The sequence below is a fragment of the Procambarus clarkii genome, chromosome 23 (genome assembly GCF_040958095.1).
Source record: "Procambarus clarkii isolate CNS0578487 chromosome 23, FALCON_Pclarkii_2.0, whole genome shotgun sequence".
In the NCBI taxonomy this organism is placed as follows: Eukaryota; Metazoa; Arthropoda; class Malacostraca; order Decapoda; family Cambaridae; genus Procambarus; species Procambarus clarkii.
In genome coordinates this window covers 23,360,097-23,432,185 of record NC_091172.1, presented here as the reverse complement: position 1 = coordinate 23,432,185, position 72,089 = coordinate 23,360,097, and the positions used below count along the sequence as shown (strand labels likewise).

Here is a 72,089-nt window from a genome sequence, read left to right as displayed (position 1 = left end):
GGACGAGGGGACGGGGAGGGGGGAATGGTGAGGAGGACGAGGGGACGGGGGAGAGGGGAATGGTGGGGAGGATGAGGGGACGGGGAGAGGGGAATGGTGGGGAGGACGAGGGGACGGGGGAGAGGGGAATGGTGGGGAGGACGGGGGGACGGGGGAGTGGGGAATGGTGGGGAGGACGGGGGACGGGGGAGAGGGGAATGGTGGGGAGGACGAGGGGACGGGGAGGGGGAATGGTGGGAGGACGAGGGACGGGGAGGGGGGAATGGTGGGGAGGACGAGGGGACGGGGAAGGGGGAATGGTGGGTAGGACGAGGGGACAGGGGAAGGTTGCTGTGGCTCAGCAACGTGTGGCCGGGTACAGCTAGTAATAATAATAATAATAATAATAATAATAATAATAATATAATTAACTGTCAGGGGACAGGAAGCCAGAGTGTATTCATACACGTTAGGCTTTCATCGAGGTCTTCCCCCCCACCCCGGGGTTTTATCGAGCCCCCCCCCCAGGGTAGAATTACTGACCCCACCTAGGATACAACCCCACAACAAACTGACTAACTCCTGAGTACCTACTTGCTTCTAGGTGAACAGTTGCATTAGGTGAAAGGAAATGTGCCCAACCATTTCTGTCCCGCCCGGGAATCGAATCCGGATTCTCGACTGTGTGTCGAGAAGGAACCCGACTACTACCGGGACCCCTTATGAGAACCATCTGTTATGAGAACCAAATATTATGAGAACATCTATCATGAGAATCACTTATTATAGAACCAGCTGGAAGTGAACCAGCTATAATGAGATCCAGATGTTAGAGAGCCAGGTGGACGTGAACCAGGTGGACGTGAACCAGGTGGACGTGAAGCAGCTGGACGTGAACCAGGTGGACGTGAACCAGGTGGACGTGAACCAGCTGGACGTGAACCAGCTGGACGTGAACCAGCTGGACGTGAACCAGCTGGACGTGAACCAGGTGGACGTGAACCAGCTGGACGTGAACCAGGTGGACGTGAACCAGCTGGACGTGAACCAGCTGGACGTGAACCAGCTGGACGTGAAGCAACAACTGCTGTACATCAAATAGTGCGATTTAGTCTGGAGGCAAAAAGTCTCTTAAATATTGAGTCAATACTGTGGGGGAACTTGCCAGTTTTTGTCCTAATTGATCTGAGATGAGTATTCACCTGGCTGTACTCACCTAGTTGTGCTTGCTTGCAGGGTCGAGCATCTGCTCTTAAACTCCGGCATTCGACCGTCAGTAATTCAATGCAGTAACTCTTTTTTCACTCGATTTTTCTTATAATATTTAAATGTAAAACTGTGCACTACTTCCACATGTAGTCCGTTCCACTTATTTACGGGAGGGAGGAGGCTTGTGTGTTATGGATATATATACGGTAGAACAGAAATTTATAAGGTGGAGAGAAGATATTTATGAGTATAGGAAAAGGGATGTGTGGAATGGTAGATGGGTGTAGGAGGTCGTTTGGTTTGCTGGATGTATTGTCTGGAGTAATTACTCAGCGTCAACACTGGTTGCAACTGTATGCCTTCTTGGATGTTTTTGTTGCAACGAATCAGACTCCTGCCCGCTTCTCAAGCTGTGTCCTGAGGACTCGTTGCCCCTCAAGGTTGCTGGGAAGTTGTGTGGGTTCCATCCCTCACTCACCTCCTCTGTTTCCCTGTTTTATTTCATCTTTATTCGTGTCATATTCAAGATATACCTGTCTGTAGCCTTCTCTGTTTGAAAGGTTACCTTTACATCTCATCAGGATTCCTATCAAATACCAACTTTAGTGGCCTAATCTTAGCCGGTTGCGTATCAACTTAGTCTGTGGAGTTCCCAGTCTGCCTCAGCCTCGTGTAAGCATAGTGGTGCAAGGATGTGTGTGTGGCTCTGACTTTGTACTTTTTGCAAGTGTTCAGCCTTAGTTTGTAACACACCGTAGGGAGAGTGTTGTCTTCTTATTGATGCTCCTTGCATCAGAGCCGGCACTGAGCACCTCGCTCAGTCCGCCACCACCTGCACCCACTGTTGCCTACACTCAGTGTCAGCCGTGTGGCTCTTTGCTGCTCAACATAACGCCACCCGCTGAACCCAGCGATTCTTCTGTGTGTGTACTCACCTATTTGTACTCATCTATTTGTGTCTGCAGGATCGAGCATTGACTCTTGTATCCCGCCTTTCGAGCCATGGGTTGTATACAGCAATGACTACGGTCCTATTTCCCTATCATATCTAGTTTTAAAATTATGAATAGTATTTGCTCCCACAACCTGTTCCGTAAGTGCATTCCATTTTCCACTACTCTCACGCTAAAAGAAAATTTCCTAACATCTCTGTGACTCATTTGAGTTTCCAGCTTTCACCCATGTCCGCTCACTCTGTTATTATTACGTGTGAACAATTCGTCTATTTCCACTCTGTCAATCCCCTTAAGTATTTTATACGTTCCTATCATATCCGCCCTCTCCCTTTATTTTTTCTAGTGTCATAAGGTTCAGTTCCTTCAGGCGCTCTTCATACCCCATCCCTCGTAACTCTGGGACGAGTCTTGTTGGAAACTTCTGAACCTTTTCCAGTTTTCTTATGTGTTTCTTCAGATTTTTCTTCAGATCATGGAGTCCCCATCATGGAGATGGCGACTCCATGATGGGTCGGCATACTCTAAGACTGGCCTCACGTAGGCAGTGTAAAGCGCCCTAAATGCCTCCTTACTTAGGTTTCTGAATGATGTTCTAACTTTTGCCAGTGTAGAGTACGCTGCTGTCGATATAATATTTACATGTGCCTCAGGAGTTAGATTAGGCGTTACCTCCACGCCCAGATCATTTTCTCGAGTCGTCACAGGTAGACAGTTCCCCTTCATTGCATACTGTCCCTTTAGTCTCCTGTCGCCTAATCCCATTTCCATAACTTTACATTTGCTCGTGTTGACCTCCAGTAGCCATTTCTGTGCCCATCTCTGCAACCTGTTCAAGTCCTCTTAGAGGATTCTATAATCCTCATCTCTCACAACTCTTCTCATCAACTTTGCGTCATCCGCGAACGTCGACATGTAGGACTCTACTCCTGTAAACATGTCGTTAACATATATTAGAAATAGAAATGGTCCCAGCACCGATCCTTGAGGTACGCCACTCGTTACTGTTCGCCAGTCCGACTTCTCGCCCCTTACTGTAACTCTTTGGCTCCTTCCTGTTAGGTAGTTCCTTACTCATGATAGGACCTTTCCGCTTACTCCCGCCTGCCTCTCAAGTTTGAATTTGAAAATCACACACACAATTACAATTGAGAATGTGTGTGTGTGTGTGTGTGTGTGTGTGTGTGTGTGTGTGTGTGTGTGTGTGTGTGTGTGTGTGTGTGTGTGTGTGTGTGTTTGTGTGTGTTAATAACATCACGCAGGGGGCTCAAAACAGTGATATAAAATCAGTCGTTTACCGGTATAAAAAGGAGAGTTGATTTAAGCAGGAGCGAGCCAGGCTTGTGGCCGGCACACGCGATGTGAGAACACCAGCACGTGTAGTGTACGGTGACCCAGGTCCCTGTGAGACCCAGGTCCCAGAGAGAGAGACCCAGGTCCCGGAGAGAGACCCAGGTCCCGGAGAGAGAGACCCAGGTCCCAGAGAGAGAGACCCAGGTCCCGGAGAGAGAGACCCAGGTCCCGGAGAGAGAGACCCAGGTCCCGGAGAGAGAGACCCAGGTCCCAGAGAGAGAGACCCAGGCCCCGGAGAGAGAGACCCAGGTCCCAGAGAGAGAGACCCAGGTCCCGGAGAGAGACCCAGGTTCCGGAGAGAGACCCAGGTCCCAGAGAGAGAGAGAGACCCAGGTCCCAGAGAGAGACCCAGGTCCCGGAGAGACCCAGGTCCTGGAAGAGAGAGACTCCTGAAACAACTTGCATTCACGATTTAGCATTTGACAGTCTCTTTGGTGGAGCCGAAATATTGCAGAGTTTGATTTCAATATACACGCTTGCTCCTTACACACACACACACACACACACACACACACACCGTACCAGATCCTCCCAGCCCCCGCACAACCCAGGTCCCCCAGGTCCCCCTTCCTCAGACCTCCCATTCCGGTCCCTCCCTGTTTCCCTGCTTCAGGGGAAGCAATAGAAACTGAGAGAGGACAGAAGAGAGTTAGTTTTTGGGTGATGTACTCGAATATAGATGGGATTACAAGAAAGGCAAGTGAACTAAGGGAAAGAGCACAAGAAGTGAACCCAGATGTAATCAGACTCTCAGAAACAAAACTCTCAGGAATCATACCGAATGCGGTGTTTCTCCAAGACTACACAGTAATAAGGAAAGAGAGGGAAGGACGGGGAGGAGATGGAGTAGCCCTACTCATGAGAAAGGAATGTAGTTTCAAAGAGATGATTATCCCAGGCTGCGAGGGATTCAGAGACTACATAACAGGCACCATGACAATGGGAGGACCAAAAGTAGTAGTAGCAGTGATATATAACCCTCCACCAAATGACAGAAGATCTAGTCAAGAGTATGAAAACAACAAAATGGCAGTTAACACTATAATTGAGAGGGCAGCCTCTGCTGCCTGTAGAAATAGATCCCATCTGCTCATCATGGGCGACTTCAATCACGGAAAGATAGACTGGGAGAACAAGGAACAGCATGGGGGTGAGGATACATGGAGAGCCAAACTATTGGAGGTGGTGACTAGAAACCTTTTAAGTCAGCATGTCAGGGAACCCACAAGGATGAGAGGAAACGATGATCCAGCGTGACTCGACCTGGTCTTCACTCTGAACGACTCCTACATAAGGAAAATCGGTTTCGAGGCCCCAGTAGGAATGAGCGACCACAGTGTACTGGCGTTTGAGTATCTGGTTGAAGAAGGGTTATTGAACTGGAGTAGGGGTCCTGAAAACGAAAGGCTGGCATTTCGAAAGAGAAACTATGAGGAGATAAGAAAATTCCTAATAGATATAACATGGAAATCAGAGCTCAGGGGAAAGATGGCCCAAGACATGATGGACTACATCTCGCAGAAGTGTAAGGAGGCGGCAAACAAGTTTGTCCCAGTCCAAAAGGAAAACAATGAAATGAAGATGAAAAACCCATGGTTTAATCAGAGATGTAGGCTAGCTAAGCAGCAAAGTAAAAGGGCATGGAGAAACTATAGGAATAACAGGACACTTGAGAGCAGAGAAAGATACCAGAGTGCCAGGAATGAATATGTCAGGTTGAGATAAGAGGCAGAAAGACAATACGAAAATGACATCGCAAACAAGGCAAAGACTCAACCTAAATTGTTGCATAGCCACATCAGGAGAAAAACAACAGTAAAGGAACAGGTTAGGAAATTAAGGATATGGGCGGACGGATTCACTACAAACGACAAGGAAGTGTGTGAGGAACTGAATATGAAATTCCAGGTCTTGTTCACTTTAGAGTAAGGAGAAATTAAAGAGATAAGAGAGATAATAGTCAACCAGGAACCATTAGAAGAGTTTGAGATTACCAGCGGGGAAGTAAGGAAGAGTTTACTAGAGTTGGATGTGACAAAGGCTATAGGCCCAGATGGAATCTTTCCATGGATACTAAAGGAAGGAGCAGAAGAACTGTGCCTACCACTCTCCATAGTGTATAACAAATCACTGGTAACAGGGGAACTGCCAAGAATTTGAAAAGCGGCTAATGTAGTCCCGATATACAAGAAAGGGGATAGACAGGAGGCACTGAACTACAGGCCAGTGTCCCTAACCTGCATACCATGCAAGCTGATGGAGAAGATTGTGCGAAAAAAAACTAGTGGAACATCTGGAGTGAAAGAACTTTGTAACACAGCATCAACATGGATTCAGGGATGGCAAGTCCTGCCTCACGGGATTAATTGAATTCTACGACCAGGCAACAAAAATCAGGCAAGAATAGGAGGGGTGGGCAGACTGCATATTTTTGGATTGCCAGAAAGCCTTTGACACAGTACCACACAAGAGGCTAGTGCAACAGCTGGAGATGCAGGCAGGCGTGAAAGGGAAGGTACTCCAATGGATCAGGGAGTACCTAAGCAAGAGAAGACAACGAGTCACTGTGAGGGGTGAGTTCTCAGATTGGCGAGACGTCACTAGTGCAGTCCCGCAGGGTTCAGTCCTTGGACCCATACTGTTTCTGATATATGTAAATGATCTCCCAGAGGGTATAGACTCGTTCCTCTCACTGTTTGCTGATGATGCACAAATTATGAGGAGGATTAAAACAGAGGATGATAGTAGGAGGCTACAAGATGACCTAGACAAACTGAATGAATGGTCCAACAAATGGCGGTTGAAGTTCAACCCGAGTAAATGCAAAGTAATGAAACTAGGCGGTGGAAACAGGAGGCCAGACTCAGGATACAGAATAGGAGATGAAGTACTTCATGAAACGGACAGAGAGAAAGATCTAGGAGTTGATATCACACCAAACCTGTCTCATGAAGCCCACATAAAAAGAATTACGTCTACGGCATATGCGAAGCTGGCTAACATCAGAACAGCCTTCAGGAACCTGTGTAAGGAATCATTCAGAATCTTGCATACCACATTTGTAAGACCAATCCTGGAGTATGCGGCCCCAGCATGGAGCCCGTACCTTGTCAAGCACAAGACGAAGCTGGAAAAAATTCAGAGATATGCCACTAGACTAGTCCCAGAACTAAGAGGCATGAGTTACGAGGAAAGGCTGCGGGAAATTCACCTCACGTCATTGGAAGACAGAAGAGTAAGGGGAAACATGATCACTACCTACAAAATCCTCCGGGGAATTGACAGGGTAGATAAGGATAAACTGTTTAACACGGGGTGGGACGCGAACAAGGGGACACAGGTGGAAACTGAGTGCCCAAATGAGCTACAGGGACGTTAGAAAGAACTTCTTCAATGTCAGAGATGTTAACAGGAGGAATGCACTAGGAAGTGATGTGGTGGAGGCTGACTCCATACACAGTTTCAAATATAGATATGATAGAGCCCAGTAGGCTCAGGAATCTGTACACCAGATGACTGACAGTTGAGAGGCGGGACCAAAGAGCCAAAGCTCAACCCCCGCAAGCACAAATAGGTGAGTACAAATAGGTGAGTACACACACACTATGAGGCTCCTGTAGGGGCCTGATAGCTGAGTGGACAGCGCTCTGTACTCGTAATCCTAGGATCCGGGTTCGATCCCCGGTTATGGCATAAACAAAATGGGCACGCTGATGTCCCTGTTACCTAGCTGTGAAAAGGTACCTGGGAGTTAGACAGCTGTTACGGGTTGCTTCCTGGGTGTGTGTGTATTCACCTAGTTGTATTCACCTAGTTGTGTTTGCGGGGGTTGAGCTTTGGCTCTTTCGGCCCGCCTCTCAACTGTCAATCAACTGTTTACTAACTACTTTTTTTTCCACACCACAAACACACACACACACCCCAGTAAGCAGCCCGTGACAGCTGACTAACTTTCAGGTACCTATTTACTGCTAGTTAACAGGGGCATTCAGGGTGAGAGAAACTTTGCCCATTTGTTTCTGCCTGGTGTGGGAATCGAACCCGCGCCACAGAATTACGAGTCCTGCGCGCTATCCACCAGGCTACCAGGCCTCCTAAGGCCCCTGTGTGTGTGTGTGTGTGTGTGTGTGTGTGTGTGTGTGTGTGTGTGTGTGTGTGTGTGTGTGTGTGTGTGTGTGTGTGTGTGTATATGCGTGTGTGTATATGCGTGTGTGTGCGTGTGGGTGTGTGTGGGGGGGAAAAAATTAGTTACTAGTTAGTAACAGTTGATTGACTGGCAGTTGAGAGGCGGGCCGAAAGAGCAGAGCTCAACCCCCGCAAGCACAACTAGGTGAATACAACTAAGTGAATACAAGAGTAGGGGAGGAAGGGGGTGGGAGAGGGGAGGAGAGGGGAGAGGGGGGGTAGGGGAGAGGGACCCGTCTCCACGCCCCGCCTGCTGTCTCCGTTGTCATATAATTTAACTTCTCTAAATATAAGAAGTCGTCCATGTCCACCTTGTCTATTTCTCTCAGTATCTTGTATGTTGTGATCGTGTCCTCTCTGTTTGTTCTCTCTTCAAAATGTATGAGGTCAAGTTTCCTTAACCTATAGTTATAGCTGCAATTAACCGAGATTAGCTCACTAATCTTGCTGCGAACGTTGCGTCTTGTTTAGATTTTGTTTTGTGTTCCAAAACTATGAATTATTCCCCCCCCCCCACTGGCGCTGCAAACTTCAATATTAGTCTTACGTAGGTTGTGTAGATTATTTAAAAGCGTTCTTTTACATAAAATAAAGCGTTCCTCCTCTTCTACACCAACCTATCATAAGGGACATTATGAAGGGAGGAGTGATGGTCGCGAGAAGAGTATGGTGGCATTATACCTACATCATATTCATCATACTTAAGTCCTTCTGATAACTAAACAAGATACTCCCTTTATCTGCCCCCCCCCCTGCCCCCCCCCCAGGGGAGGTGTGAGGGGAGCCAGTGTGACTGGTGCTCGCCCGACCATCCTTCACCGCTCGGTAATTAACGTTTTCACCACAAATTACTTAAAGGTCATACAACCAGCTGAAGTGGCCCTTGTTGACGGAGACATTAATCCTCAACACGCGTTCCTGTGTTCGAACACGTCCCCTCAACACGCGTTCCTGCGTTCGAACACGTCCCCTCAACACGTGTTCCTGCGTTCGAACACGTCCCCTCAACACGCGTTCCTGCGTTCGAACACGTCCCCTCAACACGTGTTCCTGCGTTCGAACACGTCCCCTCAACACGCGTTCCTGCGTTCGAACACGTCCCCTCAACACGCGTTCCTGCGTTCGAACACGTCCCCTCAACACGCGTTCCTGCGTTCGAACACGTCCCCTCAACACGCGTTCCTGCGTTCGAACACGTCCCCTCAACACGCGTTCCAGCGTTCGAACACGTCCCCTCAACACGCGTTCCTGCGTTCGAACACGTCCCCTCAACACGCGTTCCTGCGTTCGAACACGTCCCCTCAACACGCGTTCCTGCGTTCGAACACGTCCCCTCAACACGCGTTCCTGCGTTCGAACACGTCCCCTCAACACGCGTTCCTGCGTTCGAACACGTCCCCTCAACACGCGTTCCTGCGTTCGAACACGTCCCCTCAACACGCGTTCCTGCGTTCGAACACGTCCCCTCAACACGCGTTCCAGCGTTCGAACACGTCCCCTCAACACGCGTTCCTGCGTTCGAACACGTCCCCTCAACACGCGTTCCTGCGTTCGAACACGTCCCCTCAACACGCGTTCCTGCGTTCGAACACGTCCCCTCAACACGCGTTCCAGCGTTCGAACACGTCCCCTCAACACGCGTTCCAGCGTTCGAACACGTCCCCTCAACACGCGTTCCTGCGTTCGAACACGTCCCCTCAACACGTGTTCCTGCGTTCGAACACGTCCCCTCAACACGCGTTCCTGCGTTCGAACACGTCCCCTCAACACGCGTTCCAGCGTTCGAACACGTCCCCTCAACACGCGTTCCAGCGTTCGAACACGTCCCCTCAACACGCGTTCCTGCGTTCGAACACGTCCCCTCAACACGCGTTCCTGCGTTCGAACACGTCCCCTCAACACGCGTTCCTGCGTTCGAACACGTCCCCTCAACACGTGTTCCTGCGTTCGAACACGTCCCCTCAACACGCGTTCCTGCGTTCGAACACGTCCCCTCAACACGCGTTCCTGCGTTCGAACACGTCCCCTCAACACGCGTTCCAGCGTTCGAACACCCTCCCCCCCCCATCCTAACACACATGCTATTCGAGCAGATTTTTTTCCAATTACGAGTCTCAGCTGGAGGTCTGGAAGAGAGTATAACCTACTGTGAGGAGTATAGCGGATATATATTCTATGAACATATATTCTATGCTCAAGTTAGGTTAGGGGGATTGCTTGGGTTTGCTTGGGCCATGATGGGGATTCGAACCTGCACAGTGGGGTACGCCCAACCACAGGCCTTAAACCACTGAACTACAATATGCTAAAAGAAATACAACCTGGGATTCAACTGAAGCTTCTTGGGGGGGGGGGGGAAGAGTCCTGAGGCTTCCACGGAAGCCAAGTGAGGGGTTTCAGGCCCCGCCAGCACACTCTGGCTGTGTTACAAGAGCCCACAACGGCTCTCTACGTATGTATCTTATTAAGTACCATCCTTTACATATCTTAAGTACATATTTACATATATTAAGTACCATCCTTTACATATCTTATTAAGTTGACGTGTCAATAATTTTCTCATTCATGCGTCACATTAATGTGATTTCTTCGTGCATTATTATTATTGTTGTTGTTGTTGTTAGTAGTAGTGGTAGTAGTAGTGGTAGTAGTAGTGGTAGTAGTAGTGGTAGTAGTAGTGGTAGTAGTAGTGGTAGTAGTAGTGGTAGTAGTAGTGGTGGTAGTAGTGGTAGTAGTAGTGGTAGTAGTAGTGGTAGTAGTAGTGGTGGTAGTAGTGGTGGTAGTAGTGGTAGTAGTAGTGGTAGTAGTAGTGGTAGTAGTAGTGGTAGTAGTAGTGGTAGTAGTAGTGGTGGTAGTAGTGGTGGTAGTAGTGGTAGTAGTAGTGGTAGTAGTAGTGGTAGTAGTAGTGGTGGTAGTAGTGGTAGTAGTAGTGGTGGTAGTAGTGGTAGTAGTAGTGGTAGTAGTAGTGGTAGTAGTAGTGGTAGTAGTAGTGGTAGTAGTAGTGGTAGTAGTAGTGGTAGTAGTAGTGGTAGTAGTAGTGGTAGTAGTAGTGGTAGTAGTAGTGGTAGTAGTAGTATATTAATAAATATTATCTGTATATTATTTTTGTAATAATCATTAACAATATAAGAAAATTGGAGCTCGACTAATCTGTTTAAGTTGTCGCCGGATGTCAGGAGGACACTGAAGATCCTCATGGAGGGGGAGGGGGGGGGAGGGGAGAGGGGGGGAGGGAGGGGGAGAGAGGGGAGGAAGCCTTTAGGGGGGGGGGAAGGTAAGTGGTTGAGTCCAACCGTTGCCTTATCTAATGTCTTGCGTAGTGGCCACCTGCTCCTTCCTATACCTGGCCTTCCCTTCCCCCTCCCCTCCACACCCCCCCCCAACACACTCCCCCCTCCCCCCCCTGCTTGTAGGACGCCTCGCCCCCTCCCTCCCCACCCCCTCCTCCTCCTCTCACGCCCTTATCAACCTGGTCCGCCCTCCGCCTGCTTGCTTGAACTACCCCTCGTAACTACCCCCCCCCCCCGCCCCCCCAGGAGGGGGAGCGAGGGCCCCTCAAGGCAGGTTTGCTTCAGACGCTCCAACACTCTCCATCTGACTTCCGGCTTGGACGATAGAGGTCAGGCGGACGGCGGCTGGTGATTCACCTTCACGGGCACGCCGGGGCCCAACGCACGCGCTTCTGCTGCACGCACGTGTTCGCAGCACGCGCTTCTGCTGCACGCACGTGTTCGCAGCACGCGCTTCTGCTGCACGCACGTGTTCGCAGCACGCGCTTCTGCTGCACGCACGTGTTCGCAGCACGTGAGGCTGCTGCACGCACGTGTCCACGGCACGTGAGACTGCTGCACGCACGTGTTCACGGCACGTGAGGCTGCTGCACGCACGTGTTCACGGCACGTGAGGCTGCTGCACGCACGTGTTCACGGCACGTGAGGCTGCTGCACGCACGTGTTCATGGCACGTGAGGCTGCTGCACGCACGTGTTCACGGCACGTGAGACTGCTGCACGTACGTGTTCACGGCACGTGAGGCTGCTGCACGCACGTGTTCGCAGCACGTGAGGTTGCTGCACGCACGTGTTCGCAGCACGTGAGGCTGCTGCACGCACGTGTTCGCAGCACGTGAGGCTGCTGCACGCACGTGTTCACGGCACGTGAGACTGCTGCACGCACGTGTTCGCAGCACGTGAGGCTGCTGCACGCACGTGTTCGCAGCACGTGAGGCTGCTGCACGCACGTGTTCGCAGCACGTGAGGCTGCTGCACGCACGTGCTCGCAGCACGTGAGGCTGCTGCACGCACGTGTTCACGGCACGTGAGGCTGCTGCACGCACGTGTTCACGGCACGTGAGGCTGCTGCACGCACGTGTTCACGGCACGTGAGACTGCTGCATGCACGTGTTCGCAGCACGTGAGGCTGCTGCACGCACGTGTTCACGGCACGTGAGACTGCTGCACGTACGTGTTCGCAGCACGTGAGGCTGCTGCACGCACGTGTTCACTGCACGTGAGACTGCTGCACGTACGTGTTCGCAGCACGTGAGGCTGCTGCACGCACGTGTTCACGGCACGTGAGGCTGCTGCACGCACGTGTTCACGGCACGTGAGGCTGCTGCACGCACGTGTTCACGGCACGTGAGACTGCTGCACGTACGTGTTCACGGCACGTAAGACTGCTGCACGCACGTGTTCACGGCACGTGAGGCTGCTGCACACACGTGTTCACGGCACGTGAGGCTGCTGCACGCACGTGTTCACGGCACGTGAGGCTGCTGCACGCACGTGTTCACGGCACGTGAGGCTGCTGCACGCACGTGTTCACGGCACGTGAGACTGCTGCACGCACGTGTTCGCAGCACGTGAGGCTGCTGCACGCACGTGTTCGCAGCACGTGAGGCTGCTGCACGCACGTGTTCGCAGCACGTGAGGCTGCTGCACGCACGTGCTCGCAGCACGTGAGGCTGCTGCACGCACGTGTTCACGGCACGTGAGGCTGCTGCACGCACGTGTTCACGGCACGTGAGGCTGCTGCACGCACGTGTTCACGGCACGTGAGACTGCTGCATGCACGTGTTCGCAGCACGTGAGGCTGCTGCACGCACGTGTTCACGGCACGTGAGACTGCTGCACGTACGTGTTCACGGCACGTGAGACTGCTGCACGTACGTGTTCACAGGTTCACATGCACATGAGGTAAAATGAGGGGGGCCACAACTGGTGGTGGGGGGCTGGGGCGTGGGGGGGAGGGGGGCAGTATGTAAGGTCAGCCCCCAAGGCTGACAGTCTTCAAGTGGGTATGTAAAGGCACACATACGACATGTAAAGGCACACATACTACATGTAAAGGCACACATACGACATGTAAAGGCACACATATGACATGTAAAGGCACACATACGACATGTAAAGGCACACATACGACATGTAAAGGCACACATACGGCATGTAAAGGCACACATATGACATGTAAAGGCACACATACGGCATGTAAAGGCACACATACGGCATGTAAAGGCACACATACGGCATGTAAAGGCACACATATGACATGTAAAGGCACACATACGGCATGTAAAGGCACACATATGACATGCAAAGGCACACATACGGCATGTAAAGGCACACATATGACATGTAAAGACACACATATGACATGTAAAGGCACACATACTACATGTAAAGGCACACATACGACATGTAAAGGCACACATACGACATTCTTATATTTCTAGGCTTGGTGTCGTTGGGTGACGGGAGGGTTGAGTGCTTCTCGAACAAGGTGACACTCTTCCTCCTCTTGGAGGGGGGGGGGGAGGGAGAAGGTAAGTGGTTGTCACCTAATATTGTCAATTAGGTGACATTGTCACCTTTATCTGGTTGAGTCGGTAGGCAGCAGCTGTTCCTGCTAACATGGTAACAATTACAACAACTCTTCGGCCCAACATGTAAAAAAAAAAGATTGTTGGCCCTCCAAAAGGTTTGGAGGGCCAACAGGATTTTGTACAAAAGTTCAGGTTTTGTATTATATAATTTGACCAACTGGTATATGGAGGATATGGAAACGTAACTAAGCTAACTTGTCCACGTAATCTTATGCCTAAGATACACTACCTTAGGCCTAATATGTTAAATGTGTGTGTGCAATATTAGGCCTAGCAATGTTTAAGTTTGGTTTTTCGGTTTATTTCTTTTCCCTGTGCACTCTACAGACGTGAGCATCGTCGTCTGCAAGAGTCCATTGTTGCAAGTTCCACCAAACAGCTGCTCTAATTACTGCCATATTAGGAGGACGGTTGGAACATGAGCAGGGCTGTGCAACGCTGGCAATAGGCCTAGGTCAGAGGGGAAATGTAGGCCTGCATTTGAAACTATTCACTAAGTGTTTTTGTGATCAGAGGTAAATACACATGACATATGTACGGGTGTGTGTACAACTCTCACTCCAGAGTTACAAACTCTCCGGCACACAAAACTTGATTGACACATGTCGCGCTGCTTCGAGCATGTTATTCCACTCCTCTCTTAGTGTGAGGATACTTGACCTTAGTGGGTCAGTCTTGTCCTGTCCACGTGTAACGTGACGTCACGAGTGTGTCTTACTAATCTCTGACAACATTAGTCCAAACGATTGACCTCAGGACCCAGTCAGAGGTACCCCAAGTATTTTCGGCTGTCCCCATAGACCAGCCTCACCCTCTGTTGTTGAGCTATTACCTTCACTCAGCCCGGCCACTGTGTTCCTAACACCATCCCAGTGTTGTGTAGTCGTGGCACACAGTCTGTTCTCGCTGACCATCTTGTCTCTGACGCTACGCAGTAAGACGGGCGGTTCGAGCCTCCTAGTGCCCAAGTGAATGAAAGAGGAAGGTGATGTTCCAGTTACTCCCACCGTTGGGGGGGGGGGGGGTGGCTCCCACCGCTGATGGGGGGCCTCCCACTGCTAGGCGGGGCTCCCACCACTGGGGGGGGGGGCCTACCACCGATGGGGGGGAGGGGCTGCAACTGACCACACTGAACATTTTCTATATACTTATAAAGAATGCTTCACTGTAGAGGCTGGAGCACAGTCCGTACTAACAAGACTCAGAGTATCAACATTTGCAGCAGTGAAGAAAATGTCATTTTCATTCTTGTGCCTCTACACAGCCTGCACACCACTGTGGTCCTGCCACACTGGAGGTGTGGCTGTGTCCTTCACCCGCACGCTCTCCACACTTAAGATTGATACTTACTAAAAAATCTAATATTTTTCTGATATTTCTTCACTCGTCTTTTTTTTTAATTCATGAAATGCAAGAAAGCGTTCTTCATTTCAAAGACTTGTACCTTTGGTCTTGGCATATGTGAGGGTGAATGACAGCTGTTATTTGTGAAGACATTCAGGCCTTCCATCAACAACAATTACACAAATACTTTGCAATTTTTGCTTCTTCAATAAGGCTGTTTTGCATTCACAGATATAATTGAACTCATTTTGTATTTGTTTTGCTAAGCAGTGCACTTGGAGCTGTGTGTCACCCTCATGTGTACTCCTTACTCGTGTAAGGTGTTTGTGTCACACTAAGTCACACTAGCAGCTCAACGATCTTGAGGTTATCTTGAGAGGATTTCGTGGCTTACCGTCCCCGCGGCCCGGTCCTCGACCCAAGGCCCAAGCTATTATCATGATGGTTGTCACCAACTTGTTCACATCCGCAGTTTCACTTCACAGAGAGTCGCTATACACGGCAACATTTTTTAAATCGTGCCACTTGGGCAAAAAACCGTGAACCTATGACACTCCCACACCCCCCATGTTTCTTATTGAAAAGTTGGATAAGGCTAGCCCTAAGCGTCTAGCCTCCGGCTCCGAACATGATCGAAAGCGTTAGGTCCAAGGTCTCTAGCACTAATATTATTCGAAGATTTAATTTTTTTATCTTGCTTGGTAAAGGAAGGACACAAGAATTATCGAACAGACTCGCAATAGAATCACTGATATTAACTCTTTCAGTCGCATTCAATTGCATATCTACAAGAAAGACTGTTCCCTATATTTATTGGTATTTTATTTTTTTGGTTACCACCTCTGGTGCAAGTGTAGGGACCCATAGCCTCGGAGAAGAAAATAAGGAGTACTCAGAGAAGACCTTGTGGATCCTCACTGAACACTTTGATATTTTCTTCTCCTACCATCCCTTTTCTTTTAGTATGTGTGTATATATATCAAACTTTATTTTAAAATTTCATTACACAAAAGGGTTACAACAGTAGTTACATGCAGGGTACAAGGCTACTTGTCACAAGTTGTAGAGCTCCTCCAGCTCCTCAGATGGCGGGCAGGAACCATGAATGCAGTGAGCATTTCCTCTCTGGATCGCCACACTAAGGCGCTGAAAGAGAAAACTGGCGGCTCTAGGGTCTCTAGTTGTTTCAATTAGCTTGGGACCCAACTCCTTAAAAAAAAACTAGCAGCACTTTTACCCCAAGCACCAAGTGTCTCTGAGGCAGTGGGGACAAAATTGTAGTGGTGATCAAGATCTCTGTATTTACGTGACTTAGCTGCTTCCCGGTGATTGGCAGCACCTTCTGCCTGTGCAGCACTGAAGGTAACATAGGTGTTGGCTAAGGATGAAACGCATGTGTAGTCCCACACCAACTGTTCTAACATTCTTCCAGGGGTTCACCGTGATTCCGTTTGGGCGACCGACAGGCGGGGACCGACAGAGTTGCGGGGCAATAGGTAATGGGGCTCTCTCTCTGCTGGACAACCGGCTGTGGTAAGGCTTTTCTTAATAATACCGTCAACCTCGCCGTGTCTTGCATGCCATCCTCCTGTCCTTTGGCAGAGAAGGCCATGCCATCCGTCCCTGTCGGCCACTGCCTCGCTGCAAATCCACCTGCATTCGGTGTAGATTGGGGCAGCGAGGCGGAGAGCCACAGCAATTCGGAGGGCCTGCGGTGTGAGACGAGTGCCAGTTGCTGACATTGGGGTTGCAGGAAGTCACCTGCATGGGGGGCTGCTACAGCTCTAAGTCGGGCAGTGTCATGTGGTGTTGTCGCACTTTCTAGCAGTGTCGCAGCTTCTTGGTCAGTAATGGGGCGATCCCAGCTGGATTGCTAATGGGTTTCAGAAAGCAGTGGTTGGGGTGCTGGTCCTGCAAGAGAGACCCAATTGGTGGTGCAGACTGTGAAGCTGGGATCATGTTCCCCTGCCTGTTGACTTAGGTATTCGGATAGGATTTTCTTCACCAAGTCGTCAGACGGCACTAAAGAGGACAGGAACGCTGGTACAGCAATTTGTGTTGCTGTGCGCACGCCAAGGCGCAGATGCATGAGCCGCTGCCTCACTCCCTTGGGGAATGCCAAACCCAAACTGTTTTGGCTTCAGCATGTCGGCTGCTGCCTGACTAACTGCTCTAGCAGCAGCCTTACCAACGAGGCGCCGGAGTGAATTGCCCACAGCAATCGGTCTGATTCCTCTATCTTTTTTCCTCAGGGCACAGAGGGTAGCGCCACAAAAAGGGAGGCCGTATGGTCTCTGGTATGTTGCCAGCTAGAAATGTGTTGGAGAATCTAATTAGTTCCACCAGGAGGCCCTGTGCAATGTCTCCCAGTGCAGGGTTGAGCATTTGTTTGATGTGGTTGGGTCTTAGTCCTGTGAACCCACCTACTGATCCTGGTGGGAAGGATAAAGCTGCTTTATGCACCATGGATTCGAGCACACACAGGGGTTCTGCTCTGGTGACACCGACTAGTGGAACACTATCGTCACGTGGCGCTCTGGGTGGGTGTTTTTCTCTCAGGGTTTGTGCTGTTTTCGGATCCCTGGTGGCAACTGTGTCCTCACTGGTGATGACTCTGATCGTTCTGACTGTGTTGCCTTCTTCTATTTTCATTCTGACTATTGCTCTGATTATGGATGGCTCGATTCTGTTGTTAATACCTTTCCTGCCGTGGGTGTTTTTGGCACGGGTGGGGAGGGGTGCCTGGTTGTCCTCTCTAGGAAAACTATAGCCCTAATGACTGAGGAGGATGGTTCCGGAAGAGTCATTAACCTTTTTCAAGAGGCTGGATAGTTTGGCTGCTGCTTGGGAGTGGGCAGCTTTGGGAATGTGCTGCAAGGTTCCAACCGATGTCGCTTTGATGGCTTCTAGTAGGTTCTCTGTCGAAATGAAGCTATTGGAGGTGTTTGCCCCGACTGCTGGTGTGGGACGTTGATTGATACTCTGGTAAAATATATATATATATATATATATATATATATATATATATATATATATATATATATATATATATATATATATATAAATGTTCATTTGTTCAAAATCGCTAATTTCCGAAAGTGCTTCACCGATTGCTTTGAAATTTTTACACAACGTTCCATTCGCATCCGAGCAGGTTTTTATATACATACTATATAGATGTCACGTCTGTGACAGGAAAAAACATGGTTTTTGAAAAACTGGGTTTTTAATGTATTTTCCATGTGAGGGAAATCTTCAAAACCTCTTTACCGATTGCTTTGAAATTTTGACACAACATTGCATTTGAATACGCGCGTGTTTTTATATACCTACTATATACATGCCTCACCTGTGACAGGAAAAATCATGATTTTTTTTTTAAAACAGCGCCATCTGTTGGACGTAAGAGCAACACACGCTGTAATCTCTGGAAGTTCTTCACCGATTGCTTTGAAATTTTGACTTAACGTTCCATTCAAATATGCACATGATTTTATATGCCTACTATATAGATACCACACCTGTGACAGGTAAAAACATACGTTTTTTGAAAAACAGCGCCATCTGTTGCATGTAATAGCTACACACGCTATACTGAATATGTTACGATTCCATTTCAATGTTTCTGATTTCATTGATAATTTGAATTTTCATAGATTTTGATTTATTTTAATTTTGATTTAATCATTTTGTGTGACATTGCATTGGAATTGAACTGTGTTGTTTGCCATACCGTTCAATGGTTAGAAGGACGATGGGACACTGGTGTGGGGGATGGTGGGGGAGGACACAGGGACTGGGGAGGGGTGGAATGGTGGGGAGGACGAGGGGACGGGGGGGGGGGGAATGGGGAATGATTGGACGACGAGGCGACAGGGGGAGGAGGGAATGGTAGGGAAGACTGGGAGACAGGGGAAGGTTTCTGTGGCTCAGCAACGCATGTGCGTTGCTGAGCCACAGCAACGCATGGCCGGGTACAGCTAGTATATATATACAGGCCTTGATGCTGCTGTCCTTGATATAAAATCAAGGCCAGCAGCATTAATTATGTAGGTTGAGTCAGAGTGCAGTGTTGCGAGGCAGCAGTTACGGTTCCCGCCGACCACTACCAGAAATCAGGGGACAAGGAGCGTGAAGGCGGGCTGCCGCTGCCTCTTACTGGCCATTATCACTGGCGGGGGCCGACCCACACTGCACCACCCAAGCCATCACTCAACACTCACACATATTATACGTCTTGCCATGTGTGTGTCCTTGTCTTACCTACTGTTTCTTGAGGCTGTGGACTGCCTCTGCAGGCTCCAGACTGCCTCTGCAGGCAGCGGACTGCCTCTGCAGACTCCAAACTGCCTCTGCAGGCTCCAGACTGCCTCTGCAGATTCTGGACTGCCTCTGCAGGCTGCGGACTGCATCTGCAGGCTCCGGACTGCCTCTGCAGGCTGCAGACTGCCTCTGCAGGCTCCGGACTGCCTCTGCAGGCTCCGGACTGCCTCTGCAGGCTCCGGACTGCCTCTGCAGGCTCCGGACTGCCTCTGCAGGCTCCGGACGGCCTCTGCAGGCTCCGGACTGCTTCAGCAGGCTCCGGACTGCTTCAGCAGGCTCCGGATTGCCTCAGCAGGCTCCGGACTGCCTCAGCAGGCTGCGGACTGCTTCAGCAGACTGCGGACTGCCTCAGCAGGCTGCGGACTGCCTCAGCAGCTGCGGACTGCCTCAGCAGGCTCCGGACTGCCTCAGCAGGCTCCGGACTGCCTCTGCAGGCTCTGGACTGCTTCAGCAGGCTCCGGATTGCCTCTGCAGGCTGCGGACTGTCTCTGCAGGCTGCCTCTGCAGGTTGCGGACTGCCTCTGTAGGCTCCGGACTGCCTCTGAAGGCTGCGAACTGCTTCACAAGCTTGTGGACTGGCGTTACAACCAATGGATTAACTCTGTGGGAAAATGAACAAGCTCTGCGAATTGGATCTGCCGGCTGTGAGCTAGGTCACTGAAATGGCTTGGAGATGATGGTCAGGCTGCCCAGGTTGGTTAGGAGATGGTGGACTGGGTCTCCGTGGTGCAGGACCATGTGCGTCGCGTGTGTGTGTTAACTGTGAGCGGCGGGACCTTACGACACAGGCGGCGTTTACCAGCACCTCTGACCCGTGAAGGAAGGCAGTCTTGCACAGCTGTGGTTCCTGCCTCTTTCTTCAAGACTCAAATCAGATAATTACCGTTAACGAGACGTCAAATGTTAACTAACTACAACCGATTGTCGTTCTACCTGTAAGGGGGCGTATAACAAATATATAAAGGAGGTTTTATCTGAAGACGGTTTGGAGTTTTGTTTAGGGCGTGGTGCGGGAGGGTTGGCTTACGTGAGTGACGCGTGGTGCGGGAGGGTTGGCTTACGTGAGTGACGCGTGGTGCGGGAGGGTTGGCTTACGTGAGTGACGCGTGGTGCGGGAGGGTTGGCTTACGTGAGTGACGCGTGGTGCGGGAGGGTTGGCTTACGTGAGTGACGCGTGGTGCGGGAGGGTTGGCTTACGTGAGTGACGCGTGGTGCGGGAGGGTTGGCAGGCGGGGGCGGCGCGTGGCGCGGGAGTCTTGAGGCTTCTCGCTCAACACGTGACGGCACGCGACTCCGACCACAACCACTTCCTGGCCACTTCCACTCCTCCACCCACGTGTCCTGCAGCCTGTTTGTTCGTCGCAACAATGCATCATCAGCTAATGCAGCAATCACGTGCAAATTACCCGATTTTCAGTTGCGTGCTCCTGGCGGCAGATGCTTGTACCAGCACCCATCATGGCGGACTTCGGGGCATCTGGCTACTGTTTAAGTGGGGATAATTTGATTACTTTAGTGCCCATAATGTAAATTGGATACACTCGAACTGCTGGAAACAGTCAAGTTATATGTATGTACGTACTCGCTTAGTTGTGCTTGCGGGGGTTGAGCTCTGGCTCTTTGGTCCCGCCTCTGAACTGTCAATCAACTGGTGTACAGATTCCTGAGCCTACTGGGCTCTATCATATCTACATTTGAAACTGTGTATGGAGTCAGCCTCCACCACATCACTGCCTAATGCATTACATCCGTTAACTACCCTGACACTGAACAAATTCTTTCTAACGTCTCTGTGGCTCGTTTGGGTACTAAATTTTCACCTGTGTCCCCTTGTTCGTGTTCCACCCGTGCTGAAGAGTTTGTCTTTGTCCACCTTGTCAATTCCCCTGAGAATTTTGTAGGTGGTTATCATGTCTCCCCTTACTCTTCTGTCTTCCAGGGACGTGAGGCTCAGCTCCCTAGCTTAGCCTTTCCTCGTAGCTCATACTTCTCAGTTCTGGGACCAGTCTGGTGGCATACCGCTGAATTTTCTCTAACTTTATCTTGTGTTTAACTTAGTATGAACTCCAGGCTGGGGCTGCATACTCCACGACTGGTCTGACATAAGTGGTATACATGGTACTGAACGATTCCTTACAGAAGTTTCTAAAGGCAGTTCTTATGTTGGAAAATCTAGCATAAGCCACTGATGATATTCTTTTGATGAGGGCCTCTGGGGACAGGTTCGGTGTGATATCAACCCCCAGATCTTTCTCTCAATTTGACTCTTGCAGAATTTCACCTCCCAGATGGTACCTTGTCTTCAGCCTCCTGGCTCAACCACTTGGGCTGGACGGTAGAGCGACGGTCTCGCTTTATGCAGGTCGGCGTTCAATTCCTGACCGTCCAAGTGATTGGGCACCATTCCTTCACCCCGTCCCATCGCCAAAATCCTTATCCTGACCGGTCTCAGGGGGAGCCGGTCGGCCGAACGGACAGCACGCTGGGCTTGTGATCCTGTGGTCCTGGGTTCGATCCCAGGCGCCGGCGAGAAACAATGGGCAGAGTTTCTTTCACCATATGCCCCTATTACCTAGCAGTAAAATAGGTACCTGGGGTATTAGTCAGTTGTCACGGGCTGCTTCCTGAGGGTGGAGGCCTAGTCGAGGACCGGGCCGCGGGGACACTAAAAAGCCCCGAAATCATCTCAAGATAACCTCAAGATGACCCCTTCCAAGTGTTATATAGTCGCAATGGCTTGGCGCTTTCCCCCCCCCCCTGATAGTTCCCTTCCCTTCCCTTGAGCCTCCTGTTCCCATCGCCTAATTTCATTACTTTACACTTTCCTGAGTTAGACTTTAGTAGCCATTTTCTAGACCATTCCTCCAGCCTGTCCAGGTCGTCCAGTAGTCTCTGTCCATCTTGCGTGCTCATATGTCCTATCTTGCGCATTATATGTATGCTTGTATGTATGTTTGTATGTATGTATGCATGTATGAATGGTCCAGGACGGACCGAAACGTCGTCGTCCCTTTACCTTCTAGTGTGTGGTCTGGTCAACATACTTTAGCCACGTTATTGTGACTCATCGCCTGCATATTATATATATATATATATATATATATATATATATATATATATATATATATATATATATATATATATATATATATATATATATATATATATATATATATATATTTCAGTTGCATATTGTCCTGGGGACCATTCAGGCTTGTTCGCATATATATATATGCGAACAAGCTTGACCGCCCCAACAGCGAGGTGATTTGATGAAATATCTGTATCGTAAAATTGACCATCCAGTGCTGTCGGGGGTTGGGTTAAGGGTCTCACGACTTCCACCCTTTTTGTACAGTCAGTGTGGTCTAGTTGGTATAGTACTGGATACGCTAAGGTTCTTGGAGCGCTGGTGTCTGGGTGCGAATCCTTAAGGGGTGAGGAGTTTTCGGTTTAATATATATATATATATATATATATATATATATATATATATATATATATATGTATGTGCGTATGTGTAGAAATTTATTATACGCCACCCCCCCCCCCCCGGTCACCAACACCTCCACGTTCCCTACCGTAGTTATTCTGACATAAATCGCGTGTAAGTCAAACGAGAGTCCGATAATTGGTATAAACTGCAGTAATGTCGCCGTTGAAGATAATCACCCCACACTAACCTTGGTGCTAATAACCCGTAATAATACCCCAGTTGTGGATGATTAGACTAATAAGGAGACGCCTTGAGACTCATTATGGTAGGTGAGAGTGGTGTGGCTGGCGACCAATCAAACACCGCGTTACCACGCCCAGTAGACATTATAGCGCGCGGCGGAGGCAGCAGTCTGTTTACACATTGTTATGGATGGTCGTGGAGCCTATATACAGGCGAGTTAGGGTTGTAGGCCCGCAAGAGTCTGCACGTAGGGTGATTAAGATGATAGCCAGCTGATTTTGGATAATAGAAATCCTGGGTAGATAAGATAAATCCTGGGTAGGTAAGATAAATCCTGGGTAGGTAAGGTAAATCCTGGGTAATCCTGCAACATAGTGACCCAGAGTAGTTACAGGAGTACGGGTTGGGATGCCTGAGCTGCCCGTCCGCCTGAGGTGCTCCCAACGTCAAGAAACTGTCCTACTAAAGTGGCCTCTCCTAGCCTACCAGACGACCCAGAACAGGAAAGAGGGGGAATAGTATGCCAGTTCCGCGAGCCGCTTCTATTTTCTAGTACGACTATTTTTGCATGTATGGACCCTCAGTACAGCTTCCTCATACATCCTCCCTCAGTACAGCTTCCTCATACATCCTCCCTCAGGACAGCTTCCTCATACATCCTCCCTCAGTACAGCTTCCTCATACATCCTCCCTCAGGACAGCTTCCTCATACATCCTCCCTCAGGACAGCTTCCTCATACATCCTCCCTCAGGACAGCTTCCTCATACATCCTCCCTCAGTACAGCTTCCTCATACATCCTCCCTCAGGACAGCTTCCTCATACATCCTCCCTCAGGACAGCTTCCTCATACATCCTCCCTCAGGACAGCTTCCTCATACATCCTCCCTCAGGACAGCTTCCTCATACATCCTCCCTCAGGACAGCTTCCTCATACATCCTCCCTCAGGACAGCTTCCTCATACATCCTCCCTCAGGACAGCTTCCTCATACATCCTCCCTCAGGACAGCTTCCTCATACATCCTCCCTCAGGACAGCTTCCTCATACATCCTCCCTCAGGACAGCTTCCTCATACATCCTCCCTCAGGACAGCTTCCTCATACATCCTCCCTCAGTACAGCTTCCTCATACATCCTCCCTCAGGACAGCTTCCTCATACATCCTCCCTCAGGACAGCTTCCTCATACATCCTCCCTCAGGACAGCTTCCTCATACATCCTCCCTCAGGACAGCTTCCTCATACATCCTCCCTCAGGACAGCTTCCTCATACATCCTCCCTCAGGACAGCTTCCTCATACATCCTCCCTCAGTACAGCTTCCTCATACATCCTCCCTCAGTACAGCTTCCTCATACATCCTCCCTCAGGACAGCTTCCTCATACATCCTCCCTCAGGACAGCTTCCTCATACATCCTCCCTCAGGACAGCTTCCTCATACATCCTCCCTCAGTACAGCTTCCTCATACATCCTCCCTCAGTACAGCTTCCTCATACATCCTCCCTCAGGACAGCTTCCTCATACATCCTCCCTCAGGACAGCTTCCTCATACATCCTCCCTCAGGACAGCTTCCTCATACATCCTCCCTCAGGACAGCTTCCTCATACATCCTCCCTCAGGACAGCTTCCTCATACATCCTCCCTCAGTACAGCTTCCTCATACATCCTCCCTCAGTACAGCTTCCTCATACATCCTCCCTCAGGACAGCTTCCTCATACATCCTCCCTCAGTACAGCTTCCTCATACATCCTCCCTCAGGACAGCTTCCTCATACATCCTCCCTCAGGACAGCTTCCTCATACATCCTCCCTCAGGACAGCTTCCTCATACATCCTCCCTCAGTACAGCTTCCTCATACATCCTCCCTCAGGACAGCTTCCTCATACATCCTCCCTCAGGACAGCTTCCTCATACATCCTCCCTCAGGACAGCTTCCTCATACATCCTCCCTCAGTACAGCTTCCTCATACATCCTCCCTCAGTACAGCTTCCTCATACATCCTCCCTCAGGACAGCTTCCTCATACATCCTCCCTCAGTACAGCTTCCTCATACATCCTCCCTCAGGACAGCTTCCTCATACATCCTCCCTCAGGACAGCTTCCTCATACATCCTCCCTCAGGACAGCTTCCTCATACATCCTCCCTCAGGACAGCTTCCTCATACATCCTCCCTCAGGACAGCTTCCTCATACATCCTCCCTCAGGACAGCTTCCTCATACATCCTCCCTCAGGACAGCTTCCTCATACATCCTCCCTCAGGACAGCTTCCTCATACATCCTCCCTCAAGACAGCTTCCTCATACATCCTCCCTCAGGACAGCTTCCTCATACATCCTCCCTCAGTACAGCTTCCTCATACATCCTCCCTCAGGACAGCTTCCTCATACATCCTCCCTCAGGACAGCTTCCTCATACATCCTCCCTCAGTACAGCTTCCTCATACATCCTCCCTCAGGACAGCTTCCTCATACATCCTCCCACAGGACAGCTTCCTCATACATCCTCCCTCAGTACAGCTTCCTCATACATCCTCCCTCAGTAGAACTGTGGAAAACATTCAACATAACTTGTAATTAATAACCTTTAATCATAGAATATTATAAAATAAATCTCTATAAGAAGAATTCTCTGTTTATGTTTGATTAACAAATTAATATGTAATTTATAACTGCGTGTTGAGGGGTCCTGGACGGGCCCAGCTGAGCCTTCCTCACCACAATAACAATTGTCAGCCACCCTCCATGGTGTTCAACAAGTCACTGGTGACAGGTGAACTGCCAAAAACTTGGAAGACGACTAATGTAGTCCCGGTATTCAAGAAGGGTGATAGACAGGAGGCACTGAACTACAGACCAGTGTCCCTAACTTGCATACTATGCAAGCTGATGGAGAAGATTGTGCGAAGAAAGCTAGTGGAACATCTGGAGCGGAAGAACTTTGTAACACAGCATCAACATGGGTACAGGAATGGCAAGTCCTGCCTCACAGGATTGATTGATTTCAGGCAACCAAAAATCAGGCAAGAAAGAGAAGGGTGGGCAGACTGCATATTTTTTGATTGCCAGAAAGCTTTTGATACAGTACCACACAAGAAGCTATTGGAAAAGCTGGAGATGCAGGCTGGAGTGAAAGGGAAGGTACCTCATTGGATAAAGGAGTACCTAAGCAACAGGAGACAACGAGTCACTGTGAGGGGTGAGGTCTCAGATTGGCGAGACATTACAAGTGGAGTCCCGCAGGGGTCAGTCCTTGGACCTATACTGTTTCTGATATATGTAAATGATCTCCCAGAGGGAATAGACTCGTTCCTCTCATTGTTTGCTGATGATGCAAAAATTATGAGGAGGATTAAAACGGAGGAAGATAATATGAGGCTACAAGATGACCTAAACAAAAAGAATGGTCCAACAAATGGCTACTAAAGTTCAACCCAAGTAAATGTAAGGTAATGAAACTAGGGGGAGGAAATAGGAGGCAAGACACTGGATACAGAATGGAAAATGAAGTCCTTCACGAAACGAACAGAGAGAAAGATCTAGGAGTTGATATCACGCCAAACTTGTCTCCTGAAGCCGACATCAAAAGAATAACATCGGCGGCGTATGCGAAACTGGCTAACATCAGAACTGCTTTCAGAAACTTATGTAAGGAATCTTTCTGAACCTTGTATACCACATATGTAAGGCTAATCCTGGGGTATGCGGCCCCAGCATGGAGCCCGTACTTGTCAAGCACAAGACGAAGCTGGAAAAAGTTCAGTGCCACTAGACTAGTCCCAGAACTAAGAGGCATGAGCTACGAGGAAAATCTGAGGGAACTGCACCTCACGTCGCTGGAAGACAGATGAGCTCAGAGAGACATGATCACCACATACAAGATTCTCAGGGTAGACAAGGATGGATTATTTAACACGGGTGGTACGCGAACAAGGGTACACAGGTGGAAGCTGAGTACCCAAATGAGCCACAGACATTAGAAAGAACTTTTTCTGTGTCAGAGTAGTTAACAGGTGGAATGCATTAGGCAGTGATGTGGTGGAGGCTGACTCCATACACAGTTTCAAGTGTAGATATGATAGAGCCCAGTAGGCTCAGGAATGTGAACACCAGTTGATTGAGAGTTGAGAGGCGGGACCAAAGAGCCAAAGCTCAACCCTCGCAAGCACAACTAGGTGAGCACAACCCCTCCCACTAAGACACTCACACAACCCACGCCACAACCTCCTGCGTACATGACTGCGTCTTGTTTATGTCACGTGTTAACTGTCTAACTAGGTCATTCCACCGCCAGTTCCTGTAACCAGCTGGCCACTTAAGTCTTGTGTAAGTGCTTCTTGGATCACCAATTATTACAAAGTTTTCAGAGGAGTCTGTAAGCAACAGGTGATGCGTCCTTCTTCTGTGCTTCTGCTCAAGCATTAGTAAGCAGTTTGATCTTTTATACTCTACGGGTTCGCCATAGCCCGTGCTACTTGGAACTTTTTGTTCCAAGCAGCGAATCCTAAACAACAACAACAACAAGCAGTTTGACCTCTCCTTTGGTTCCTGTTTTGTACCCGTTAAGGGTACAAAGTTTTGTACTCACTGAGTGTACACAATTTTGTTTTCCCTGAGTATACAAAGCATTTTAGTACATAATTAACAAATGAAATGGAACGTAGACGGTTAAAAAACACTAAATCAATAAATGAAATATTTAAGAACAAATATAAAGTAGAATTGAGACTGATGGCGTCGTTAAGGGTATTAATCTATATATTAATCCAGACGATTATTCAACAGCCGGTTATCAATACTCAGTGTTTCAGTGTGGGCCATTACCTCCCGGGCGGGGCCACCCACCACCACCTATAATGCCTTAGTGCCGGATCTCCTCGCTATATAAACATGGGGAATTTATATAACCTGTCTTCCCTCCCCTCCCTCTCCCTCCTTCCCACTCACTCCCTCCTTCTCTCTCTCTCTCTCTCTCTCTCTCTCTCTCTCTCTCTCTCTCTCTCTCTCTCTCTCTCTCTCTCTCTCTCTCTCTCTCTCCCACTCTAACACCCTTCTTCACCCTCTCTCTCACCATTCAATTACACTCTCTCTCATCCTTCAGTGCCTGCTTAGGGCCTCTCACTTGCTCCTACCTCACTCATCCTCCAGTCTGCAGCATCTTCATCTCTCTTATCCTCTCCCTCATCTTCTCCCAGCCTCCGCTCCCATCTAATCATCTCATAAATGAGGAATTGAAGCAGAGTTTGACGTTAAGGTCTGAATGTGAGCCTCTTTGCTTTCAATTAATAAATGTATTTATTGATGTCGCTAAAAGGTAAACAGGTTACTTATAGCTGCGCCATGTTAGCCGTCTACGGTACCCGACGCTCACAGGCTGTGCGTCGACGTAACTGGTTGAGTACGTCACCGTATTGACGTACTGCGTCATCAGCGTCATGCTTAGCGCGTGTGTATAGTGTCATACTATAGTGTGTTTGTCAACACTGTATGTCGAGTGACTGAAGACATTACAGGCAGAGAGAGAGAGAGAGAGAGAGAGAGAGAGAGAGAGAGAGAGAGCATAAGTTAAACTTTGTATCAATCATGATTGTTGATCAGTATGACAAGTAGCGCAGTGTGACCTGTATGCGTCAAGCCAATTACAGCTCTTCATGCTACACTCGGCTTCTAAGAGCGTTTGTTGCACAATGCGCACTCATCAATATCACTCAGCTGTCAATTTGTCTTGCCCCCCGAGTCAACCTGAGAGGTTGGGCAGTTGGCGGCTGGTTCTTCATCACCTTGATCAATATAGCAGCTTGGACACGACCGATTAGTGATTATGAAACATTAGAGGATTTATATGCGCTACTGTAAAGTCCTCTTGTTACTCTCAATCATTTCTTTATATATAATAATCTTCTGACATTAGGAAGAAGGAACAGGTAAAGTAGATTAATGGTAACTGGTTTACACACTGTGCACAGGTTATCTAGACCACAACCCCACACACTGAGCACAGGTTATATAGACCACAACCACCACACACTGAGCACAGGTTACACAGACCACAACCCCACACACTGAGCACAGGTTACACAGACCACAACCCCCACACACTGAGCACAGGTTACACAGACCTCAACCACCACACACTGTGCACAGGTTACACAGACCACAACCACCACACACTGTGCACAGGTTACACAGACCACAACCCCACTCACTGAGCACAGGTTACACAGACCACAACCACCACACACTGAGCACAGGTTATATAGACCACAACCCCACACACTGGGCACAGGTTACACAGACCACAACCCCACACACTGAGCACAGGTTATATAGACCACAACCCCACACACTGTGCACAGGTTACACAGACCTCAACCACCACACACTGTGCACAGGTTACACAGACCACAACCACCACACACTGTGCACAGGTTACACAGACCACAACCCCACACACTGTGCACAGGTTATATAGACCACAACCCCACACACTGAGCACAGGTTACACAGACCACAACCCCCACACACTGAGCACAGGTTACACAGACCACAACCCCCACACACTGAGCACAGGTTACACAGACCACAACCACCACACACTGAGCACAGGTTACACAGACCACAACCCCCACACACTGAGCACAGGTTACACAGACCACAACCCCACGCACTGAGCACAGGTTACACAGACCACAACCACCACACACTGAGCACAGGTTATATAGACCACAACCCCACACACTGAGCACAGGTTACACAGACCACAACCACCACACACTGAGCACAGGTTACACAGACCACAACCCCCACACACTGTGCACAGGTTACACAGACCACAACCACCACACACTGAGCACAGGTTACACAGACCACAACCACCACACACTGAACACAGGTTACACAGACCACAACCCCACACACTGAGCACAGGTTACATAGACCACAACCACCACACACTGAGCACAGGTTACACAGACCACAACCACCACACACTGTGCACAGGTTACACAGACCACAACCCCACGCACTGAGCACAGGTTACACAGACCACAACCACCACACACTGAGCACAGGTTACACAGACCACAACCACCACACACTGTGCACAGGTTACACAGACCACAACCCCACGCACTGTGCACAGGTTATATAGACCACAACCACCACACACTGAGCACAGGTTACACAGACCACAACCACCACACACTGTGCACAGGTTACACAGACCACAACCCCCACACACTGAGCACAGGTTACACAGACCACAACCACCACACACTGAGCACAGGTTACACAGACCACAACCCCCACACACTGTGCACAGGTTATATAGACCACAACCACCACACACTGAGCACAGGTTACACAGACCACAACCACCACACACTGAGCACAGGTTACACAGACCACAACCACCACACACTGAGCACAGGTTACACAGACCACAACCACCACACACTGAGCACAGGTTACACAGACCACAACCACCACACACTGAGCACAGGTTACACAGACCACAACCACCACACACTGAGCACAGGTACAATAAAAGTCATTGTGTAAGAAAACCCGTCACTCGGTACTTGACAGTATTAAGTAATTGTTTTAAGTAACTGTAATTGTTATTTATTTCGTAAATTGAAATCTCATCTTTCTACATTTACGTATCTCAATACTTCTCTTTACTTCCCTTCATGCCAATATATGTCTGCTATTAAAGCATTGATAGTAAATTTTGGCCTGTTTAAAAAATAAAAATAAGCCTGAGACTAAATAATGTTTCACTAGGACAGGTCTATGCTTGCAGATCTCATGTCTTTTGTAATGTATCTATTAATACATTACAAAATTATAACTTATAACTTATAACATTTGCTGCTGTTTGCAGACTTTTTTTTCATTTAATCAGTATCATGTCATTTTCTATATAATGCTTAATTATAACAGGAAATGTTAGTTTGCAGTATTTCCTGCGGGGAAGGTCATGGTGGCCTTGCTGGTCTCTCTCTCTCATGCTGCTCCTGCCAGCCACACCAGTGGTAGGCCTTCATGTACACGGTACATGAAGGGTACACGGTAATACAGGGTACATGAAGGGTACACGGTAATACAGGGTACATGAAGGGTACATGGTAATACAGGGTACATGAAGGGTACATGGTAATACAGGGTACATGAAGGGTACACGGTAATACAGGGTACATGAAGGGTACATGGTAATACAGGGTACATGAAGGGTACATGGTAATACAGGGTACATGAAGGGTACATGGTAATACAGGGTACATGAAGGGTACATGATAATACAGGGTACAAAACACAATCAAATCTGCCCATAGTAGGAAAGCGACATGTAAAGGATTTGGGAATAATGATGTCTGACGACTAAACGTTTAGGGAGCATAATCAAGCAAATATTGCGGCTGCCAGAAAAATGATGGATTACGGATCCAGGATGGATTACGAGAACTTTCAAATCCAGGGATCCCATCACAATGGTTGTACTCTTCAAATCACTTGTGCTGTCCCGTCTTGAGTACTGCTCAGTACTCACTTCACCTTTCAGAGCAGGAGAGATTGCTGAAATAGAGGGAATACAGAGAACACATCCGGCACGCATAGACGCGATAAAGCACCTAAATTATTGGGATCGTCTGAAAGCTCTCCAAATGTACTCACTTGAAAGGAGACGAGAGAGATACCAAATAATAAACACAATTTCTTTTCACTTTGAAAAGAAACATAAAAAATATTGAAAAAATTCGTGTTAGAATTATTAATCTTACTTTTTCGGTCATATTTAATAATATATATATATTATATTTTATATTATATTTTATATATATATATATATATATATATATATATATATATATATATATATATATATATAATTATACATACATATATACCCATATACATATACATACACACATACATACATATATACACAACTATACACATATACACATACATACTCAATTTTTCAATTATGGGGGAAGGATATCTGGTCGGTATTTCATCTGGGAATTATGTACTGTGGGGCGGGGTTTGCATCTAGTGAATCGAGGCTCTTGGGCCACCAGCTGTGGGAGCGGGGCGTCTCATCTTGGGCCACCAGCTGTGGGAGCGGGGCGTCTCATCTTGGGCCACCAGCTGTGGGAGCGGGGCGTCTCATCTTGGACCACCAGCTGTGGGAGCGGGGCGTCTCATCTTGGGCCACCAGCTGTGGGAGCGGGGCGTCTCATCTTGGAGTAATCTTTGTAACATTGGGTCCTCTAACATTTCGATGGTGTTCCACACCCTGATGGCTCTGATGTTTAGTGACTATGTTCAGGAGTTCATGGAGCTCCTGGATTGTCTGATCATATGGTGGACGGTGTTTTGCTGCTCTCCTTAGCGCCTTATTTTGTACTGCTTGCAGTTTCTGCATGTTAGTTTTCTTTATGGTGTGTAGTGGTACTGGGGGATACTCTAGATGCGGCCGAACTAGAGCCTTTTATACGTGGATCTGATTGTTAGTACTGAGGCTTCGGAATCTCCTCAATTTTCCCAAGGCTGCTTTGGCTTTGTTTAGTCGGTCCCTTACATGAGTTTGTATCCCTGTTCTATTTATCATGAGTCCCAGTATTCTGCCGACCTCCGCATATTGGATCAGATGGTTGTCAAGGATGATGGGGTCCGGGTTTCTTTCCGCAATGTGTATTATCTGAAACTTTTGTTTGTTGGTGCTAATTTTCCATTGCTTCTCAAAGTTGTTTATGAGTTCAATTGCTGCCTTGGTCTTGTCGGCTAGTAGCGGCTTTGATGGTCCCGGTTGGCATATTATTTGGGTGACATCGTCAGCGTATGTGATGTATTCTCCATGTTGGGGTTGGGGTAGGTCAGCTGTATATATGTTGAATAGAGTGGGGGAGAGGCAGCTTCCTTGTGGTACTCCACTTTTCAGTTCTATTACGTCACCCAAGTAGTTGCTGATATTAAGCCTGTTGTCTATAAAGCTGCAGAGTAGTAGTACATCACCGCTGCTGTGTCAAGTCACTAGCCACGTGGCTGGAGACGGGCGACCTCGTCCCTACGTTGGGTGTCCAGACTGTTCCCGGTCCTCAGGACGCACTCATTAGACCTGCGGTTCATCTTGGACCTGGCGGGCCCGAACGCCTTCATTCCCTGTCCGACTGCCCGCATGACCACTTGTGCCCGAGTTCGTAGGCTTGAAGAACCAGGCGAACTTGGGCACAAGTGGTCATGGGGAAAGTCGGAGAGGTAATAGGTATACAGACTTGGGTGAAGCTTATGCGAGGGCCCGGGTCGACCCGGACTACCAACACATAAACGATGCAACATTTTGGGGGTACGTCTGTCGCAGAGTGGCACCGGGGCACCGCTGGCTGGCACCGGTGTATCGCTGGCTGGCACCGGTGCCATCAAGCACAGTCATCCACCATCACTGACGAGGTTATTACCAAAGCCCTTCATACCTCACACCACCACCACCCTTCCCGCCCTGCTGGCTAGTATGACCATTACCACACATGAACCATTACCAGGAGCGCCTCCACATACGTGTCGCCACAATTCTCCGCCCTAATTCCCCGTCCATTAAGCTCAGGGTTACAACCCAACGCCCACTCCTAGTTTTTTCACCTCGTCGTTCATGCTCGGCAACTTTATGAGGCTTTTTACGCCCACCTCTTTAGCCGGGTCGATGCGTCGCCAGTTTTGCATAACAAAACACCTTAATCCCACCCGGCTCCATTGGCCAGACATGCAAACGATACTGCAGCACTGAGAACTCTTATGTCTAATACACCCTCACAGCTTTTTCTCACACCATAAATCGGAGGAGCGAGCCTCGTAACTCAGGTGTTTAATCGTCTGATGACATATGTTGCAAGGTTCAGCTTCACTTATTGAAGAGTCCACATTACTGCTGCCAGGACATTGGTCGGACTCCGGCAGGTTCCTATATCCCCCCCCCCGGGGCTTCTGTACTCACATTACACGCTAGTGGAGTACATGTTAGTGGAGTACACACTAGTGGTGTACACACTAGTGGTGTACACCACTAGTGGTGTACACGCTAGTAGAGTACACGCTAGTAGAGTACACGCTAGTGGAGTACACACTAGTGGTGTACACACTAGTGGAGTACACACTAGTGGAGTACACACTAGTGGTGTACACGCTAGTGGAGTACATGTTAGTGGAGTACATGTTAGTGGAGTACATGTTAGTGGAGTACACACTAGTGGTGTACACACTAGTAGAGTACACACTAGTGGTGTACACACTAGTGGAGTACACACTAGTGGAGTACACACTAGTGGAGTACACACTAGTGGAGTACACACTAGTGGAGTACACACTAGTGGAGTACACGCTAGTGGAGTACACACTAGTGGTGTACACACTAGTGGAGTACACACTAGTGGAGTACACACTAGTGGAGTACACACTAGTGGAGTACACACTAGTGGAGTACACACTAGTGGAGTACACACTAGTGGAGTACACACTAGTGGAGTACACACTAGTGGAGTACACGCTAGTGGAGTACACACTAGTGGAGTACACGCTAGTGGAGTACACGCTAGTGGAGTACACGCTAGTGGAGTACACACTAGTGGAGTACACACTAGTGGAGTACACACTAGTGGAGTACACACTAGTGGAGTACACGCTAGTGGAGTACACGCTAGTGGAGTACACGCTAGTGGAGTACACACTAGTGGAGTACACACTAGTGGAGTACACACTAGTGGTGTACACACTAGTGGAGTACACACTAGTGGTGTACACGCTAGTGGAGTACACACTAGTGGAGTACACACTAGTGGAGTACACACTAGTGGAGTACACACTAGTGGAGTACACGCTAGTGGAGTACACACTAGTGGTGTACACACTAGTGGAGTACACACTAGTGGAGTACACGCTAGTGGAGTACACGCTAGTGGAGTACACACTAGTGGAGTACACGCTAGTGGAGTACACACTAGTGGAGTACACACTAGTGGAGTACACACTAGTGGAGTACACGCTAGTGGAGTACACACTAGTGGAGTACACACTAGTGGAGTACACACTAGTGGAGTACACACTAGTGGAGTACACACTAGTGGAGTACACACTAGTGGAGTACACGCTAGTGGAGTACACACTAGTGGAGTACACACTAGTGGAGTACACACTAGTGGAGTACACACTAGTGGAGTACACGCTAGTGGAGTACACGCTAGTGGTGTACACACTAGTGGAGTACACACTAGTGGAGTACACACTAGTGGAGTACACGCTAGTGGAGTACACGCTAGTGGAGTACACACTAGTGGAGTACACACTAGTGGAGTACACGCTAGTGGAGTACACGCTAGTGGTGTACACACTAGTGGAGTACACACTAGTGGAGTACACACTAGTGGAGTACACGCTAGTGGAGTACACGCTAGTGGTGTACACACTAGTGGAGTACACACTAGTGGAGTACACACTAGTGGAGTACACACTAGTGGAGTACACACTAGTGGAGTACACACTAGTGGAGTACACACTAGTGGAGTACACACTAGTGGAGTACACGCTAGTGGAGTACACGCTAGTGGTGTACACACTAGTGGAGTACACACTAGTGGAGTACACACTAGTGGTGTACACACTAGTGGTGTACACACTAGTGGAGTACACACTAGTGGAGTACACACTAGTGGAGTACACACTAGTGGAGTACACACTAGTGGTGTACACACTAGTGGAGTACACACTAGTGGAGTACACACTAGTGGAGTAAGGTGTTGTGGGGGGTGAGGTGTTGTGTGGGTTGTGGGGGGGGGGAGGCGGGGCAGACACTGGGAGTCACCAGGGGGTGACGACCCCTGGTGTGAGGGGAGGACAGGTGGAGCTAAATCAGGGGAACAAGCAGCAGGTGAGACGCAGGTGCCTGGACAGGTGGGTGAGGGCGCCCGCACTCCCTCACTCCCCCCCCCCCTCCCCACGCTCACACACCCCCACCTTCCCCCCTCTCCCCCCCACCCCCCACCCCCACTCATCACCGACCAGTCCCCGGCACCCACCCCCCCACCAACATTCGTTAGACCAATGCTGGAATATGCAGCACCGGCATGGAATCCATATGTTGGGAAGGGATCTATATCAAGGGAAAGCGCCAAGCCATTACAACTATATAGCACTGGGAAGGGGTCACTAGGATAACGATTAGGGATGGAACAGGGGGATAGGAATGGTGCCTAACCACTTAGACGGTCAAGGATTGAACGCCGACCTGCATGAAGAGAAACCGTCACTCTACCGTCCAGCACCTTGTGAAACAAAGCCAAAATTGAAAAAAAAAATTAACGGAACTAAATCACACCACCCTAAGGGATAAAACGAACTGAGGGGATATGATCACAATGTACAAGATACTGAGGGGAATAGATAACGCGGAGAAAGACTGCCTCTTCACATTCACAAAAAAGGTAGGACACGAGGACACCGGTGAAAGATGGAAAACAATTTAATTTAATGACTTTTAAATTTTGAGTTTACTGGGCAGCGTCACTCATCCTGTGAGTGGACACACCGCCATAGTGACAGTACTGGGCAGCGTCACTCATCCTGTGAGTGGTCACACCGCCATAGTGACAGTATTGGGCAGCGTCACTCATCCTGTGAGTGGACACACCGCCATAGTGACAGTACTGGGCAGCGTCACTCATCCTGTGAGTGGACACACCGCCATAGTGACAGTATTGGGCAGCGTCACTCATCCTGTGAGTGGACACACCGCCATAGTGACAGTATTGGGCAGCGTCACTCATCCTGTGAGTGGACACACCGCCATAGTGACAGTATTGGGCAGCGTCACTCATCCTGTGAGTGGACACACCGCCATAGTGACAGTATTGGGCAGCGCCACTCATCCTGTGAGTGGACACACCGCCATAGTGACAGTATTGGGCAGCGTCACTCATCCTGTGAGTGGACACACCGCCATAGTGACAGTATTGGGCAGCGTCACTCATCCTGTGAGTGGTCACACCGCCATAGTGGCAGTATTGGGCAGCGTCACTCATCCTGTGAGTGGACACACCGCCATAGTGACAGTATTGGGCAGCGTCACTCATCCTGTGAGTAGACACACCGCCATAGTGGCAGTATTGGGCAGCGTCACTCATCCTGTGAGTGGTCACACCGCCATAGTGGCAGTATTGGGCAGCGTCACTCATCCTGTGAGTGGACACACCGCCATAGTGACAGTATTGGGCAGCGTCACTCATCCTGTGAGTGGACACACCGCCATTGTGACAGTACTGGGCAGCGTCACTCATCCTGTGAGTGGACACACCGCCATAGTGACAGTATTGGGCAGCGTCACTCATCCTGTGAGTGGACACACCGCCATAGTGGCAGTATTGGGCAGCGTCACTCATCCTGTGAGTGGTCACACCGCCATAGTGACAGTATTGGGCAGCGTCACTCATCCTGTGAGTGGACACACCGCCATTGTGACAGTACTGGGCAGCGTCACTCATCCTGTGAGTGGACACACCGCCATAGTGACAGTATTGGGCAGCGTCACTCATCCTGTGAGTGGACACACCGCCATAGTGACAGTACTGGGCAGCGTCACTCATCCTGTGAGTGGTCACACCGCCATAGTGACAGTATTGGGCAGCGTCACTCATCCTGTGAGTGGACACACCGCCATAGTGACAGTACTGGGCAGCGTCACTCATCCTGTGAGTGGACACACCGCCATAGTGACAGTATTGGGCAGCGTCACTCATCCTGTGAGTGGACACACCGCCATAGTGACAGTACTGGGCAGCGTCACTCATCCTGTGAGTGGTCACACCGCCATAGTGACAGTACTGGGCAGCGTCACTCATCCTGTGAGTGGTCACACCGCCATAGTGACAGTACTGGGCAGCGTCACTCATCCTGTGAGTGGTCACACCGCCATAGTGACAGTACTGGGCAGCGTCACTCATCCTGTGAGTGGACACACCGCCATAGTGACAGTATTGAGCAGCGTCACTCATCCTGTGAGTGGACACACCGCCATAGTGACAGTACTGGGCAGCGTCACTCATCCTGTGAGTGGTCACACCGCCATAGTGACAGTACTGGGCAGCGTCACTCATCCTGTGAGTGGTCACACCGCCATAGTGACAGTACTGGGCAGCGTCACTCATCCTGTGAGTGGACACACCGCCATAGTGACAGTATTGAGCAGCGTCACTCATCCTGTGAGTGGACACACCGCCATAGTGACAGTACTGGGCAGCGTCACTCATCCTGTGAGTGGTCACACCGCCATAGTGACAGTACTGGGCAGCGTCACTCATCCTGTGAGTGGTCACACCGCCATAGTGACAGTACTGGGCAGCGTCACTCATCCTGTGAGTGGTCACACCGCCATAGTGACAGTACTGGGCAGGGCCACTCATCCTGTGAGTGGACACACCGCCATAGTGACAGTATTGGGCAGCGTCACTCATCCTGTGAGTGGACACACCGCCATAGTGACAGTATTGGGCAGCGTCACTCATCCTGTGAGTGGTCACACCGCCATAGTGACAGTACTGGGCAGCGTCACTCATCCTGTGAGTGGTCACACCGCCATAGTGACAGTACTGGGCAGCGTCACTCATCCTGTGAGTGGACACACCGCCATAGTGACAGTATTGAGCAGCGTCACTCATCCTGTGAGTGGACACACCGCCATAGTGACAGTACTGGGCAGCGTCACTCATCCTGTGAGCGGACACACCGCCATAGTGACAGTATTGGGCAGCGCCACTCATCCTGTGAGTGAACACACCGCCATAGTGACAGTATTGGGCAGCGTCACTCATCCTGTGAGTGAACACACCGCCATAGTGACAGTACTATATGTTTAACGCATCTCTCACCCTGTCCATGGAGGACAGAAGAAAATGTATATATGCTGGTTAGCACTGTAAATGTGTGGCCGCGTCTGTGGTAGAGACAAACACAACCCTCCCCTCTAGACAGTGTTAAGTAGGCACCTCCGTCACTCCCACCACCAGGCTGTGAGAGGCACCTGCCTCTTCTCACCACTAAACCACTAACCACCACCCAACGGCTGCAATCCGTCAATATACGCGTATATTAAACGCTGCTCTTGCGTCCGCAATATTCCCCTCATACATAAAAAATGTCACTAATCAGATTAATTCCCAAGCCGGGGAAACCCCAAGCAAGAAATTACAGACCAATTTCCCTTCTTGAGGTACCAAGCAAAATATTACACAAAATAATTAAGCAGAGAATTGTGAAGTACATGGAAGAGGAACAGAAGTGTAACACCAGTATATGTCTGTCTGTGTCTGTCTGCTCGAGGCTGGAGGTCAGACGCTCGGGGACAGCCTCACTCAATTTCTTAGCGGGATTTTTGTTTGGAAGGTGCCCAGCGTGGGTTTCTTGGGGGTCAGCCCTTTTGACATCATTTAAGAAATATCGGCATGAATAGCGACCCCCGAAGCGATTTTTATAAAGTCTGAAATCAGAGGTTTGTTTTTTGCAACAGTTTTTGAGCAGTTTTCAGAATTTAAATTATTTATAACCCTAGTAATAATAAGAGAGAGAGAGAGAGAGAGAGAGAGAGAGAGAGAGAGAGAGAGAGAGAGAGAGAGAGAGAGAGAGAGAGAGAGAGAGAGAGAGAGAGAGAGAGAGGCAGAAGCAGACTTCAGTCTCATTATTATTTTCGTTCCAGTTAATTAAGAATTGAAAGATGGGTCCCGAGAGCCGTAGCTCATCCCCCTAAAAGCACAATCAGGTTAGTTACAGCTCCCTCCCTCCCTTCACCCCCACAAGATAGTGGAGGCAGGTACAGTGTGGGGGAGACAGTGTGTGGAAGACAGTGTGTGGGAGACAGTGTGTGGGAGACAGTGTGTGTGGGAGACAGTGTGTGTGGGAGACAGTGTGTGTGGGAGACAGTGTGTGTGGGAGATAGTGTGGGGGGACAGTGTGTGGGAGACAGTGTGTGGGAGACAGTGTGTGTGGGAGACAGTGTGTGGGAGACAGTGTGTGTGGGAGACAGTGTGTGTGGGAGACAGTGTGTGTGGGAGACAGTGTGTGTGGGAGACAGTGTGTGTGGGAGACAGTGTGTGTGGGAGACAGTGTGTGTGGGAGACAGTGTGTGTGGGAGACAGTGTGTGTGGGAGACAGTGTGTGTGGGAGACAGTGTGTGTGGGAGACAGTGTGTGTGGGAGACAGTGTGTGTGGGAGACAGTGTGTGTGGGAGACAGTGTGTGTGGGAGACATTGTGTGTGGGAGACAGTGTGTGTGGGAGACAGTGTGTGTGGGAGACAGTGTGTGTGGGAGACAGTGTGCGTGGGAGACAGTGTGTGTGGGAGACAGTGTGTGTGGGAGACAGTGTGTGTGGGAGACAGTGTGTGTGGGAGACAGTGTGTGTGGGAGACAGTGTGTGTGGGAGACAGTGTGTGTGGGAGACAGTGTGAGGGAGGCATAAACAGGATAAACAGTTTTGTATCTAAGTTGCAAATCTAACGTAACCTAACTATCCTTGGCCTAATAATGTACGCTATTTGAAGCCTAACATTATATGTGCTTAGGTCTAAAAATATGTATGTTCAGTTTCCCTATCTAGTTGTCCATTAGGTCAGTATATGTACGATGGTGCATGGTGTTACAAAAGTGTTCTATGAACCTCCTGAAGGAGCACAGCCTTCAGGAGGTGGCGGTGTACCTCCGCCAGTGACTGCTTCAGAGCCTCAGCTGATGTAAATATTATTAGGCGACAAGGACACCACGAGTGTATTCTCTTTCCTGTAAGTACCCGACTTGTGTGGCACCACACGTGGCACCACACACGGCACCACACACGGCACCACACGCGGCACCACACGCGGCACCACACACCGCCGCCACGGTGTACAGGGAGAGAGGCAGGTGCCTGACGTGTTCACTAAAGATGGGCTCACCTGCCACCAGCATCAGTTGTTGGGGTGCTTGACCTGCACACAGTGTGTGTGTGTGTGTGTGTGTGTGTGTGTGTGTGTGTGTGTGTGTGTGTGTGTGTGTGTGTGTGTGTGTGTGTGTGTGTACTCACCTATATGTGCTTGCAGGATCGAGCATTGACTCTTGGATCCCGCCTTTCTAGCTATCGGTTGATTACAGCAATGTGTGTGTGTGTGTGTGTGTGTGTTTGTTTTACGAACCCGATTCCATCGTCGGAGCATGGAGCAGCGACGTCTATGCCATCTGTGATTCCGATCCCGAAACCCCCCCACAAATTGGACGACGCCATCTAGTGGTGATAGGAGTAGTAGGGATGGCTCCACACAGACGATATTTTTTTTCAGGTCAAATATCGTCTGTGCGCCCCAAGGGTTTCAGGTAAATTTAGAATATCCCCTGTGCGCCCCAAGGGTTTCAGGTCAAATATCCCCTGTGCGCCCCAAGGGTTTCAGGTCAAATATCCCCTGTGCGCCCCAAGGGTTTCAGGTCAAATATCCCCTGTGCGCCCCAAGGGTTTCAGGTCAAATATCCCCTGTGCGCCCCAAGGGTTTCAGGTAAATTTTGTCAGTCACAGATTTTAGAAGTAAGGATTTCTTATGAGAAAAATAATTTCCGAGACTTAGAAGTTTGTTAAAGCCTTATGGGAGAAATTCAAATAACGTGTGTAGCACTTTAGGGCTTCCAGGAGAACTCTACGGACATATTTTACATGTTTTCAACTTACAAAATCGTCTATGTAAGCCTTAGTTATTCATATAAATTTAGAAAATCACCTGTGTAAGTCATGGTTTTCAAGTCTCGTACCTCACACCCCCCTCCCTCCCCCCTTACCTCGCAATCTCTCGCGTCACCTTTATTTACTTTGCGCCCAGCCAGCCAGCCAGTCAGCTCTTAATCTTATCTTATCTTATCCGTAATATCTGGACCGTCTCTCTCTCTCTCTCCCTCCTCTCTCTCTCTCCTCTTCATATTATTCCCTCTTCCTATTTTCTGACATCGTATGTTTTCTCCTTTTCATTAAGCAAGTTAGTTTTTACACAAATAAATCGCGTTAGTAAGCAAGTTCTAGCTCACGTTCCCCACCTTAGTCCCCTGTCATATAATGAATACTATCATTCCAATCCCTCTAAAATTTAAAAATAATCATATTTCAAACGTAGTTCAATACAGTAATTTAGTTACCAAGCTCCAGCGCTTGTCCTCCGCCTTAGCTCTCTCTCGTATCTTCGTTAGTAACAGATCAATTCCCCTGAAATTTTTACCCTCTGTATTTCAGGCACCATAAATAAGATCAAAACAGTTACCAAGCTCCAGCGCTTGTCCTCCGCCTTAGTTCTCTTTCATATCTTTGCAAATAAACCATCAATTTCCCTTAAATTTTTACCCTCTGTATTTCAGACACCGTAAATAAAATCAAGTCAGTTACTGAGCTCCAGCTCTCGTCCCCGCCTTAGTTCTCCTTCGTATCTTTGTAAATAACCCATCAATTTCCCTAAAATTAAAAGCAGACATACTTCAAAGTTAGTAAATAAGATCAAGTCAGTTACTGAGCTCCAGCTCTTGTCCCCCACCCTCTTCCACCCTCAAGTCTTTGTAAATAAACCATCAATTTCCCCGAAATTTTTACCCTCTGTATTTCAGACATAGTAAATATGAAGTAACAAATATAAAACTCTAGCTCTTGTCCTCTGTCCAAGTTCACTCATGTAAATTCATTACTATCAGTCCAAATCCCCCTGAGATTTAAACACCCAACTACATTTTCAGACATAGTAAATAAAACCAGTTCAGTTATCAAGTTTCAACTCTTGTGCCCCAGCTTAGTTCATTTGTGCAAGTTCTTTATTTTCCAACTAAATCACCTGAGATTTAAGATCACCTTATTTTCTAACGAAGTAAAATTAATCTGGACATTAGCAAAGCTCCATTTCCTCAGCCTTAGATCATCAGACATAAATATATTCGATCAAGTCCCTCTCCAGCCTATCTGTTTGTCTGAGTAATTACTTTACCCTTCTCATCCCCAACGTATCAATCCCCAACGTATCAAAACCTTCAATAATCATACTGTATTTGCATATTTTCTCTATATTCAGCTGTGTTCTTCACATTTTGTCCATGTTTTCTTTGTTCACTCCATGTTCTTCAAATGTTCACAGTCCCATTCAGTTCATATTTTCACAAGTATCTCCATTTTTTCTGTAATCTTTCTCTTAGTCTCATTACTTTCTCTACAAATTCTAGTCATATTTTCTATGTTTTCATGTTCATCACATGTTCTCTTTACAACTTTTATACTCAATATTCATGCTAACTTCCATATTTTTGTGTTCTTTGTCAATATTCATGTTCCTCTACAAGTTCATGTTCCTCACAAGATCACTTCGTTTTTCACCTTCACTTACATGTTTTCTACATTCTTTGTCATATTCTCCATGTTCTTCACAAGTCCATTGTTCATTCTTTGTATTCCCTATTCTCCTTATCATGTTTTCATGTTCTCTGTAAGTTCATATTCCCAGCATGTTCACTGTATTCATCAACTTTTCTTACATGTGTTCTTTGCCATGTTCCCCATATGTTCTCTGGGTTTTTCCCCTTACATGTTATGTAACGTTCCTTAACTAAAAAAATCTTTCGCCAATCAACTAAAACATAGTCACTTTCGTCATTTCTCAACTAAACCTATTATCCAGTCAACTAAAAATAGTCAGAAATAGCCTCGTTCAACCTTTCTCTTAGCTAAAAATTGTCAAAGGAAACTTCTTTCAGCACTTTCTTAACAGCCGCTATGTTTCATCAAGTAAGAAAAAATTGTCAAAGGAAACTTTCCAAAACTGTTCATAACTAGCTTTTATCCATCGTCAATCAACTAAATAATAACTTTCATCATTTCTTAACTAAACTTATTCCCCAGTCATCAGAAAATAGCCGTGTTCTTCATGTTTCATTGTCATTTCATAACTAAAATTATCCATCAATCAACAGAAAAAGTCATATTCATCATTTCGTAACAGCCATTATGTTTTCGTCAAGTAAGAAAATATAGTCAAAGATATCTATCATCGTCGTTCTTAACTTCCATTTATACTTTGTGGAGCACTCAAAATAGTCAAATGTAACTTTTTCAACACTTTCGTAACTAAAATTATATGTCGCTAAGTAAGAAAAATAGTCAAATGTAACTTTTTCAGCACTTTCGTAAAAATTATATGTCGTCAAGTACGAAAAATAGTCAAAGGTGCTCTCCGTGACACCAAAGTTACTCTTCGAGAAATCAAAGACACTCTTCAATACATCAAGGACTTACTCAAAGATACCAAAGTTACACTCTAAGACATCCTTCGAGACATCAAAGACATCCTTTAAGACTTCAAGGGCACTCTTCGAGATATCAAAAGACACTCTCAAACACTCAAAATTTACTCGCATCCTCAAAGTTATTCTCAGAGTCATCAAAAAGTTAATCTCATTCATCAAAATGCTATTCTCTAAGTAGCCTTTCGTTCATCAGAGAAACTTTCTAAGACATCTTCGTTCATTAAAGTTAATCTCAGAGGCATAAAAGGTATTCTCGGAGCTATCAAAATTAATCTCTAAAACAACAAAAGTTAATCTCTATCATCAATGTTGTTTCAAAGACATCAAAGTTACTTTTCATTACATCAAAGACGCATTCAAATACTACCCATGTTCTCAGAAGTCATTCTCTAAGCCATCAATGTTCTTCTCTAAGACATAAAAGTTATTCTCTATGTCATCAAAAGTTATTCTCTGAGCTAACAAAATACTACTCATGTTCTCAAAGACATTCTCCAATTCATCAATGTTGTTTCAAAGACATCAAAGTTAATCTCAGAGTTATCCAAAGACATTCTCAAAGTCATCTAAAGTTATTCTCTAAGACATCAAAGTTATTCTAAGAGTTATCAAAAGTTATTCTCAGTCATGTTATGTTATTCTCTAACTCACTTCCATTCATCAAAAGACATTCTCTAAGCCCTCAAAGTTATTCCCAGAGTCATCAAAAAGTTATTCTTCAAAACATAAAATTTGCTCTGTAAGATATCTTCGTTCATCAAACTTATTCTCAGAGATATCTAAAGTTATTCTCAGAACAATCAAAAGTTATTCTAAGACAACAAAGTCTTTCTCAGAGTCATCAAAGTTATTCTCAGAGTCACCTTTGTTATTCAAAGAAGCCTTCTGAGACATCCTCGTTCAACAAAAACTGTCCTCAGAGCCATCAAAAAGTTAAATACAGTCGTCAAAGTTATTCTCTAAGTATCTTTTCGTTCATCAGAGAAGCTTTCTAAGACATCTTTGTTCATCCAAGTTGTTCTCTAAGACATCAATCTTGTTCTCTAAGACATCAAAGATGTTCTCTAAATCATAAAAGTTAATCTCTAAGTTACCTTCGTTCATCAGAGAAACTTTCCAAAACATCTTCGTTCATCAAACTTGTTTTCAAAGTCATCAAATGTTATTCTCGAAGTCATCAAAGATATTTTCAGAGACATCTAAAGTTAATTTCTATGTTATAAAAGTTATTCTCAGAGACATCTAAAGTTAATCTTGGTCATCAAAGTTGTTCTCTAAACATCAATGTTGTTCTCCAAGACATCAAAGATGTTCTCAAAATCATAAAAGTTATTCCCAGAGCTATCAAAGTGATCTCTAATTCATCTTCGTTCTCCCAAAGTTGTTCTCTAAGACACCTTCGTTCATCAAAGAAACTCTCCTTCTTCCATCATGTTATTCTTTAAGACATCTTCAGTCATAAAATTTTCTCTCCAAAATGTAACTAGTTCAGCTTTTCATACCAAACCTGCATTTCTGTTAAAATATATTTTCGCAGACACTTTACCCTAAAACTGTTCTCTGAACTATCCTAACTTAACTTACCTTACCTTACCTATCTTACCTAACTTTACCTATGTTACCTTACCTTACCTACCTTTCCTAACTTAACCTGCTTAACCTATCTTACCTAACTTTACCTATGTTACCTTACCTTACCTACCTTTCCTAACCTAACTTTACCTATGTTACCTTACCTTACCTACCTTTCCTAACTTAACCTGCTTAACCTATCTTACCTAACTTTACCTATGTTACCTTACCTTACCTACCTTTCCTAACCTAACTTTACCTATGTTACCTTACCTTACCTACCTTTCCTAACCTAACTTTACCTATGTTACCTTACCTTACCTACCTTTCCTAACTTATCCTGCTTAACCTATCTTACCTAACTTTACCTATGTTACCTTACCTACCTTTCCTAACTTAACCTGCTTAACCTATCTTACCTAACTTTACCTATCTTACCTAACTTTACCTATGTTACCTTACCTTACCTACCTTTCCTAACTTAACCCGCTTAACCTATCTTACCTAACTTTACCTATCTTACCTAACTTAACTTTCATAACCTAACTTTACCTATCCTAACATAACTTACCTTACCTTCCCTATCTTACCTAACTTTACCTATCCTAACATAACTTACCTTACCTTCCCTAACTTAACCTAACTTTACCTATCCTAACTTAACTTACCTTTCATAACCTAACTTTACCTATCCTAACATAACTTACCTTACCTTCCCTAACTTAACCTAACTTTACCTATCCTAACTTAACTTACCTAACTTATTCTGCTTAACATAACTTACCTTACCTTCCCTATCTTACCTAACTTTACCTATCCTATCCTAACCTAACTTGTCTTACCTAACTTAATCTTACTTTCCCAAACTGATGTATCCTAACTTATCTAGTCCAACCAGACATGCTCTAACTTACATAAGTATTCCTTCTTGTCTTTGTGTTTCGTCAATCATTGTCTCATATTCATTTACTCATTTCATTAGTTAATTTCTCAAATGGGCACTTATGCATTTCAAGTGCTATTTTGTTAGAGATTGGATATTTAAGCATTTCAAAGAATTATAATTTCTCAAATGGTCACTTATGCATTTCAAGTGCTATTTGTTAGAGATTGGATATTTAAGCATTTCAAAGAATTTTTGTTATATATGGGCATTTACTCATTTCAAGGGATAATTTCTCAAATGGACGTTTTTGCATTTCAAGTGTTATTTGTTTAAGATTGGGTGTTTAACCATTTCAAAGGTTTTTCATATATATGGGAACTTACTCGTTTCAAGGGCCAATTTCTCAAATGGTCATTTTTGCAGATCAAGGGTTATTTGTTAAAGTTCATCAAGTTGCTCATAAGTTGTATTTATTATGTTTGTTATCATATGTTCTTATTCCCCAACCCCTTAACCTAACCTCTTGTAATCTTAGTGTATTTGGTAGGTTCTATCATATGTTCTTATTCCCCAACCCCTTAACCTAACCTCTTGTAATCTTAGTGTATTTGGTAGGTTCTATCATATGTTCTTATTCCCCAACCCCTTAACCTAACCTCTTGTAATCTTAGTGTATTTGGTAGGTTCTATCATATGTTCTTATTCCCCTAACCTTTCAGATGTAGTTTGTGGTGTTTTTAACGTATTTGTTGAATATATTATCCTTTTCCTAACCTTTCAGATGTAGTTTTGTTTCTCCTTTTTGTATATTTTTACCCAAACCCATCATCCCACTTAACCTTCTTTCCTTCTTTTACTTTGTTTTCACATATAAGTTCATTCTTTATCTTAGTAATAATAAAATTACAATAGTAAAGAATCAGATCTACTAAGACTTGAAATTGAGAAACAAGAGCTCAAGGGAGTGAGAGCATGAAAGAAGAGCAAGGAGTAAGAGAGAGGGGGCGGAAGAAAATGGGACCAAAGAAGAGAGAATGAGAGAGAGTGTGGGCATGGGAGCACTAAGACTTGAATTGAGAAAAAGAAAAACTAAGTGAATGAGAATGAGGGTGTGAGAATGGGAGCAATAAGACTTGAATTTGAGAAACAAGAGAGCATTTGAGCAAATGAGGGAGAGAGAGGGGGAGGAAGAGAGAGAATAAGGGAGAGAGATAGAAAAAGGAGGGTTAGAAGGAGTAGGAGAATCAAAGTAAAGAAGGAAAGATGGTTTGGGTAAAAATATACAAAAAGGAGAAACAAAACTACATCTGAAAGGTTAGGAAAAGGATAATATATTCAACAAATACGTCAAAAACACCACAAACTACATCTGAAAGGTTAGGGGAATAAGAACATATGATAGAACCTACCAAATACACTAAGATTACAAGAGGTTAGGTTAAGGGGTTGGGGAATAAGAACATATGATAGAACCTACCAAATACACTAAGATTACAAGAGGTTAGGTTAAGGGGTTGGGGAATAAGAACATATGATAGAACCTACCAAATACACTAAGATTACAAGAGGTTAGGTTAAGGGGTTGGGGAATAAGAACATATGATAACAAACATAATAAATACAACTTATGAGCAACTTGATGAACTTTAACAAATAACCCTTGATCTGCAAAAATGACCATTTGAGAAATTGGCCCTTGAAACGAGTAAGTTCCCATATATATGAAAAACCTTTGAAATGGTTAAACACCCAATCTTAAACAAATAACACTTGAAATGCAAAAACGTCCATTTGAGAAATTATCCCTTGAAATGAGTAAATGCCCATATATAACAAAAATTCTTTGAAATGCTTAAATATCCAATCTCTAACAAATAGCACTTGAAATGCATAAGTGACCATTTGAGAAATTATAATTCTTTGAAATGCTTAAATATCCAATCTCTAACAAAATAGCACTTGAAATGCATAAGTGCCCATTTGAGAAATTAACTAATGAAATGAGTAAATGAATATGAGACAATGATTGACGAAACACAAAGACAAGAAGGAATACTTATGTAAGTTAGAGCATGTCTGGTTGGACTAGATAAGTTAGGATACATCAGTTTGGGAAAGTAAGATTAAGTTAGGTAAGACAAGTTAGGTTAGGATAGGATAGGTAAAGTTAGGTAAGATAGGGAAGGTAAGGTAAGTTATGTTAAGCAGAATAAGTTAGGTAAGTTAAGTTAGGATAGGTAAAGTTAGGTTAAGTTAGGGAAGGTAAGGTAAGTTATGTTAGGATAGGTAAAGTTAGGTTATGAAAGGTAAGTTAAGTTAGGATAGGTAAAGTTAGGTTAAGTTAGGGAAGGTAAGGTAAGTTATGTTAGGATAGGTAAAGTTAGGTAAGATAGGGAAGGTAAGGTAAGTTATGTTAGGATAGGTAAAGTTAGGTTATGAAAGTTAAGTTAGGTAAGATAGGTAAAGTTAGGTAAGATAGGTTAAGCGGGTTAAGTTAGGAAAGGTAGGTAAGGTAAGGTAACATAGGTAAAGTTAGGTAAGATAGGTAAAGTTAGGTAAGATAGGTTAAGCAGGTTAAGTTAGGAAAGGTAGGTAAGGTAACATAGGTAAAGTTAGGTAAGATAGGTTAAGCAGGATAAGTTAGGAAAGGTAGGTAAGGTAAGGTAACATAGGTAAAGTTAGGTTAGGAAAGGTAGGTAAGGTAAGGTAACATAGGTAAAGTTAGGTTAGGAAAGGTAGGTAAGGTAAGGTAACATAGGTAAAGTTAGGTAAGATAGGTTAAGCAGGTTAAGTTAGGAAAGGTAGGTAAGGTAAGGTAACATAGGTAAAGTTAGGTTAGGAAAGGTAGGTAAGGTAAGGTAACATAGGTAAAGTTAGGTAAGATAGGTTAAGTTAGGAAAGGTAGGTAAGGTAAGGTAACATAGGTAAAGTTAGGTAAGATAGGTAAGGTAAGGTAAGTTAAGTTAGGATAGTTCAGAGAACAGTTTTAGGGTAAAGTGTCTGCGAAAATATATTTTAACAGAAATGCAGGTTTGGTATGAAAAGCTGAACTAGTTACATTTTGGAGAGAAAATTTTATGACTGAAGATGTCTTAAAGAATAACATGATGGAAGAAGGAGAGTTTCTTTGATGAACGAAGGTGTCTTAGAGAACAACTTTGGGAGAACGAAGATGAATTAGAGATCACTTTGATAGCTCTGGGAATAACTTTTATGATTTTGAGAACATCTTTGATGTCTTGGAGAACAACATTGATGTTTAGAGAACAACTTTGATGACCAAGATTAACTTTAGATGTCTCTGAGAATAACTTTTATAACATAGAAATTAACTTTAGATGTCTCTGAAAATATCTTTGATGACTTCGAGAATAACATTTGATGACTTTGAAAACAAGTTTGATGAACGAAGATGTTTTGGAAAGTTTCTCTGATGAACGAAGGTAACTTAGAGATTAACTTTTATGATTTAGAGAACATCTTTGATGTCTTAGAGAACAAGATTGATGTCTTAGAGAACAACTTGGATGAACAAAGATGTCTTAGAAAGCTTCTCTGATGAACGAAAAGATACTTAAAGAATAACTTTGACGACTGTATTTAACTTTTTGATGGCTCTGAGGACAGTTTTTGTTGAACGAGGATGTCTCAGAAGGCTTCTTTGAATAACAAAGGTGACTCTGAGAATAACTTTGATGACTCTGAGAAAGACTTTGTTGTCTTAGAATAACTTTTGATTGTTCTGAGAATAACTTTAGATATCTCTGAGAATAAGTTTGATGAACGAAGATATCTTACAGAGCAAATTTTATGTTTTGAAGAATAACTTTTTGATGACTCTGGGAATAACTTTGAGGGCTTAGAGAATGTCTTTTGATGAATGGAAGTGAGTTAGAGAATAACATAACATGACTGAGAATAACTTTTGATAACTCTTAGAATAACTTTGATGTCTTAGAGAATAACTTTAGATGACTTTGAGAATGTCTTTGGATAACTCTGAGATTAACTTTGATGTCTTTGAAACAACATTGATGAATTGGAGAATGTCTTTGAGAACATGAGTAGTATTTTGTTAGCTCAGAGAATAACTTTTGATGACATAGAGAATAACTTTTATGTCTTGGAGAAGAACATTGATGGCTTAGAGAATGACTTCTGAGAACATGGGTAGTATTTGAATGCGTCTTTGATGTAATGAAAAGTAACTTTGATGTCTTTGAAACAACATTGATGATAGAGATTAACTTTTGTTGTTTTAGAGATTAATTTTGATAGCTCCGAGAATAACTTTTATGCCTCTGAGATTAACTTTAATGAACGAAGATGTCTTAGAAAGTTTCTCTGATGAACGAAAGGCTACTTAGAGAATAGCATTTTGATGAATGAGATTAACTTTTTGATGACTCTGAGAATAACTTTGAGGATGCGAGTAAATTTTGAGTGTTTGAGAGTGTCTTTTGATATCTCGAAGAGTGCCCTTGAAGTCTTAAAGGATGTCTTTGATGTCTCGAAGGATGTCTTAGAGTGTAACTTTGGTATCTTTGAGTAAGTCCTTGATGTATTGAAGAGTGTCTTTGATTTCTCGAAGAGTAACTTTGGTGTCACGGAGAGCACCTTTGACTATTTTTCGTACTTGACGACATATAATTTTTACGAAAGTGCTGAAAAAGTTACATTTGACTATTTTTCTTACTTAGCGACATATAATTTTAGTTACGAAAGTGTTGAAAAAGTTACATTTGACTATTTTTAGTGCTCCACAAAGTATAAATGGAAGTTAAGAACGACGATGATAGATATCTTTGACTATATTTTCTTACTTGACGAAAACATAATGGCTGTTACGAAATGATGAATATGACTTTTTCTGTTGATTGATGGATAATTTTAGTTATGAAATGACAATGAAACATGAAGAACACGGCTATTTTCTGATGACTGGGGAATAAGTTTAGTTAAGAAATGATGAAAGTTATTATTTAGTTGATTGACGATGGATAAAAGCTAGTTATGAACAGTTTTGGAAAGTTTCCTTTGACAATTTTTTCTTACTTGATGAAACATAGCGGCTGTTAAGAAAGTGCTGAAAGAAGTTTCCTTTGACAATTTTTAGCTAAGAGAAAGGTTGAACGAGGCTATTTCTGACTATTTTTAGTTGACTGGATAATAGGTTTAGTTGAGAAATGACGAAAGTGACTATGTTTTAGTTGATTGGCGAAAGATTTTTTTAGTTAAGGAACGTTACATAACATGTAAGGGGAAAAACCCAGAGAACATATGGGGAACATGGCAAAGAACACATGTAAGAAAAGTTGATGAATACAGTGAACATGCTGGGAATATGAACTTACAGAGAACATGAAAACATGATAAGGAGAATAGGGAATACAAAGAATGAACAATGGACTTGTGAAGAACATGGAGAATATGACAAAGAATGTAGAAAACATGTAAGTGAAGGTGAAAAACGAAGTGATCTTGTGAGGAACATGAACTTGTAGAGGAACATGAATATTGACAAAGAACACAAAAATATGGAAGTTAGCATGAATATTGAGTATAAAAGTTGTAAAGAGAACATGTGATGAACATGAAAACATAGAAAATATGACTAGAATTTGTAGAGAAAGTAATGAGACTAAGAGAAAGATTACAGAAAAAATGGAGATACTTGTGAAAATATGAACTGAATGGGACTGTGAACATTTGAAGAACATGGAGTGAACAAAGAAAACATGGACAAAATGTGAAGAACACAGCTGAATATAGAGAAAATATGCAAATACAGTATGATTATTGAAGGTTTTGATACGTTGGGGATTGATACGTTGGGGATGAGAAGGGTAAAGTAATTACTCAGACAAACAGATAGGCTGGAGAGGGACTTGATCGAATATATTTATGTCTGATGATCTAAGGCTGAGGAAATGGAGCTTTGCTAATGTCCAGATTAATTTTACTTCGTTAGAAAATAAGGTGATCTTAAATCTCAGGTGATTTAGTTGGAAAATAAAGAACTTGCACAAATGAACTAAGCTGGGGCACAAGAGTTGAAACTTGATAACTGAACTGGTTTTATTTACTATGTCTGAAAATGTAGTTGGGTGTTTAAATCTCAGGGGGATTTGGACTGATAGTAATGAATTTACATGAGTGAACTTGGACAGAGGACAAGAGCTAGAGTTTTATATTTGTTACTTCATATTTACTATGTCTGAAATACAGAGGGTAAAAATTTCGGGGAAATTGATGGTTTATTTACAAAGACTTGAGGGTGGAAGAGGGTGGGGGACAAGAGCTGGAGCTCAGTAACTGACTTGATCTTATTTACTAACTTTGAAGTATGTCTGCTTTTAATTTTAGGGAAATTGATGGGTTATTTACAAAGATACGAAGGAGAACTAAGGCGGGGACGAGAGCTGGAGCTCAGTAACTGACTTGATTTTATTTACGGTGTCTGAAATACAGAGGGTAAAAATTTAAGGGAAATTGATGGTTTATTTGCAAAGATATGAAAGAGAACTAAGGCGGAGGACAAGCGCTGGAGCTTGGTAACTGTTTTGATCTTATTTATGGTGCCTGAAATACAGAGGGTAAAAATTTCAGGGGAATTGATCTGTTACTAACGAAGATACGAGAGAGAGCTAAGGCGGAGGACAAGCGCTGGAGCTTGGTAACTAAATTACTGTATTGAACTACGTTTGAAATATGATTATTTTTAAATTTTAGAGGGATTGGAATGATAGTATTCATTATATGACAGGGGACTAAGGTGGGGAACGTGAGCTAGAACTTGCTTACTAACGCGATTTATTTGTGTAAAAACTAACTTGCTTAATGAAAAGGAGAAAACATACGATGTCAGAAAATAGGAAGAGGGAATAATATGAAGAGGAGAGAGAGAGAGGAGGGAGAGAGAGAGAGAGACGGTCCAGATATTACGGATAAGATAAGATAAGATTAAGAGCTGACTGGCTGGCTGGCTGGGCGCAAAGTAAATAAAGGTGACGCGAGAGATTGCGAGGTAAGGGGGGAGGGAGGGGGGTGTGAGGTACGAGACTTGAAAACCATGACTTACACAGGTGATTTTCTAAATTTATATGAATAACTAAGGCTTACATAGACGATTTTGTAAGTTGAAAACATGTAAAATATGTCCGTAGAGTTCTCCTGGAAGCCCTAAAGTGCTACACACGTTATTTGAATTTCTCCCATAAGGCTTTAACAAACTTCTAAGTCTCGGAAATTATTTTTCTCATAAGAAATCCTTACTTCTAAAATCTGTGACTGACAAAATTTACCTGAAACCCTTGGGGCGCACAGGGGATATTTGACCTGAAACCCTTGGGGCGCACAGGGGATATTTGACCTGAAACCCTTGGGGCGCACAGGGGATATTTGACCTGAAACCCTTGGGGCGCACAGGGGATATTTGACCTGAAACCCTTGGGGCGCACAGGGGATATTCTAAATTTACCTGAAACCCTTGGGGCGCACAGACGATATTTGACCTGAAAAAAAATATCGTCTGTGTGGAGCCATCCCTACTACTGATAGGATTATACCAGCAAGAGGCGCTAGATTCCTGTCCTAGTCAGCTCGAGAGGTAGCTGCTGTATGTCTATGTCAGAGTACGTAAGTGATATTTCCTAGTGTCCCATGTACTGATCAGTGTACTGATGACGTCTGTATCCACAGAGTCGACGTAGGGCTGCTGTGGTACGAGGACAGTCAGTCTACCAAGGGCAGCCAATATCTCTCTACTCCATTCTGCTTTACGGAAGCAGTGAGCCGCCGCCGGAGAAGAACTGTGTAGTGTTCTACTGTCTGCCTGTGAAGTGGCAGTGACAGAATTCGGCGTACCCGGGACTGGCTGACGGAAGAGACGACCGACAGTAAGGTGCTACGGAGGAGTGTAACTAGCTAGTTGCAAGAAGCTCCTGCCAGGGGTTCACTACCCTTGTATTTGTACGTGAAGAGGCCCAGCAGCGCGAGGCTGATGTTCTCTGCCAGCACCAGGCTGGAGTGATTGTGGGCGTTCACAAGGAGCACCTAGTGAGACTGTGTTTTCGCTGGCCCGTGGCTAGGGTAGACTTGTTGGTGTTTCCCAGTACTGGTTGAGGACGGTACTGTGTGTTGAGGAAACACGGTAGCTGACAAGACTGCATCGATTGAGCATCGAGGAGCGCTTAGTGTCCTATGAGAGAGACACTTGTGCACATATTAAGTGTAGTAATACTTCCTTTAGGATTATATATGAGATGATGGGAAAGTGATTATATGTGAATATATTGATAACTGATGAAGTGTCGTATTCAATGCAACCCCCCCCCCCCTTTGTGTTTTACTTGCATTACCGAGCTCACTCCTTGAAAGCCACTACTAACTTGGGGCCGGATAGCATAACTTTAGTTCCACCAGCAAAGAACCCAGTTGCTACCCATTGTGGCCGTAACAGTGTGTGTGTGTGTGTGTACTCGCCTAATTGTGTGCTTGCGGGGGTTGTTTCGGCCCTTTGGTCCAACCTCTCAACCGTCAATCAACTGGTGTACAGATTCCTGAGCCTACTGGGCTCTATCATATCTACACTTGAAACTGGGTATGGAGTCAGCCATCACTACATCACTTTCTAGTGCATTCCACTTGTTAACTACTCTGATACTAAAAAAATTCTTTCTAATTTTTCTAATGACTCATTTGGGCACTCAATTTCCACCTATGTCCCCCAGTGCATGTGCACCTTGTGTTAAATAAACTGTTTTTGTCTACCCTATCAATTCCTCTGGGAATCTTCTATGTGGTGATCATGTCTCCCCTAACTCTCCTGTCTTTTAGCGACGTGAAGTTTAATTCCCGTAGCCTTTCCTCATACTTCATGCCCCTCAGTTCGGATACCAGTCTGGTGGCAAACCTCTGAGCCTTCTCCAAATTAGTTTTATTCTTGACTAGATATGGACTCCATGCTGGAGCTTATTCTCCAGGATTGGTCTGAAGTATGAGGTATACAAAATTCTGAATGATTCCTTACACAAGTTTTTAAAGTCCGTTCTTATGTTGTCCAACCTGTCATATGCCGCTGATGTTATTTTCTTGATGTGAGCTTCAGGGGACAGGTCTGGCGTGATATCAACCCCCAAGTCTTTCACTCTCTCTGATTCTAGAAGAATTTCATCTCCCAAATGATGCCTTGTATCTGGCCTCCTGCTCCCAACACCTATCTTCATTACGTTACATTTGCTCGGGTTAAACTCTAACAACCCTTTATGGGACCAGTCCTTCAGTTTGTCCAGGTCTTCTTGAAGTCTCAAGCTGTCCTACTCTGTCTTAATCCTTCTCATAATTTTGCCATCATCGGCAAACATCGAGAGGAATGAGGCTATACTCTCCGGGAGATCATTTACATATATCGGAAACAAAATAGGTCTGAGTAGAGCCCTGTGGGGACCCCACTGGTGACTTCACGCCAATCTTAAGTCTCAAACCCTCTCTGTAACTCGCTGCTTCCTATTGCTTAGGTTCTCCCTTATCCACTGGAGCACCTTACCAGTTACTCCTTCCTCTCTCTCTCCAGCTTATGTACCAGTCTCTTATGGAGTATTGTGTCAAAGGCTTTCCGACAGTCCAAGAAAATGCAGTCCGCCCATCCTTCTCTTTTTTGCTTAATCTTTGTCACCTGGTGGTAGAATTCTATTAAGCCAGCGAGCCAAGATTTACCATCTCTGAACCCATGTTGATGGGTTGTCACGAAGTTTCTTCTCTCCAGATGTGTTACTAGTTTTTTCCTCACGATCTTCTCCATCACCTTGCATGGTATACAAGTTAAGGACACTGGCCATTGTCATGGTGCCTTCTATGTAGTCTCTGAACCCCTCACAGCCTGGGATAGCCATCTCCTTAAAACTCCATTCCTTTCTCATGAGTAGGGCCACTCTGCCTCCTCCCCTACCTTCCCTCTCTTTTCTTATTACTGTGTACTCCTGGGGAAACACGGCATTCGTTATGATTCCAGAGAGTTTTGTTTCAGTGAGTCCGATTACACCTGGGTTCACTTCTTGTGCTCTTTCCCTCACTTCACTTGCCTTGCTTGTGATCCCATCTATATTCGAGTACATTACCCTGAAACTGACTCTCTTCTGCTTCTCCTCTGGGGGGGACCTGTGGGATCTGTGTACTCACCTAATTGTGCTTGTGGGGGTTGAGCTCTGGCTCTTTGGTCCCGCCTCTCAACCGTCAATCAACAAGTGTACAGGTTCCTGAGCCTATTGGGCTCTATCATATCTACACTTGAAACTATGATATGATAGAGGATCATAGGTCAGGAGTTAGTACATTAGAGAACCAGCGGTTAGAACGGCGGGGTCCAAGAGCTAACACCTTGATCATGCAGGCACACGTACATAATACATATACACAAGCACACATACATATATATACAAGAAGTTACATAAATTTCACGCACGCTTTTGCACTATTAACTACTGTCTGAATGTATTATACACAGATGTACACTCATTTGTACAGGTGTGTATTTGTGCATGGGTGTGAGTGTGAATATACATGACTCTTTGAGCCAAGACGGATGCATTGGTGCCCCTGGGTGGTATAAGGGCTGCGTCTGACTGTTGCCTGTCTTGTTGGCCCAGCTTGTTCCACCAGCTTGTGGAGTTTTGTCTTGCTGAACAGTCACAATATGCAGCCTGCCAGCCCTTGCAGCCTCCAAGACGCCCCTGTACACATACTTGTGCCTTGCTGTTATTAAAGGCATAATTAATTGAGATGCTTAATTTTATTGGGTGAGCAGCTCTTAGACTGGTGTATTTTATATTGTAACATTAATTAGATGGATTTTGTGACGAAAGCTGATCGTGGTGGCCTTTCCCATTCTCAGTAATCTTTTAATGACTAACTAATGTAAATTAACTCGATCTTATGACAGTTACATTTTAGAGTGTATATTTGATGTGGAAATTTCCCACAGCACGGGCTATGGTGAGCCCGTAGTGGGTTTACCTGGCACAGGAGCGGGGGAAGACTTGATTGATTGATAAAGATTAAGCCACCCAAGAGGTGGCACGGGTATGAATAGCCCGTAACCCGAAGACTTGTTGTTGTTGTTGTTTAATTAAGATTCAGCAACTGGGAACAAAAAATTCCAAGAAACACGGGCTATGGTGAGCCCGTAGTGGACTTACCTGGCACAGGAGCGGGGCTGTAACTTGCGAAGACTTGACAAAGGTAGCTACTTATATAGTGTCAAGTCAAGTTGGACGGGTGGTTGAGATGTAGTTCCTCGGCTATGACTAGTGAGGTGGATTATTACCGTCATGTCAGTCGATTATTTTGGTGTTGTTGGTAACGACATATTTAGTGATGGTAGAGTTGTGTCCTGAATTGTTCAAGGATGGGGGAGTCATTCTTTCCCCCTCCCCCCACTCAACCCCACTAACCCATCTTCCCCTCACCACCACCACCTCTCCCTGCCACCCCACCCGCCACACCCCACACCCACAACACCCACCCCCACACCCCACACCCACCACACCCCGCCACACCCCACCTCACCGTCCTCGTTACTCCAACAACGAGTGTTTGTCTTGTGATGGTTGGTAATTACCGAAGTCTTTGTCACTGGGAAACGCGACCTCCCTCGCCGCTCACTATTGGAAATCCATCACTGTCCAAGTGTCACCTTCCCGGGTCTCCCAGGCCGGGTTTACCTCCCGGGTCTCCCAGGCCGGGTTTACCTCCCGGGTCCCCCAGACCGGGTTTACCTCCCGGGTCTCACAGGCCGGGTTTACCTCCCGGGTCTCCCAGACCGGGTTTACCTCCCGGGTCTCCCAGACCGGGTTTACCTCCCGGGTCCCCCAGACCGGGTTTACCTCCCGGGTCTCACAGGCCGGGTTTACCTCCCGGGTCTCACAGGCCGGGTTTACCTCCCGGGTCCCCCAGACCGGGTTTACCTCCCGGGTCCCCCAGACCGGGTTTACCTCCCGGGTCCCCCAGACCGGGTTTACCTCCCGGGTCCCCCAAACCGGGTTTACCTCCCGAGTCTCCCAGGCCGGGTTTACCTCCCGGGTCCCCCAGACCGGGTTTACCTCCCGGGTCTCCCAGGCCGGGTTTACCTCCCGGGTCTCCCAGGCCGGGTTTACCTCCCGGGTCCCCCAGACCGGGTTTACCTCCCGGGTCCCCCAGACCGGGTTTACCTCCCGGGTCCCCCAGACCGGGTTTACCTCCCGGGTCCCCCAGACCGGGTTTACCTCCCGGGTCCCCCAGACCGGGTTTACCTCCCGGGTCTCCCAGGCCGGGTTTACGTCCCCGGGTCTCCCAGGCCGGGTTTACGTCCCCGGGTCTCCCAGGCCGGGTTTACCTTCCCAGGTCTCCCAGGCCGGGTTTACCTTCAGGGTCAGTGTTACTCTTACGGCAGGTGTATAATACACCGTCAGTGTTACTCTTACGGCAGGTGTATAATACACCGTCAGTGTTACGCTTACGGCAGGTGTATAATACACCGTCAGTGTTATAACCCGGAATTCTCGATTGTGAATCGAGAACGAATCCTACTGTACTACGGGGACCCTTAGTTTAGTAAGTGCTTGGTTGAAGCAAGTGTTGTGATGCAGTGTTTCACTCTGACGATTGTTGTGTTGTAGTGTTGTAGTGTTGTAGTGTAGTAGTGTTTGTTGTAGTGTTGTAGTGAGTGTTGAAGCTATATGCTGTCTTCAGTGTCTTTGTTGTGATAAGTATTTTCCTTCACCAAACTTGCCACTGTTGTGTTATAGTGTTGTGGTTATAGTGAACGTCTCGGTGTATCAAGTGTTTCGTTATAGCGAGTGTTTTGTTGACCCGAGCTTCGTTGTAGCGAGTGTTGCAGCGCAGTGAGCGTTTTGTTGCAATAAGTGTTTGGTTGTGTTGCAAATAACTGCATAAAGCTTTTATGTGGTAATACATTTTCTTTATCTTCTTCACCCTGAACGAGGGACTCAATTATTTCGTTAATTGATTTTTGTGAATGTTATTGTTGATATGGTGCTGCTTAAGCTTGGTCTTATGGTGCTGCTTAAGCTTGGTCTCATGGTGCTGCTTAAGCTTGGTCTTATGGTGCTGCTTAAGCTTGGTCTCATGGTGCTGCTTAAGCTTGGTCTTATGGTGCTGCTTAAGCTTGGTCTTATGGTGCTGCTTAAGCTTGGTCTCATGGTGCTGCTTAAGCTTGGTCTTATGGTGCTGCTTAAGCTTGGTCTTGTGGTGCTGCTTAAGCTTGGTCTTATGGTGCTGCTTAAGCTTGGTCTTGTGGTGCTGCTTAAGCTTGGTCTTATGGTGCTGCTTAAGCTTGGTCTTATGGTGCTGCTTAAGCTTGGTCTTGTGGTGCTGCTTAAGCTTGGTCTTATGGTGCTGCTTAAGCTTGGTCTTGTGGTGCTGCTTAAGCTTGGTCTTATGGTGCTGCTTAAGCTTGGTCTTATGGTGCTGCTTAAGCTTGGTCTTGTGGTGCTGCTTAAGCTTGGTCTTATGGTGCTGCTTAAGCTTGGTCTTGTGGTGCTGCTTAAGCTTGGTCTTGTGGTGCTGCTTAAGCTTGGTCTTATGGTGCTGCTTAAGCTTGGTCTTATGGTGCTGCTTAAGTTTGGTCTTGTGGTGCTGCTTAAGCTTGGTCTTGTGGTGCTGCTTAAGCTTGGTCTTGTGGTGCTGCTTAAGCTTGGTCTTATGGTGCTGCTTAAGTTTGGTCTTATGGTGCTGCTTAAGCTTGGTCTTATGGTGCTGCTTAAGCTTGGTCTTGTGGTGCTGCTTAAGCTTGGTCTTGTGGTGCTGCTTAAGCTTGGTCTTGTGGTGCTGCTTAAGCTTGGTCTTATGGTGCTGCTTAAGCTTGGTCTTGTGGTGCTGCTTAAGCTTGGTCTTGTGGTGCTGCTTAAGCTTGGTCTTATGGTGCTGCTTAAGCTTGGTCTTATGGTGCTGCTTAAGCTTGGTCTTATGGTGCTGCTTAAGCTTGGTCTTTTGGTGCTGCTTAAGCTTGGTCTTGTGGTGCTGCTTAAGCTTGGTCTTGTGGTGCTGCTTAAGCTTGGTCTTATGGTGCTGCTTAAGCTTGGTCTTATGGTGCTGCTTAAGCTTGGTCTTGTGGTGCTGCTTAAGCTTGGTCTTGTGGTGCTGCTTAAGCTTGGTCTTGTGGTGCTGCTTAAGCTTGGTCTTATGGTGCTGCTTAAGCTTGGTCTAGTGGACACATTGGGGGGGGGGTGCTGGACACATGGGGGGGGTGTGCTGGAGTGCCGTGGCTGGCACTCACCACCCAGGGGCTCAGAACACATACCCAGCCACCCCCCTCCCCCCCCATGTGGTAATCATCACCTGGCCCCCCGGCCCCCCCCCCCCCACCCATCATCGCTTCTAGTAAGCCATTGTTGTGCTCTATTATGTTAGTGAGTGTGTACTCAACCTTGTGATCAATATTGCCTTTGTGTGTGTGTGTGTGTGTGTGTGTGTGTGTGTGTGTGTGTGTGTGTGTGTGTGTGTACTCACATATTTGTGCTTGCGGGAGTTGAGCTTTGGCTCTTTAGTCCCGCCTCTCAACTGTCAATCAACTGGTGTACAGATTCCTAAGGTGTGTACTTACCTAGTTGTGTCTGCAGGATCGAGCATTGACTCTTGGATCCCGCCTTTCGAGCATCGGTTGTTTACAGCAATGACTCCGGTCCTATTTCCCTATCATACCTAGTTTTAACATTATGAATAGTATTTGCTTCCACAGCCTGTTCCTGAAGCGCATTCCATTTCCCCACTACTCTCACGCTAAAGGAAAACTTCCTAACATCTCTGTGACTCATCTGAGTTTCCAGCTTCCACCCATGTCCTCTCGTTCTGTTACTATTCCGTGTGAACATTTCGTCTATGTCCACTCTGTCAATCCCCCTGAGTATTTTATACGTTCCTATCATGTCCCCCTCTCCCTTCTTCTTTCTAGTGTCGTAACGCACATTTCCTTCAAGCGCTCCTCATACCCCATCCCTCGTAACTCTGGGACGAGTCTCGTTGCAATCCTCTGAACCTTATTCAGTTTCCTTATATGCTTCTTCAGATGTGGACTCCATGATGAGGCGGCATACTCTAAGGAGTGCTTCAGGAGATAGATTAGGTGTTACGTCCACGCCCAGGTATCTTTCTCGCGTCGTCACAGGTAGGCAGTTTCCCTTCACTGTGTACTGTCCCTTTGGTCTCGTATCACCTAGTCCCATTTCCATAACTTTACATTTGCTCGTGTTGAACTCCAGTAGCCATTTCTCTGACCTTCTCTGCAACCTATTCAAGTCCTCTTGTAGGATCCTGCAATCCTCATCTGTCACAACTCTTCTCACCAACTTTGCGTCATCCGCGAACATTGACATGTAGGACTTTACTCCTGTAAACATGTCGTTAACATATACAGTATTAGAAACAGAATTGGTCCCAGCACCGATCCTTGAGGTACTCCACGTGTTACTGTTCGCCAGTCCGACTTCTCGCCCCTTACCGTAACTCTTTGGCTCCTTCCTGTTAGGTAGTTCCTTATCCATGTTAGGGCCTTTCCCCCCCACCCCCCGCCTGCCTCTCGAGTTTGAACAGCAGTCTCATGTGCGGTACTGTATCAAAGGCTTTTTGGCAGTCCAGAAATATGCAGTCTGCCCAACCATCTCTGTCCTGTCTTATCCTCGTTATTTTATCATAGAATTCCAAAAGGTTTGTTAGGGACGATTTCCCTTTCCAGAATCCATGTTGATGTTTGTTCACAAACCTAACGTTCTCCAGGTGTGCAACCAGTCGTAGCCTAATTATTCTTTCAAGTATTTTACAGGGGATGCTTGTCAGTGATACAGGTCTATAGTTAAGTGCCTCCTCCCTATCGCCTTTCTTGAAAATCGGTACGACATTTGCCTTCTTCCAGCAACTGGGCAATTCTCCCGACATAAGTGACTCATTAAAGATCATTGCCAGAGGCACGCTGAGAGCCTGCGCTTCATCTTTTAGTATCCACGGTGATACTTTGTCTAGTCCAACCGCTTTAATTGCATCCAGTGTTGTCAACTGTTTCATTACCTCCTCTGCTGTCACCTCTATATCTGATAGTCTTTCATCTAGGGTAATCTCTTCTAACAATGGGAGCTGCTCAGGCTCGGTTGTGAACACTCCATGGAAACTGGCATTCAGTGCCTCGCAGATTTCCTTGTCTCTTTCAGTATATGCCCCCTCCCTTTTCCTTAGTCTTGTCACTTGGTCGTTCACTGACATTTTTCTTCTTATATTGCTGTGTAGTAATTTAGCTTTGATCGCAATATCGTTCTCATAGTTCCTTTCCGATGTTCGTCTTATGTTAATGTAATCATTCCTAGCTCTGTTGCATCTGATCCTGTTGTCCTCTGTCCTTTGTCTTCTGTACTTCCTCCACTCCCGCCTGCTGGCCATTTTTGCTTCCTGACACTGTCTATTAAACCATGGGTTATTGTATTCCCTCTTATTTTTTCCTTTACTGTTGGTATAAATCTCTCCTCGGCCTCCTGGTATTTCCGTATGACTAGGTCCATCATATCTTGGACTGTTTTTCCTCTAATTTCTTCCTCCCACTGCACTTCTCCCAGATAGTCCCTTATCCTCCTGTAGTCAACTCTCCTTTTCCAGACCTCTTGCCCCATGGTCACAAGTTTGAATTCCATCATGTAGTCAAAGACTAGGACACAATGGTCGCTGGCCCCTAGAGGTATTTCATTCTCCAAATTCTTGATGTCTTCTACGTTCTGGGTGAAAATCAGGTCTAATAGGCTCGGTGCATCTCCTCCTCATTCCCTTGTGTCTTCCTTCACGTGTTGTGTTACGCAATTCCTGTCTATAACATCTACTAGCTTTGCTCCCCACGTTTCGTCCCCTCCATGGGGATTCCTTGATTCCTAATTTATCTCTCCATGATTTAGGTCCCCCATGACCAGCAGCTTCACTCTCATTCTGTGAGCTAATGCTGCTGCCTTCTGCAGTTCATCTATACATGCCTTGTTGTTGTCATCATACTCCTGCCTGGGTCTTCTACTGTTTGGTGGGGTATTGTAGATTACCAAGATCACAATCTTCCTCCCATCTACTGTCAGAGTTCCATGTATGAAGATTGTACTTTCATTAGTAACACGATTTCCCAGGTCCTCAAACTTCCATTTCCGCTTTACTAGGAGTGCCACTCACCCTCCCTGTCTCTGTGTCCTCTCTTTTCGTATCACCTGGTACCCCTCTGGAAAGATTGCATCTGAGATCATGTCATTTATTTTAGTTTTCACTATTGCAACTATATCAGGATCTGCCTCACTCACTCTTTCTTTTATCTCTTCTGCTTTATTAGATACCTCATCAGCATTGGTGTACCAAACCTTGAGATTCTTCATGGAAACTCTGGGACCAGAGTTTGCCCTTTCTCTGGGGGTTTGGGGGGAATCTGGGGGGAATGTCTGGGGGGGGTTGAATGGGGGCTGGGGGGAGTCTGAGGAGTTTCTGGGGTCTGGAGGGGTGCTTGGGAGGCGAATGGGGGCTGGGCATCTAGGAAGGTCTGGGGTAGGGCCTGGGTAGGTACCTTACCTTGAGGTTACCTTGAGGTGCTTCCGGGGCTTAGCGTCCCCGCGGCCCGGTCGTCGACCAGGCCTCCTGGTTGCCGGACTGATCAACCAGGCTGTTGGACGCGGCTGCTCGCAGCCTGACGTATGAGTCACAGCCTGGTTGATCAGGTATCCTTTGGAGATGCTTATCCAGTTCTCTCTCTTGAACTCTGTGAGGGGTCGGCCAGTTATGCCCCTTATGTGTAGTGGAAGCGTGTTGAACAGTCTCGGGCCTCTGATGTTGATAGAGTTCTCTCTCAGAGTACCTGTTGCACCTTTGCTTTTCAACGGGGGTATTCTGCACATCCTGCCATGTCTTCTGGTCTCATGTGATGCTATTTCTGTGTGCAGGTTTGGGACCAGCCCCTCTAATATTTTCCACGTGTAAATTATTATGTACCTCTCCCGCCTGCGCTCAAGGGAGTACAGTTTTAGGCTCTTTAGTCGGTCCCAATAGTTTAGATGTTTTACTGAGTAGATTCTAGCAGTAAAGGATCTCTGCACGCTCTCCAGGTCAGCAATTTCTCCAGCTTTGAAAGGGGCTGTCATTGTGCAGCAGTACTCCACTCTAGAGAGCACAAGCGTTTTGAAAAGTATCATCATCGGTATAGCATCTCTAGTGTGAAAAGTTCTTGTTATCCAACCTGTCATTTTTCTTGCAGTTGTGACGGCTACTTTATTGTGTTCTTTAAAGGTAAGGTCTTCCGACATGAGTACACCCAGGTCCTTTACATTGCCTTTACGTTCTATGTTATGATTTGCCTGAGTTTTGTACGTGGTTTCCGTTTTTATATTTTCTGATGATGATAAAAATATTTTATATTTTTATATAGGTAGGTCTGGAGTAGGAAGGGCATACTGGGTCTGAAGAATAAGGAGATTCTGAGAGGCATAGAGGGGTTGAGAGGTTGGGGGGGGGGGAAGAATAGAGGGGGCTGATGGAACATGGATAGTGAGAGTGGGAGGGAGGTTGTATTAGTCAAGGGGAACTAAGGGGTAGGTGTGGGCATTGGGGCAGAAGGAGGGAAGAGGGAAATGGAGGATAAGGGGGAGGTCCCCCCGTCCCCCACGGGGGGTTCATGTGCCCCCCTCGCAAGAGTAGGAGGTTACATGGAAGGAGAGGGGATATGGAGGGGCTGAGGGCTGGGCGAGTTTTGGGGGTTGAGGGGATGAGGGAGTCCTTGGAATGTGGGATGAAACAGATGGATTTGAATGCAATGGGGGTCAGAGGGGTCAGGGGAGGTGTTGGGGAGATAAGCAGGGGCAGGGAGGGCTGATTTGGGGAGGGTGTGACATGGAAAGCAGGTGTGAGCTGGTTAGCACGGGGTGGGGCACGGGGTGGGTTAGCACTGGGGTGGGTAACTACGCTCAAATGGGAAGAGTTGTATCGTGGAGTTTTGCTAACCATCCTGTGTGATGGGGATTTTTTAGCATCACCTAGTTAGCTTTTTTGACACACTGTACTCCACTTCATATAGTCTAGGGTAGCTGCACTAATGCAGATGTACCTAATATCTTAATAAAAAAAACTGTTCCTCTTTTGTCACGTATCTGTCTGTGTGTGTGTGTATTCACTTAGTTATGCTTGCAGGGGTAGAGCTCTGGCTCTTTGGGCCCGCCTCTCAACTGTCAATCAACCATTGTAAAATTCCTGGGCGCCATCTACGTTTGAAACTGTGTATTTTTGGTTTTGTGTGTTCCTGGACATTTTCCTTCTGTGTTCGAGACGTGGGAGGGTTATGTGTACAAAGTGTGCTTCTGCTTGACCTAACCTCCCATCCTGGGATGGGTAGGGAGGTTAACCCTCCTGGTCGCCTCTTAACACCAGCACCACATCACCGCCTGGTAAACATTGGACCGACATTTAAACTCTTAAGAAACTCTCTCAAGACACTCAACACAGCTTACTTAATACCAACACTACAATACGGAGCACCGGCCTGGAGCCCACATCTTGTGCAGCCCAGGTAACAATCTTAAACAGTTCAGAAGACTGCAATAAGATTAGTGCCAGACCTAAGAAGGTCACACTAAACGGACAGGTTATAGAGCTAAATCTGACAGCAAGGACAGCCTCCTTAAGGTGTGATAAACTAGCACAAGACAACACAAGTGGAAGCTGCAACACAAATGCGTTGAAGGGAGAGAATTATCAGGGGGAAAGCGCCAAGCCATTACGACTATCGGCACTAGGAAGGGGTCAGGATAAGGATTTGGGGTGGTAGGGGGGGGGGAAGGAATGGTGCCCAACCACTTGGACGGTCGGGGATTGAACGCCGACCTGCAAGTAGCAATACCGTCGCTCTACCGTCCAGCCCAAGTGGTTGGGCACAAATGAGTTGAGGAAATGTAAGGAAATACTCTTACTCTGTACGGGTAGTTAACAAGTGGAAGGCACTAAAAGAAGTTGTGGAAACCGCCTCCGTCCACATCATTAAGGCCAGATTTCGACAAAGAACTCCATAGTCAAAATAGTTTAACGAATACAAATAATAATATACGAATAAAACGAATATGCTGTCATATTCGCTCGCCAGTTTATGGCTACATAAACCTAACTACTCATGATCTTAACCAGGACCAACGAGACCTCTTGAATCTTGGCCTAAACTGCCAATTCATATCAAGACCAAAGAAGCATAAAAGAAGCCTGGAAATCGAAATGCTTCTGGACGACATCCATAAGCTAGAAGACAACAAAAAAGTCATCACCACTGACACACTTCAGGCTGAACTACTAACAGAAGCGGGGAAAAAACGAGGAACATATTCATCTACAATCTTAACCACACGACTCAAAGAAGCAGCAAAACAACTAAAAAATCTGAAAGACGTAACAATAAGAAAAGCCGACAAGACAGCAGCATATGTATTGATTCCTACCCATGAATACATGAACAAAATTAGCGACATCCTTAGTGATGACACCAAATTTCAACGGATCACGAGGAACCCTGTGGAAGACTTTAAACGAAAAGTGAACAAAACTATTCCAGCAATCAACGCAAAGAAAGGTAGTGTTAATTTCACTAAACTCCAGGGCGACTATGGCTTAGGATATGCCTATGGCAATGTTAAGACACACAAACCAGGAAACCCACTACGCCCAATAATCAGCCAAATACCAACTCTAACCTATCACCTGGCAAAAAGACTTAACGAACTCCTAACTCCATACACTCCAAGCAACTATAGTCTACAATCATCAACAGATTTCCTAGAATTAATCAAAACTACACAGCCCGATGGAATCATCGCTTCCCTGGACGTCGAATCACTATTTACCAACGTCCCGGTCGACACCACCATAGGAATGATACTGGACAGAGTATACAGAGACGAGAGCACTCCCAAATTAGACATACCTGAGCCACACTTGAAGAGTCTTCTCGAGGCATGTACAAAGGAAGCTCCTTTCATCAGTCCGCAAGGGGACATGTATCTACAAATAGACGGAGTAGCAATGGGCTCCCCCTTAGGAGTGTTATTTGCTAATTTTTATATGGGGACCATCGAAGACAGAGTCTTCAGTAGCAGACAATAACCAACTATATACTGCCGTTATATAGATGACATATTCTTCGTAGTAAAAGACTCAGACGAACTAAATGATCTAAACAGCCATCTAGAGAGAGATACTAATAACAAAAACAGGAACCTCTTTAAGCACCAGCGTATATTCTAAGCCCACCAACATAGAATTAGGCCTGAACGGTAGGAGTGAGTGCCCCCAAAGATACAAAGCCAGTGTTCTCAACGCTTATATTCGTCGAGCGCTTACCCACTGCTCCGAATGGAGCAACGTGAGTAGAGAGTTTGAAAGAATAACTCAGGTATTGGTGAACAATGAATATAGCAACACGGAAATAAACGCTGCTATAAGAAGACACTTGGACCGATGGTGCCATCCTGAACCTAGTACAGAAACCACAACACCTCCAATAAGATTATATTACAAATCAACCATGAACAGTGAACGTAAAAAACATGAAAGATTAATGAAAGAAATAATCCATAAAGGAGTAAAAAGCATTACTCCTAACCAAAACATAGACCTGATCATATTCTATAAAACAAAGAAGACTGCCAACCTCCGAAACCTTCGAAACGTTGTGCAGTTTTATGATAAGTGTAATACATTCTATAATTATTCACTTCTTTTTCTTCACCTCGAAAACCGAACATTACTTTTGGAGAACTCCTCTTCCAACTAAACTTCTTCAGGATGGAAGCAATTCGATGAAGAATTCTGTAGGGTAAGGCAGGTCCTAGTCAACAATGACTTCTCTAACGGTTATGTTGAAGACATCATAAGAAGGAAGGTGAAACGCCATGCAACCTCTGAAGAGTCAACTAACACAACACCTTTACCCCCTATTAGACTATTTTACAGAAACTTCTTTTCCACAGCTCACAAAACGGAGGAAACGGTCCTGAAAGATATTGTTAATAGGAACGTTATCCCTACAGACATAAATCAGAAGATACAATTGACGATTTACTATAAAACCAAAAAAACTGCCAACCTACTCATGAGAAACTCTCCAGACACAAAGCAGAATGCCTTAAAAGAGACCAATGTCGTCTATGCCTTCAAATGCCCACTTGGGGACTGTAAGCCTCAAAGAACTCAGTATATAGGCAAGACAACAACATCTCTTTCCAGGCGATTAACAATGCATAAGCAACAGGGCTCCATTAAGGAACATATAATCTCTTCCCACAACCAGACCATCACCAGAGAGGTCTTAATAAACAACACAGAAATCATCGATAGATACAGCGATAGCAGGCGGCTTGACATCTGCGAGGCACTACACATTAAGAAGTCAACACCAGCAATCAACAGCCAATTAATGCACAACTATATTCTACCCACTTCAAGACTCCGCACCAATATAGAAGCATCAAGAAATATGGGCCAATAGGCCCTTTGCAGTTACTCCCATTCTTCCCTCTCATTTATCCAATTTATACCCATTGCTCCGTGTTCTGTCTTGTGTTGAAAGTTTGTTCACCTCATCCAAAACTGTTGCAACATATCACCTCACCCAAATGCGAGTGTATAAGACAAACTGTTTAAAACGTTAGCATAGTAAAACTCTGTTTAGTGTTTTCAGGTTACAGTTGTGTGTGTGTAAACTAAAATCTTTGAAAATGTAATAAGTTATTACGAAACGCGTTCAAGCGTCGCGTCAGACTAGAAATAAAAATGAATTTTGGAGAATTGATTTTTCAATTACCATCGACAGTAAAAAGAAACCTAAGAAATATAGAGAAAATTCGTGCTAGAATTATTAATCTTACTTTTTCGGTCATATTTAATATATATATATATATATATATATATATATATATATATATATATATATATATATATATATATATATATATATATATATATATATATATATATATATATATATATATATATATAATATGTGTGTGTGTGTAAATCACGAAAATTCACACGTGATGAAAAATGTGACAAAATGTGAAACTATATTATTATATATTTATATATAATGTAATTTTGAATCGACTTAGCTCCATCGACATCTACGCCTGACCTGTGCCACTCTTGCACTGAAAAGTCATTTCTGACATCTCTGTGACTCACTTGTGTCTCAAGTTGCCATCCATGACCCCGGGGTCAGCTGCTCCTAGCTTTAAACAATGCTGCTTTGTCAATTTCCTTTCGAAACCTATATGTTGTTATCATGCCTCCCCCCCCCCCCCCTCCTCTTTCCTTTCTTCCAGCGTAGTCAGGTCCCGCTCTCCCAGTCTTTCCACACAGCTCAAACCCTTCAGCTCAGGAACGAGCCTCCGTGCATATCAATAAACCTTCTCTAGCTTGTCCTTGTGTTTTATCTGGTGAGGGTTCCATGCTGGGGCTGCACATTCAAGAGTGTGTCTCACCCTTGCATTGGTCAGTATGCAACATGCAGTTGTTGTTATTGAACTCATCTCATTTTTTTTCATGCTATGTATCTGTTATCATTTTATTAATTCTGCTAGAATTTACCTACTTAAAATTATCTGTTAGATTAAGGACCTGTCCGAAACGCTGCGTGTACCAGTGGCTTTACAAGATTGTAAATACTATGCTATGTATTCTCTCTAACCCAACGTACCTTCTTGTATATAAATAAATAAATAAATAAAAAACTAAAGTGGGCTTCTGGCAGCTGATCTGAGGTTGTGTCCACTCCCAGGTCTTTCTCCTTTTCTGTTAAAACAATCTGTTTTCTCTTCATCCTACACCTCTATGCTGGTCTGCGCACTCTTCTTCCAATCCTCATAACTTTGCATTTGGCTGGGTTAAATTCTATCAACCCTTTTTCAGACCATGTCTAGAGTATGTCCAAAACCGTTTGCAATATGTCACAATCTGTCCTGAAGCGTGTCATTAGTATTGTACCATCTGCAAACGCTGATATATAGGAGAGGGGGCGAGGGGGGGAGTTAGACTGCGTGGTTTTGAGTGAAATACACCTATCCGCCCCACGTGGGGGGGGGGGGGGAGTGGCTGAATCACTAGATGCCATTGTCTGTTAGCACCCAGCGTCTGTTGATGAGTATTAGCGGATACATACACCTCTCACGATCTTCATGTGTACTTCCAATTAACACACACACACACACACACACACACACACACACACACACACACACACACACACACACACACACACACACACACACAATAAAACCATCTGCTTAATCTTTTGAATCAGTGATGTTACTATTGTGCTGCTTCAATTGTGGATATTTTCCAATACTTGTGATTTTTATATTGACAAAGAAAATATAATGGAAAAAGCATGATTTTAGTGTGATGGGTCTCTGTCTGTCTCTGATTACAGTTCATTTGGAACGGTGCTATTGTTCAGTCACCAACACAAGCCTTGGAATCAGGGATTAGATGTAATAGATCGCTGAAGTGATGGTCCCACAACAAGGGATCAGGCACACTACCCTGGGGCACTGTGGCACCATTTCAGTGGCACTCAGGTTTCACTCGATTGATGACGTCCCCTCAGAGTGCATGCACTCTTGAGGGTGGATCCCAGTTCGTTGCAGGGTGGAGCCCGAGGTGGTGGTGGTGTCAGCCGTCCAGGGCGCCAGGGGTGATGGCGCCAGGGGTGACGGCGCCAGGGGTGACGGCGCCAGGGGTGACGGCGCCAGGGGTGACGGCGCCAGGGGTGACGGCGCCAGGGGTGACGGCGCCAGGGGTGACGGCGCCAGGGGTCACGGCGCCAGGGGTCACGGCGCCAGGGATCACGGCGCCAGGGGTCACGGCGCCAGGGGTCACGGCGCCAGGGGTGACGGCGCCAGGGATCACGGCGCCAGGGGTCACGGCGCCAGGGGTCACAGCGCCAGGGATCACGGCGCCTGGGGTCACGGCGCCAGGGGTCACGGCGCCAGGGATCTCGGCGCCAGGGGTCACGGCGCCAGGGGTCACGGCGCCAGGGGTCACGGCGCCAGGGGTCACAGCACCAGGGGTCACGGCGCCTGGGGTCACGGCGCCTGGGGTCACGGCGCCAGGGGTCACGGCGCCTGGGGTCACGGCGCCAGGGGTCACAGCGCCTGGGGTCACGGCGCCTGGGGTCACGGCGCCTGGGGTCACGGCGCCAGGGGTCACGGCGCCAGGGGTCACAGCACCAGGGGTCACGGCGCCTGGGGTCACGGCGCCAGGGGTCACGGCGCCAGGGGTCACAGCACCAGGGGTCACGGCGCCTGGGGTCACGGCGCCAGGGGTCACGGCGCCAGGGGTCACAGCACCAGGGGTCACGGCGCCTGG

The 72,089-nt window shown here is 46.2% G+C and overlaps 2 protein-coding genes across 2 annotated transcripts in view; both read right to left on the bottom strand.

Moving 5' to 3' along the window:
* Positions 1–59,681: 59,681 nt before the first annotated feature.
* Positions 59,682–64,078, bottom strand: LOC123763866 (titin homolog). Its single transcript, XM_069329731.1, has 3 exons — positions 63,917–64,078; positions 63,182–63,445; positions 59,682–60,893 (listed from the first exon to the last, which is right to left on the bottom strand). Exons 1-3 carry the CDS (start codon positions 64,076–64,078, stop codon positions 59,682–59,684), a joined length of 1,638 nt encoding a protein of 545 aa, XP_069185832.1.
* A 7,315-nt stretch (positions 64,079–71,393) lies between these two features.
* Positions 71,394–72,089, bottom strand: part of LOC138367772 (glutamine-rich protein 2-like) — a 750-nt gene continuing 54 nt past the window's right edge. The window contains exon 1 of the mRNA XM_069329730.1: positions 71,394–72,089. This exon is cut by the window's right edge and continues 54 nt beyond it. Coding sequence (XP_069185831.1) covers positions 71,394–72,089 — 696 coding nt within the window.

What these genes read in the sequence shown, in the direction of transcription:
- LOC123763866 (XM_069329731.1), bottom strand. Translation starts at nt 64,078, where the DNA reads ATGAAGAATCTCAAGGTTTGGTACACCAATGCTGATGAGGTATCTAAT. An exon ending in TCTTTCCAGAGGGGTACCAG is followed by an intron (nt 63,446 to 63,916) that starts GTGATACGAAAA and finishes ATTTTCACCCAG; the next exon opens with AACGTAGAAGACATCAAGAA. An exon ending in AGGAGAGATTTATACCAACA is followed by an intron (nt 60,894 to 63,181) that starts GTAAAGGAAAAA and finishes TGTGTCCACTAG; the next exon opens with ACCAAGCTTAAGCAGCACCA.